A 63480-nucleotide genomic window follows, 5' to 3' on the forward strand; every position below is an offset into this window, starting at 1 on the left:
CTGTAGGGTGGGATGTTTCACTTCCCTTCAGAACAGTGGTCCTCAACCTTTCTAATTCTGTGACCCTTTAATACAGTTTCCCATGTGGTGGTGACTCCAAACATAACATTATTTTTGTGTGCTTTTGCTAGTGTTATGAATAGTAATGTGCTTTCCAATGGTCTTAGGCAGCCCCTGTGGAAGGGTCATTCAACCCCCAAATGATCTCGAGTTGAGAAACACAGGTTGAGAAACATTGCTTTAGATCATTCTTTGCCTGAAGGAGTATTCCTTCCAGATGGAGGTTTCTGACACGTAAGAAACTGTAGTATGGATAATAAAAACCCAGAGACAGACAATGGGGTTCAGCCTGAAGATCAGAAAAGCAAAACAGTCAACCACTAGAGAGCACTTACCTCTAAGAACTCCTCAGACTGAAAGAGAACAAGTTCCTCTCTTATTCCAGCTTAATCTACCTTTTTATCTTACACACACACACACACACACACACACACACACACACACACATGTATCCCCCCTTTTTTCTTTTCAAAACAAGAACCTTGAATCTAGTTTTCCTTTGTTTAAGTTTTTCCCTGACCTTTACCAGTAATAACTTGTAACCAACCCCCTCAAACAATGACAAATATCCATAACCTATTGAATAACCAAAATCCACCAACCCTTCCTCTTGGAAATGTGGGTGTCATATTCTTAAATTTACTTCCTGCTGTCTGGGGGTGATGGTATTTTTAGGGGATCCTGAAAATAAAATTTTTTGATTAATTGTCAAATCCCAAGAGAGGTAGCTGTATCATTTGTTGTCCAGTCTCTGTGTAATGGGAAAGTGCAGGGCTTGTCTCAAGTCTTGGCTAGAGTAGTCTGTTAGGGTGGATCATCTCAGCCAGGGACCTCAAAATTGTTCTGAGCAGTTTGTAGTCCAAAGCTGATTTTAAGTGGTGTTTTTCAGCTTAGTGGTGTTATCATAGTTATGGAGGATTCGTCGTTGTGGGGACCCATCCTCCTTATGGAGAAGTCAAAGGTCATTGTTAGGCATGCTCATGGTTCACTGCAGAAAACTGATAGAGACTCAAACCCAAAATCAGGTATAGGAAGGTAGATGAAACCTTTTAATAGAATTTGTTAGTACTCTATATGACCATTAATATCATGACAAAAAGTTTAATATATATAATGCATTATATACATATATATATATATATATATATAATATCTTATACCTTTAAAAAAGCTGTTAAGGGGTCTATATAAAACCAAAGGGTTATGAGATTAGTTGCAATAAAATAGTTCTTAAATTTTTGTTTTTCTTCTGTCCCATATCAGGTGGCTCTTCTGACATGAGATAGAGATTTTGGATTTCACTTTAATAAGCATGCTTGAGTTTAGAGAAGGAAAGAGCCACACTCCAACCCCAAAGCCAGCTTTAGTCTTTAACTGGACTGGGACTACAAAAAGACCATTTGCATTTTATGTCTGTAGAGAAGGGCAGAAACAAACATTTGGGAAGATTATGAAATTTTATCCTGTTGGAAATGTGATATACCAATAGTCAATTTACTGTTTTTCTTGAGACATTTTTTTCTGGATGATTTGTCCTTTTTCTTCAGGTGTCTCATTTGTCCAGTGGTCTTAAGATTCCTTAGCTGGTTGTCTTCATTCTCCTGAAAAGACAGAAACAAACCCTTCCCCAACCCTAATTTTGGGGAGATTCTCTTTTGGCAAGTTAAATATGATCAAATGAAAAGCATTTGCTAGTTTTATAGGTTAGTTTAAATTAAATGGCATGTTCTTAACGAACTACCATCTCTTCTAATTAAGAGATGCCTTGTTTAAATCAAATCAAATCTTGATCAATTTTAATAGTATCCATAGCTTTTCTTCTCCTGTGGAAACAAATGCAAAACCCCTTCCCAAGCAAGTAGATTATTCAATCACTTTTTAAAAAAGCAGCTACTAATTTTAAATGTTTTACATTGGATTGGACTTTTGTACATTCTATACAAATTTTGTATATAGATTCAAATTTGAAATTAATTTTGTTAAGGCATACTGTACATACTTTTCTAATCTTGTTCACTTTGCCAGTACAAGGCAGAACATATCTTCAAATTTCCTGCTTCACTGAAAAGTCTGCCAGATATTATGGGTCTGTAGGCTGAAGATGGATGCCCCAACATTACAAAAGAACTTTGGCCTTTTGGCACCTTGCTGTCAAGGCTGCAAGATGTCTTTATCAATACTAAAACTTTGGAAGTTGCTTACAATGCACTTCCTGTTTACTTACTTTAATAGATAGTATTGGTGTAGGAGGGTCTTCTTTCTATGTGTTGCTTTCATTGGTTAAATAAAGAGACTACCTTGGCCTTTTGATAGGACAGCAGCTTAGATAGGTGGAGTAGACCGAACAGAATGCTGGGAGAAAGAAAGCAGAGTCAGGCAGATGCCATGGCTCTCCTCTCTGAGACGGATGCTGGTTAGACTCATGCCAGTAAGCCACAGTCAAGTGGCAATACAGATTATTAGAAATGAGTTAATCTAATATGTTGGAGTTAGACAATAAAAGGCTAGATATAATGGACCAGGCAGTGTTTAAATGGATACAGTTTCTGTGTAATTATTTTGGGTAAAACTAGCCAGGATCTGGGCAGCGGGAAGCAGCCCGCTGCTCCTTTTACAACATAATATTATATCCTTCTGGGGTCTTTGATAGAGTTGAATACTAGATAGTTGTAATTATGGTTTTTCTTAGTTATGATGAAAGATAAATATATATAAAACTTTAGACTCATAAAGATAGGAGATAGAGTATTTTTCTTAATTTGTCAAATGTAAATGGACTAAATATTGCAACTATAATTCTTGCTTGATAACTGTTTTGTACATGCAATTTTACTATGTTAAAGCTAATACCTTCCTTTTAATTAGACAGAAAAGGGAAGATGATGTGGAATATCCTTCTGTATATGTGTTGTTTTTATTGGTTGATGAATAAAACTGTTTAGGCCAATGACTTAGCAGAATAAAGCCGGGTGGGAAATCCAAACAGAGACAGAGAGAGAGAGAGAGAGAGAGAGAGAGAGAGAGAAAGAGAGAGTAGATGGAGTCAAAGCATGTAGCCAAAGAAGGAGAAAGATGCCAGTAAGTCACAGCCTGTGGTGATACATAGATTAATAGAAATGGGTTAGTTTAAGATCTAGGAGCTAGCTAGGAATACACCTAAGTCCCTGGCCAAACAGTGTTGTAATTAATATAGTTTCGGTGTGATTAGTCGGGTCTGGGCAGCCGGAAAATGAAAGCACAGTCTCTGTTTGCATGAAACTGCTATTGATTGATGGTACATTATACGAGAACACGTTAAAACCCTATCGGGGCTGGCAAGATGGCTCAGTAGGGAAAGATGCTTGCCACCAAGCCTGAAACCTGGCTCAATCCCCAGGACTCACACTGTGGAAAGAGAGGACTGATGCACAAATGATTCAGAAGCTTTAAAAGATGAAAATAAAGCCCTGTTGGAAAAACCACTCCTGGAAACCTATTGAACATGGAGTCTGACCGCGTTAGTAGCGCTCGCATTCAGGGTTTGATGACAATGGCCCACACGCCCGTCATCTGACTACCTGTGCACACATTTAACCAGTCTGGCCTAGGCCTGCTCCTTCCCACAGTGCTACCCCTCCGTAGCTCAGCTCTGTGAGCCCCCAGCAGCTCTCCAACTGGGTTCATTACTATCTTTAACCACTCAGTGACTCTTTTTGACTTTTGTTTTGATTTTTTTTAAGCCCAGCTGCCTGTCCCCAGGCTAAGTGTTGGATCAGAGGGTGCAGGGGGCACTAAGGCAGATGCCTACTGTATAGCCATGCCCCTGACTGGCTGGGAATTAGGAATGGGAGGGTCCTCGGACCACAAAGCCACTGAGGGAGGCAGCAGTGAAGACCTACCCTGGCCCTGGGCCCTGGGTCCTCGACCTTCTCTGGTTCAGGATCACCTCCCTGGGAGACGGGAAGATTTGGTTGACTCAAAGTCACACCTGTCACCGCTATGCCACTTGGACTTACACTTCTCTGGGATTGTTTGTCTTGTTCCTGGTGCAGATTCCAGCCGGAGAGGAATGCACTCTCAGAGCAAGGGGCAGCATCAAGGGCTCCACGTCTGTGGACTCAGCCTGGGGACAGCTGGCCTCAGAAGGCCAGGCATGAGGTGATGACAGGGGTGGGGTGGCAATACTGTCCCAGCCCAGCATTCAAGAGATAGCAACTCAGATTGCCTGGCCCTGCCTCTCCCAGGTTCCAAGGAGCTGAAAAGGAGGGAGCGGAGGATGGGAGGGAGGGGGGTAGAAGTGCCTCCATTCCTTGAAGAGTGGGCCCACCCATGCCCCATGGGCTAATGCCAAGGGCTTCAGGCCTAGAGTTCAGAAATGCCTCAGCCCCAAGTCCTGCACACAGTAGGAATTGAAAATACTTGCTGAGGACACGTACTCTTGGCTAGACTCCTGACACTATCCACTCCCTAGCCGCATCTCAGGCTCACATTGCTACATTCCTCCAGGGTTTGGAATGTCTCTGCTTAGAGTCAATGTCAGCTGGCTCTGAGGACATTCAAAGCCAGAGATCTGCTGACAGGGTCTGGGAGAACCACACGTGATCTATTCCTCTGGGTGAGCCCTTTGCCTTCGTAAGTCCTCGGCAGATCTGGTTGGCCAACAGAAACAGGGGGTGCTGAAGCCTGCAACCTCCCTGGCTGGTTCCCCAGTCCCTCCCTCCTCACCAGCGCCTTGTTCTCCAAGGGCCTCCCCTTCTTCCAGTCTCTCTCCCTCCTTCCGCTTGACTTCTCAGCTTTGTGTGAACGTGATGTGTTTGAATCCTCCCTCTATTTTAGGCTGTGCTGCCTTTGGTGGAGTTACTCAACCTTTCTGTGCGTCTGTTTCCCCATGAGTAGACTGGAAAGTCCAGAGCGTACACTGGAAAGTCAGGAGCTTGTCCCCTCTCTGTAGCCACTCATCTTGGAAGTGCCCTTCTGTTTCTGAAGATTTCCCTGGGAGACTGTGATGTGACCTTGTACTTGCTAAGGTAGAAGAATTCGGAACTCAGTTTCTCAGCCTCACTGCTTCCTATCAGTGTGTCCTCTGGTGACCGTGGTAGCAGAGGCAGCTGGATCTTTGGGAACCGCGCTGGCTGAGCTCATGCGTCTGCAGGGACAGTAGTGTGCTTGCTAAGCATTTCCCAAAGAATAATGGCACCTCTAGTCATCCCCCATGTATGTCCTTGTTCTCGCACCCTGAAGTCAGTGTAGTGTGTGAGTGCAGGGGGGGGTGTGTTCCTGGATGCTTGCTTCAATGTAAGAAACAGTAGCACCTTTGGGAGATAGCTCAGTGTGTAGTGTTTGCTCTCACTGCACACGAGGACCTGAGTTTGGACCCCCAGCACCATGTAAAAAGTGGTGTGTGGTGGTACCCGCTGTAATCTCAGCATGGAGAGGTGGAGACTCAAGCCCCAGACTTCAGCTGATCAGTGAGCTCCACGTTAAGTGGGAGCCTGTTTAAAATAATAAAATAAAGTAAAACAAGATGGGGGGGGCGCTGAATACATGGCTCAGTGGTTAAAATCACTCGCTGTTCTTAAAGGGAACCTGAATTCAGTTCCCAGCACTCACTTAGTGGCTAACAGCCATCTGTAACTCCAGTTTTAGGAGATCCAACGTCTCTCCTGGCCTTCCTGGACACCAGGCATGCACATGGTACACATATCTGGTGGTTGGAATGAGAATGGCTCCCATAGGCTCATATGTTTGAGTGCTTGGTCCCAGCTAGTGGAGCTGTTTGGGAAGGATCAGGAGGTGTGGCCTTGTTTGAGAAGATGTGTCACTGGGGGCAGGTTTTCAGGTTTCAAAAGTCCACGCCAGCCTCTGTCTCCTTCTGTCTCTGATCGCTGCCCACAGATCAAGACATAGCACTCAGCTACCTCAGCACCCTGCCTGCCTGCCTGCCTGCCTGCCTGCCTGCCACCGTGCTCCCTGCCATGATGATAATGGACTAGCTGTGAAACTGTAAGCTGGCCCCAAGGAAATGTTTTCTTCTATAAGTTGCCTTGGTTATGGTTGCTCTTTGCAGCAGCAGAAAAGGGACTAAGACAACAGGATACATGCAGACACTCATAAGCAAACATTCTTTTTTGAAGGTGAAGGGTGATAAAGAAGACATGCCATGTTCAAATATGGCCTTCACAGAATCATGTCTGAGCAGACATATCTGCTTACATGCATACAACTGCATATACCACACACACATCCACAATCTATAAATACACCTACATACATCTCTCTCTCTGTATTTGTGAATCTATCAATTCATGAGATCAATTCATGGACAAGAAATCTCAAGTGGACCAGGCATGGTGGCGCACACCTCTTATTTCAGGACTCAGGAGGCAGAGTCAGACAGATCTCTGAATTCAAGGCCAGCATGGTCTACAGAGTGAGTTCTAGGACAGCCAGAGCTGTTACACAGAAAATTCATGTCTCAAAACAAACAAAATCTCAGAGAGGAGCTGGGTACAAGTTAATCAAAAGAACCACAGCTGCACCTTGTTAGCTGTGTCTGCCAGTGGTCAGAATGCCCCTTTGTGGCTAAACACCCTTGTGGCTGCAGACGAGCGGTCCCGGACGCTGACCTACACGTGTGCTCTAGTGAACAGTCCTCGTCCTCATGACCCTGGTAACATTATGGGTTTGACCTCCTGTGAGCTTTCCTGGAGGATCATGGGAAGAAATACTCTAAAAGGGCGATCCAGTCCAGCTGATTTGAGAGGGGGAAAGAGTCACTTTACCTCATGAATATGCTACCCACCTAATAAATATTCATAAACCTTTCTAATCTGCAGACTCACCACACAGAGCCCACTGTGCTGCCCGACCGCGGAGCAGCCCACTCCAGGCTCTCACTCCTTAGACGGTGCGGCTCTCAACTGAATTCTTCCTTGTGAAGAGACAAGAACAGAGACTTTCCTACAGTGCCAGCCCTGGGTTGAACAGCAGCACTAAGTGTCGCTCAGATTGTAGGAACTTGTTAGAGGGGCTGGAGCCTGTCTTTTGTTTGTTTTTATTTTGTTCGTGCCTTTCACAAACTAGGCAAGCACTCTGCCACGGGCTCATTGCCCCAACCCCTGTTCCTTGTTAAGTGATGGCCAATGCCAGCACAGTTGTCTTTCTAACCTGAACTCTGTTACAGAGTCACCTGGCCCTTCCTCCCATGCTGTATGTAACTCTGAGGCAGTCAGGATTACAGGTAGGAAATTGTCCCACCCAGAGGTCCATAGGGCAAGAGAACAATTGATGTCAATAGGAAGAAAGTGTCTGTCATGGATGCCATTTTATATTTTCTAATAGACACAGTAAATAGGCAAATAGGTAAGATGTCTTCAATTCCTGCTCTTGGGAGCCTAAGGCAGGAAGACCAAGGGTTCAGGGTCAGCCTGGGCTCTACAGCAAGTTCAAGGACAACCTGGGCTATATACTAAGATGTGAAATTAATTTCAGTGTTTTCTTTAACTCATTATATCCTAACTGTTATCATTATAGTATGTAAAAAGTACAGAAATTTTTAACTGACAATAACACTCGAAAGCCTGGTGTTAGTTTAACACTCGGAATACAAGTCAACTCCAAATAGTACTCAATATCTGTGTGTGGCTGAGTGGCCTGTGTTGGACAGCCAGGCCTTCTTCCTCAGGGCCAAAGGCTTCCCAAACTAACTGGGACATACCCAGTTGTTTGACCAAGGTTGGGTGTCAAAAAGACCAGAATCTTCTGAAATAAAACTCATTAGGACATAAAAGAGTCTAAATTAAAAACCCAGCAGCTATGCCAAAAGACCCCTTAAGTACCTTATTTCCTCACCCATGAGATAGACCCATTTCAATATCTCTCCTTGGTATTTTTATTTGTTTGTTTTGAGACAGGGTCTTATGTAGCCCAGGCTAGCCTCACTGTATAGCCGAGGATGACCTTATCCTCCTCCCTCTACCTTCTGAGTTCTGGAGTTACAGGTCATGCACCAACACACCCAGTTTTGTTTGATGATGAGTACCAAACCCAAGGACTCATGCATGCTGGGCTAAGCCATGTCCCCAGCCTGCTCTCAGGGCTTTGTGAAGACACACTGTGATTTGAACATGTGAACCTTACATGTTAGAAGTAATAAATAAAGGCCCTAAAAGGACCTGACACAAAAAATACCCTTCAAAATGATAAAAATGATTATTAGGAGAGAAATCCTCACGTGGGGTGGGGAAGACCAGTGGGGTACATTAGCATCATATCCAAGGTGGCAATGGGGTTGAAAGGGAGAATGAGCAAGCCTTCCCTTCAAAACCCAAAGAGGAGCTGGGCGGTGGTGGCGCACGCCTTTAATTCCAGCACTCAGGCGGCAGAGGCAGGAGGATCTCCGTGAGTTCAAGGCTAGCCTGATGAACAGTAGTGAGTTCCAGGACAGACACCAAAGCTACACAGAGAAACTCTGTCTTGAAAAACCAAAACCAAAAGCCAAAGAGGAGCTGCATTAAGAGAGCTGGCTGCCGTGCATAAATGGGGATGGAGCAGAATAAAGGAAAGGGCCTTCAAGTCCCATGAGCAATGGTTTTCTGACGTTTTCAGAAGATGTGAAAAGGTCCACACCACTGAGTCAACCCGGCTTAGCCTGTGTGCCGAGGTACACAGCAGCAAGTTCTAGGTAGGACTGTAAACGTGTGCCTTCGCAAGGGAGAAGAACTGGGCTTGCATTTCCTTGCAGCCTAAATATTCTAGCATGTGTCTGTTCCTTTGTCGTTCTAAGGACAGACTGCAGAGGGCTGTGGCCTGATTTCTCGCAAACTGCCACGTCTGGTCTCATAGCAACAGGTCCCTACTCTTAATGTGAAAACTTGGGCTGGAGAGATGGCTCGGAGGCTGTGAGTGCTCACCACTCTTGCAGAAGGCTTGAGTGCTTCCCAGAACCCACCTCATGGGCTCTAAGCTGCTGTAACTCTACCTCCAGGGGAGCCGACATCCCTTTCTGAACTCCAAGGGCAACTGTACTCATGCACATATGTGAACATGTATGGGCACATTTGTGTGTATACACACACACACATACTCAATTTAAAATAAAATAATAAAATACAAAAAAGTGAAGAAATTCTATCTACTTGTGGAATTTATGGTGGGCCACAAGAGTGGCTGGGACAGAGGGAGCTTAAGAGGAGGCAACCTCGTGAGATCTTCACTTCTGCTTAAGCATGGCTACACACAACTGCAGTCTTGGAGGGTCTGAAGTCTGAGGCTAGCCTGGGCTACACAGGAAGATACTGCCCCACAATGAGCGCTTCAGTTTTCTTCTGCGGTGAGGGTTTTAATCCCACACCCAGATGCCAGCTTTTCATGGCATGGCTTTATCTGGTGACCCACAGTGATCACAGGAGAGTAACACAGCCTGAGTGAGTCCCACTCCACCACTCTCAGGGTTTGAGATTGGATCTCTAACTCATACACCCAATGTGATTCCTCTTCGCAAATTCAGTGTATGTTGTCCAGTGACGGACAAGCCAGTTCCTTTCCTCTGCTGTTTATGAATCCACTCAGCCACAGCAAGCCTGCATGTGTTTCTGCACAGCATCACAAACCAACCCTTCGTGTTGTGTGGGAGTGACGGAGGGCTGGGCTGAGCTGTGGCGAAAGTAAATTTCCCTCCTCTGACACCAAGCCCAGCCCAAGGCAGTTCATTCAAACCTGTGTGATAAGCAGGGAAACAGGTTTCACTCAGGCCTGGCACCATCGCCTACAGGGAGAGGCTGAGCAGATGTTCTTACAGCTCCTAAGACAGAAAGTCAGATTGTGAGCTTTGGCTGAATCCTCCAGGAAGAGGCAGGACCTCATTGTGAGCTCAGGCTAGCCAGCAGCTCATGGGCAATCCTGCCTCAACTTCCTGAATGCTGGGATTACAGGCATGAACTATCACGGTGCATTTTGGACAGATTTGGGGGTGGTCAACAGGATCATGGACAAGACCTGGGCCCTTGGGCTGTCGGTCTAGCATCACCTGCTAGGGCACCACAGTTATTCTGAGTGTCCAGGGACAAAATGTGGTTCAGGAGGAGACTACACGGTGTGGCACAGTGTGTTTGATTCCAGGGAAAGAATCCTAGGAAGGAGGGGGCTCAGAATCCTGACCGTCGGGGAAGATCTGCTCCGGACTCTCTGAAGAAAGGTGTAAGAAGCTGCACATTAACTAGGTCACCAAGTGGTAGTCAGACACAGTAACAATCCACACACAAAAATATATGGATTTTCTGCACACAATTTATCATGTGATCATTGCTGGCTCCTTCCTAGGACTCAAAGTCCATGTAGTTTTTTAAAAAATCGGTTAGGATCCATTTCTACAGGGCTTTCTCATCATATTCTCCCCTTCTTCTCTGTAGCATTCATTCATTCATTCATTCATTCAGTGTGTGTGCATATGCTATGTCACACTGTGGAAGTCAGAGGACAGCCTGTGGGGTTGGTTCCGTTCTTCCACTGTGTGGGCAACTCAGGTCATCAGGCTTGTGAGCAATCACCTTTGCCCGGCCAGCCATCTCAATGACCCATCCAACCCTGTTTTCTATGTCTGTGTCTACAGAGCAGGTATACTCCATGAGTGTGAGGTCACGGTGGTGCGTAGCCGGCAAGAGATGGACGGGGCATCTGCTGTTCCCTGGAGGAGCGCTGCCTTACTGGGACATGAGGCTGTGGACCTAGGCATCAGTTCATGAGTTTGCAAGATGGAACCCCAAATCTCTCAGGTTACACATTAGGCTTCTGTGGTGGTTTGAAAGAAAATGGCCCCCAAACGGAGTGGCACTCTTAGGAAGTGTGGCCTTATTGGAGGAAGTGTGTCACTGTGAGGGTGGGCTCCCAGGTCTCATATACGCCCAAGCCATGCCCAGGATCCTACACCACTTCCTGTTGCCTGAGGATCAAGATGTAGCTCCTTCTCCAGTACCATGTCTGCATACATACATGTCACTGTGTCTCACCATGATGTGTAAGCCAGCCCCAATTAAATGTTTTCCTTCATAAAAGTTGCTGTGGTCATGGGGTCTCTTCACAGCAATGGAAACCTTAACTAAGACAAAAATCTTTAACTTTAAGCTTTATGTAAAGAGCCTGGAGGTGCTGGTATACTATATTAATTTATATAATATATAATACGTATATATGACATATCTTAATTGGCATATGTGTGACTGTGCATGTGAGTTCAGGGTACCACAGAGGTCAGAAGGCATCAGATCTCCTGGAACTAGAGTTATAAGTGGTTGTGAGCTGCTGAAAGTAGGTGCTGGAAATGAAACCCCAGGCCTCTGGCGGAGCCACGGGCATTCTAAACATTGTTCCAAACCCAGACCTCACATTCTTACGAGGTGATTGATTCAGACCTGATGGAGTGACTACCTCTAAACATAGGGAGGTTCCCTTTGTTACTCCTTCACACGCTCCCTTGGTTTCTGAGGAGTTGAACCGTGACTCGGGTAAGTGACTCAGACATTTGGAGCCTTTCCTCATCTGTAAAAGAGAAGTAGTAATTCCAACCTCAAACGGCTGCCATGAAGACTGAGTGAACTGAGAGCTAAAGAGACAATTTAGCTGGTAGAGTGTTTGCCAGACAAGCATGGGGGCTGGTGTGAGAAGTTCTTCTATGTGTTGCTTTTATTGGTTAATGAATAAATCTGTTTCAGCCAGTGGCTTTGCAGAATAGGGCAAGGTGAGAGTTCCAAACAGATGGAGGAGGAGAGAGTAGGCAGAGTTAGGAAGAAGTCATGTAGCCATTGCCGCAGATAGGCAGACAGATGCACTGGAACTTTGCCAGTCAGCCACAGCTATATGACGATACACACATTAATAGAAATGGGTTAACCAAAGATATAAGAGCTAGCTGACAATACACTTAAGTGATTGGCCACGTGAAGTTTTAAATAATACAGTTTCTGTGTGTTTATTTTGAGAGTCTGGGTGGCTGGGAAATGAACAAGCAACCTCCAGCTACAGGGGCCTGAGTTCAGACCACCAGCACCTTCTTTAAAAAATGCATGTGACTACATACATCTATAATCACAGCACGGGTGGGTGGAGACAGGGGGATTCCTGGGATCACTAGCCAGTCAGTCTAGCTGACCCAGAGACAGACTCTGCATCAAAATGACAAGGTGAAGAGTGATTGAAGAAGACACCTAGCATTGACCTCTGACCTCTACATACACACATACACACACACACACACACACACACACACACACACACACACATTTCATTCAAATTTAAAAGACTCAGTGAACCAAAATGGGAAAGTTCACAGGATACTTAGTAAATGTTAATCCATTCTTAGTCGCCTTTTTCCCTCAGGCATCTTGAAGTGGAATATTCTATACTGTTATGATTTATGGCAGCGCGGATGACCTTGGCAGGTCACACGGTGGATGGGAGACCAAGGTGGCTGGGAGGCAGACAGATACATCAGACACAGAGAGCTTGGCTATGAAGAGTTTATTTAATGAGTGTGGGAGGGTATAGGAGGGTAGAAAGTATGGGGGGAGAGAGAGAGGGAGAGAGAGAGAAGGGGGAAGGGAGGCAGAGACTGCCTCTTCAGAAGAAGAATGGACAGAGAGAGAAAAGGAAGAGAGGAGGCACTTCGAGATTGGGAGTGGGCAGAGCTTGTCTCTTAAAGGGACAGGGTACCCAGGTGGCAGGGCAGGCCAGCATAATTATAACACACATAAGATGCCTTCAATGCAGTCTCCCAGGTCTCCCCTCCCTCTGCAGGCTCAGCCAGAGGCGACTTCAGCCCTCCAGCAAATGGGTTCAGCGGGCCTGGTCTTGCACTGTTCTGCCTGGTCCTTAATCCTCATGTGGGTCACAGCATCCTGCTCTTGGAGTGGCTTTCCCGAAACTCAGATTCATACCACATGAGTTCCAGACCCACATTTGCCCCAGCAATTGTTCAAAGCTAAGAGTCCTAAGGTCAAAGGGTTCAGGGTCTCTACCGAACAATAGTTGGGGGAGGGGCAGGCTTCCCAAGGAAGGGGAAGAAAGGGCTGTGGGTAAGTTGGAGGTATGGCAGAGACTGAAAGCAAGCTGGCTGGACACTAGCCTTCCAGTGGCCCACTCCCACCCCCATAGGTCAGCTCTTCTCACAGTAAAATCTTAGGGCTTTTGTTGATTACCATTCTCTCACTCCATTGGATGAAAGGAGGCTCTCCTGACCTTCCTGGGTGCCTCTGCCAAGACAGTGCCTGGAGCTGCCTTCAAGAGAAGCATTCTTGTCTCCAGCCATCTAACCCTCACCTGCTACTCTCTCTGCTTGGCGCTCTCCTGCCCATCCTGGGGCTGCAGTGATACTTCAGTCAGCAAATATGAGGACTTCAGTTAGCTCCCCCGCCCTGTGCTCTAGTGCACCTCTTCAAAGACCAGCTAGTGCTGTATTTATCTGAAAGCAGCCCAGCAGACTTGGGAGTGTGCCATGCTTTGGGGCCCAGGGACCCTTGCCCAGATTGCTTTGTTCTACCAAAGGGGACAGAATTCAAGAGGGTGGGAGAAAGGAAGCACGTGACAGTGAGGGGACATTGTTTATAGACAGCAAGTGACTCCCTGTGTGGAGTGTTGCCTTGTGGTGCTCCCGCCAGGAGGGTCTCCAGAACACTGTGCTGGTCTCCCACCAAAGATCCAAGGCCAAGCCCTGGGCCAGTAGGGCATCCTGACGATGCAGAGTGTTTGAAGCCCAGGTCAAGGGCATTTCTCAGACACCCTGGCCTGGCAGAGCAGATTTCTGCCCTTGGCCTGTCATACCACACGGTGGGCAATGGGAGTCCTCCTGAACAGTGGACAATGAGTTAGGGAGGAAGCAGTGGACAAGGTCAGAACCCCAACAGTTTCTGGAGTGCGCCTCATCTCCATCTGACTCCAGGAAGACCCCACACACAGTAAATAACAGCACCATATAAAGTGGAACTAAGCTGGCATGGTGGGCCACACATGCAATCCCAGTGCTCAAGAGGCTGAGGCAAGAGAATTACCATGCGTTCAAAGCTAGGTTGGGCTGTACAGTGAGACCCTGTCTCAGGGTAATTAAAAACAAGGGCTGGGAATGTAACACAGTTGGTAGGATGCTTGCCTATCAGGCACAAGGCTCTGTCTTATGCCCAGAATACCATAAACCAGCATGGTGGTTCACACCTGAAATCTAGCATGGTGGTACACACTTGTAATTCAGCATGTTTGGACATGCCTCTAAACCAGCATGGTGGTACACACTTGTAATCCAGCATGCTTGATATGCCTCTCAACCAACATGGTAGTACACACCTGTGACCTAGCGTGTTTGTATATACTTGTAATGCAATATGTTGGAACACACTTGTAATCCTGAATGGTGGTACACACCTGTAACCCAGTATAGTGGTACACACTTGTAAACCAGCATTATGGTACATACCTGTAATCCAGCATGGTGGTACACACCTGGAATCCAGCATGTTTGGACAACATGGCTGAGGGCAGTCCCAGCTCACATAACCCTAAGTGTTGGGGGAAAGAATGGCCGCAATGAGCAAACAGTATCAGCACCAGTGTGGTGTGTGGGCAGCACCCAGCTGTGCCAAACATGGCAGCAGAAGAACCCCACCTGCTAACTACTGCCCACCACCTGCTTTCTCTTGGTCGTGGGGCAGATTTTCCAGAACCTCTCAGGAGCAGAATGGACTGGGAATTTCTGCACTCTCGGAGGATATGTTTGGGCCTGCCCATACCCTCACTCCCTCGCCACCTCAAGTCACCCACTTGACCAGCACCCTGGCAGACCCTTAGCCTTCCTTACCTCGAAGGCACTCTGTTTATCAGGCCCTGCAAAGTTCAGGGGTTCTAGCCCATGCTGGTCCCTCCTCTCCCTCCCTTAAAGGTCACTACCCAGGAACACGTGCCCTTGGGGGCATGCGTACAGTGGCCACAGGGATGTGCGGGGAGGTGCCCAGTCTAAGCATTTGCGTAAGGGAGTAGCCTCGGGGTGTTCAGCAGCCCAGGCCCGTGGGCGTCAAACAAACCATCAGTGTCCAGTGCAGCCCACCCAGCAGAAAGCAGTCCTTTCTGTCCCCTGGGGGTGGAGCCTGACAGTAACCCTGTGGTGATGGGGCAAGGGCAACATGGCCATCCCCCCCCATCCTCCCACCCTAGCCCTCTTTGTAAACCCAGCCCCCTACACCCTAGGATGAGGAACCCCGGTGGCTCCAAGTGTCTGAGTGTAGGCTGGGTGGCTTTAGATGACAAAGACAGTATCCACTCAGGCAGGCAGGGCACTGGGAACCCTTGGTCTTTCCTCCCTCTCTGTCCATTCCTGACCCCTGCATAGTAAACTCCAGGAAGGCAAGCAGGCAGGCTTGCAGCCAAGTTCAAGATCCAAAGAGGCAAGCAGTACTCTTGTAGGTGCCAAGCCTGGGGGAAGGGTGTCAGGGGAGAGGAGAGCTGTGTTCCTTCTGTTGCCCCCTCCCCTTGCTTGTGCCCTCTATAGAGTAGCAGAGGGGTCTCTGCCACTCCACTCCTGACTTCCAGGGCATTTACAGTGTTTGCAGAAGTCTGGGGTGGGGAAGTGCCTCTGTGGAGAGGTGAGCTGTTAGCAAACCATACCAGCTGAAAAGAGCCAGAGCACCCTGCTGCGCACACCCGGAGCAGCTGGGGGAGGGCAGGGGTGCAGGCGGAGGGTTGTGCAGCAGGGAAGTGCTCAGGGCTACTGTTTGCCGCACTGATGTATACAGGCTTCCAGTGGTGTCTAGCATGACGGGATGTCTCCATAGTGAGCAGAGGGGGGACGAGGAGGGTATTCACTCTGGTCTCTGTGAGCTTGGTTCCTCTGACTGTAAGTAGTCTCCCACTCTCCACAGGATTGGGGGATATTTGCTTTTCCAGAAGAGGAGGCCCATTTGGCTTTAATACAGTGGCCACCATCTAAGGACCTTTGCCTCCAGCCTCAGGTTGGGTTTTATTAATGTTATGGTACCTCTCCCAGCTTCAGTTCTAAGGGACTGCCTCTCTCCATCCTGCATTCTTGTGGGATGCTTGTCTCCTGTGGGCAAGGTGATTAACCCATAAGGAACTACTGTTAAATTACCTAGCACATGTCACACACCCTGCACATCCCTTCATCTAACAAGACTGTCCTTGACTACCTGGCTGGAGTACAGGGCTGTAATGCCAGCATGTGGAACTTGAGGCAGGAGGATTGCTCCAAGTCCACGGCTATCCTGGGCGATATACTGAGTTCAAGTTTTGCCTGAGCTACAAAGTGCATCCAGGACAGTCTAGGTTTGGGGCTATAAGGTGAGACCCGTCTCCTTTCCCCCTGCAGATCCGCACCATGTACCAGAAGTTGTATAGGAGGTGAGGTTGCAAAGTGAAAGAAAAAGATGGCCCTGTCTCAAGGCATTTAGAGGGCAGATGGCCCTGTCTCAAGGCATTTAGAGGGCAGATGAACTCAGTCTGGCCTCTGTCCTGAAGTTTCTGACTCTACAGATGGGGAAAGCTCAGGAATTTTGCGTGTGTTTGAGTCTGGCTCTCCCGTAGGCCAGGTTGGCTTCAAGCTCACTACGTAGCCGAGGCAGGTCATATATGTATTTCAAGTATTTCATACGATTCTATTGTCAAGGTAGCAGCAAAAAGTGGCCATAAGGAATTATACTAGGGTGCACACTGGGAAGGAAAGGACGTGGAGGAGACTCCAGTGTTAGAACAGGTAACGCGGTACTTGAGTGCCAGACTGGGAGCTACGAAGGCAGCTGTGGGCAGGACCATTGGTGCTGGTGGAGAGAAGAGCATGCGCAGAAGGTGCGGGCAAGGTAGAGCCCAAACACTGGAGTCCGAGGAGCCGTCGGAACTAAATAAAGCCTGCCTCACAAGTAGCCGATGTGATTGCCGTGTGAAAGGGTCTTATGTTGAGCACAGACCAGCTTTGAACCTCAGGCTCCTGACCAGGTTGGGCAGACTCAAGTCTCTCTCCCAACTCCTGTTCCAGCTCTGGGCCCAGACAATTGGGAGGGGAATTCGGAGACAGTCTTGCGTCTGCCCAACTTCATCTGCTAGGAAGCTCCACCGTGCCTATGGCTTCTACCTGCTGAGCATCTCACTTCCCTTCGCTCCTGCTGTTCAGTGGGAACCTGTTATCAGATGCCATGACCAAGACGCATCTTCTAGCAGGCAGAATAGGAACCTCATGTGCCCTCTGCCCACCCGCTCTCACTCAGGCATTGTTTGCCCAGATGCTGACGGAGAAAACACGGGTTCTGAGAGCCTAAGAGTCACAGGTCCTCTACGCATCCAATCACATGGCTCAGCCAAGATCCCCACCCCACCACCTCACACACCCTGCAGCTTCCTCCTCCTGAGGCTGGAGTGTGGTAAGAGGCCACACAGGGATCCGTGCCCAGTGCCCATGGGGCTGGGTTTGGTTGGCAGGGTGCTGACAAGTGCTCAAGTCCTACTCCAGGACATGTCAGGGTGTGGTGCAGGGGCCAGTGGAAGAGGGCACAGGTGTATCTCACTTGTGTATAGTGAGGAGGGCCTGAGACCTAGCTACTGATATCATTCTTTTTTTAAGGTGGTATATTTTGTATGTGTGTGTGCGTGCGTGTGCGTGCGTGTGTGTGTGTGTGTGTGTGTGTATGTGTATGATAAAATGAACCACTTTGTGTTCAGAAGATTATTGGGGTAGGTCTTCTCTTTAAACGTTTATGTAGGATCCAGGGATTGAATCTGGGTCACTAGGCTTTCCCAGCAAGCACCTTTACCTGCTGAGCTATTTCACCAACCCCAAATGAACCATTTTAAAGTGTATTGTTCAGCACTTGGGAGGCAGAGGCAGGCAGATATCTGTGAGTTCGAGGCCAGCCTGATCTACAGTGTGAGTTCCAGGATAGCCAGGACTACACAGTGAAATCCCGTCTTGAAAAATAAAAAACAAAGAAAAAAAAAAAAAGGTGTGTTGTTGAGTCACACCTACAATGTCATGTGAGCCTCACCACTAGCTAGCAGCAAACCACACTCATCACCCAAATATGACCCGGGACCTGTACCTGGGAGGCAGCTGCCTCCACCTCCCCAGAGAACTTTAAGAGCACATGAGGGTTGGGCCAGCAAGTTGAAGTGTCTGCTACACAGGCAGTGATGTGAGTTCAGGTCCCAGAGCCTGTGTAAAGATGGAGGAGAGATGCTCCACACAGCTGTCCTCTGACCTCCACAAGGAGGCCACGAACCTGCTCTCCCCATTAGTAAATAAAACATTTAAAAATGAGCTGGGTGAACCTGACCCTGTGGACAGCAACTAACCTCCCTACCTAGTTGTACCAGGTCTGTCTCTCCATGGTAGGTAAGGACAACCCCAAATGTGGAAAAGGGACCATCACCCAAGAAAGTAATTTTCTCTCACCCGTATTCTCAGCTAATGGGTCTCCGTCATCAGACATCACCAAACCCAAGCCCAGCAAGGACGTATGTGACATCCTATGAAAACACACGTGCCACCAGCTGCAACCCCACCAGCTGTATGGTGCTGAACGGATGGGGCCAGCAGCTCCTTGCATGCCCCTCTCAGCTGTCCTGGGTACCCACACCCCAAGCCTGCCCTTGGAGGAGTGCCAAGAATGCCAAGTAGTACTACTGGGTGGGGAGGAGGGAGAGTTGGCCATACCTCAGGGACACAGAGAATTCCATCCCTGGGCACGTCTGAGGTCACCTGGTATCAAGAAGGTGCAACCAGAGACTGGAAACCCAGCCCCCTCCCATATCAGACGAGGAATGTTCTGTATGTCTTCAGGGGAGGAACCGGAGTCTGCAGCAGTCTTAGGAATTTCAATTGTGTTCTGAACCCTCCACCCAGCCTGCATGAGGGGGGCACTTGTCTAGAGCACTTTTGGACCCGCGGGAGCGAACAGCCGAGACTTTGTGTGATGGTGACTCACTGACATTTCTGGGCCAGGCTAAACAACGCAGACACTTTACTCTAAGCTGGAAGAAGGGTGGATATGTGGAGTGTCCAAGGGGAGCAAAGGGCCATCATCCCCACTGTTGCAGTGGGCAAGTAGCCTCACCTCCCTGTGCCTGTTTTCTCAACTGTAAAGCGGGTGGGCTGTGCCCATTTCATGGGGTGAGTGTGGGGTTACCTGGCCGAGTCCAGCCCTTAGCAACCTCCTCATAGTCAGGCTGTTAGCACTGCTCGTGACTACCGCCTGGTGTGGAGGGAAATGGAGAACTACTTTCTCAGGTCAGCGGGTAGATAGGGCTGTGGTGCCTGCTCCTTCACAGAGCCTATGTAAGTACAGGTTGTAACTATGTAACAAACTGTAACTAAAACCCTGCCACTGGCCTCGCAAACAATAGCCTTCTTTTATTTGGAAAGCTGAAGTTGGCTGTTTATACCCTGGACAGGTGAATCTAGGCTGAACTCTTATCTTCCTCATGTATTTATTGTGACTATTGGTGCTATTTCTGTACTTTGATTTCTGTAGTTTTGTTTCTTAATTACATTTATCTATGTGCATGTGTGTGTGTATCTGTGTGTGCCAGAGCACACATGTGTGGTGGTCAGAGGGCCACTGCTACCAGGTGGGTCCAGGAATTGAACTTGGGTCATCCGGCTTGGCAGCAAGCACCTCTGCCAGCTTAACCATTTTGCTAACCCTCATATTTTTTTTCTGTTTTACAACCAGCCTTTATCGGTGTTCACGGACTCTTTCCCACGGCACTACCGAGAGGTCAGCTCTTTCTGCAGGTCCAAGAGCCAGGGCTTTAAGAAGTGCACAGATGCCTTCTGTCGGCAGAGTCTCCGCCCACTCCTTCTCACGGCTTTGAGAGTTAACTCGTCTTGCTTTTAGACTTCAGGTCCTTGGTATGGCTATGTGAAATACTGAACTTCGGCCCTCTTAATCTGTCTTCGGCCACTGACGAAAGGACACCTGCGTGCACACAGTTCCACAGGGGCACATCTTGCAAGCATGCTGGAGGCCACAGTCGGGATGGCTCGCCTTTCCCCCTTCATGCCCATCCACCCAGTGAAAGAGAAGCGCTGTCTGTCTAGATGAGCAATGGAAGAGAGAGTGTGGCCAAGTTCAGGAAGGACAAGGAGGGGACACCAATGGGACTTGTGAGTGATCCCACTCGGGATGAGGGAGACCACAGAGCACCCCAGCACTGGATGGAGCGAACAGGCTGCGGTGGACTGTCACTGCTGGGATAGTTTAGTCTGAAGTGTCCCCTCCAGACTCAGGTTCTGAATGCTCAGTTGGTGACAATATCTTGGAAGGCTCCAGAACTGTGGGAAGTGACACCTGATTGGCAGAAGTCCATCATTAGGATGAGGCCTTCCAATCTGGCTGGCTTCCTCTTCCCAGGCCCACCATGGTGTGCTTCACACATTCCACACAGAGCCATTCCGCCATCTCTTCCCTGCTATGATGGATATGTCCTCTCTTGAGTCACCTTCTCAGGTATTTTAGTCACGATGATGTAAAGGAACTGATGCACGATACACAGGAGGGGACTTTGGCTCAGTGACCAGACATGAAGGCTGAGGCCTTGTTCACACTGGGTCTGGTGAGGCTTCTCTGGAGCAGAGCAGGCTGCATGGTGGAGTTTCAGATCTGATGTCTCTCCTCTGACTCAGCCATCGGTAGAAGAAAACCCACATCTTCAGGAGGTGTGTGATACCCGTCTGCCAGGAGAGCCCAGGGCTGGAGAGCAGGCTCAGCAGGTAATGGCATTTGCTGCCTAGTCTGACATTTCTAAGTTTGAGTCCCAGGACATACGTGGTAGAAGGAGAGAACTGACATGTTGTGCTGTGTGTGCGCGCGCACGCACACACACACACACACACACGTAATAAAATATGCTTTTGTAAAAGAGCCACTAGACTCCCCAGCTACACAGAGCTGCTTTGCTCCCCAGAAGGGGAAGGCCTGTGAAAATACAGCAATCACATTTGGAGTTTGGCACAGAAACACACCATGAGCAGCTCACACAGGAAAGTGTGGTGCCGTGGGAGAGCCAGCCAGGCCTGTTCTCCACCCAAGTCCTGAGTATCTCCGGCTCAGAGCCCTTGGCACTCGCCCTTTGTGTAATGACCCACCCAGTGGGTCAGGGAACCAGTGTTATAATTTGAAAAAAAGTGATGCATGACAGAAAGACGCCATGCGACAGAGCTCAGGTGCAGGCTTCTTTTTTTTTTCATTTTTTTCTCCCTCAGGAGGAAGGAAAATGAATGGGAAAAGTGAGGAGGGAGAGGGAAGACTAGCCTTTGGGGACGGGAATGGCAGAAGAGAAGAGAAGAGAAGAGAAGAGAAGAGAAGAGAGGAGGGGAGGGGAGGGGAGGGGAGGGGAGGGGAGGGGAGGGGAGGGGAGGAGAGGAGAGGAGAGAAGAGGGAGGAAGGGAGGGGGGGGAGCGGGGAGATGAGACATGGGCAGGGCCCTTTTAAAGGGGAACACAGTGGATGTGCACAGGAGGTGCTCTTCTTGGCTAAAGCTGAGGACATACACCCCAAGATCAGGCCAGTACAGATGCCCCAATACTAACACCGAGGGCACATTCAAGTCCCTTCTTTAAAAACAAATAGGTTTGACTGCATGCATGTGCACCACATGTGTGCCTGGTGCCCATGAAGTTCAGAACAGGGCATCAGTTCCCCTAGAACTGGAGTTATAAATGGTTGTGAATCACCACATGGATGCTGGGAATCGAACCCAGGTCCTCTGGGAAGACAAGCGCTCTTATCTGCCGGGCAGTCCCTCCAGCCCCTTAAAGTGTTTTCTTTCTCAACCCTCGGGACTTGAATTTTCCAGAGGCACCAGGCTTTTTCCATGTCTCTTTCTACCTGTCCCCCTTTAAGACAAGAGCTCATATACATCAAGCTGGTGCTAGATGCCATGTGAGGTGATGACTTCGAACTTCTGATCACCCTGCTCCTGAGGGCTGGGACTGAAACATGCTCCCCCACAAAAGGCCACTTTGTGTTTTTTTCTGTGCACACTTTTGCTTGCATGAGCTGATGAACACCGCATGGCCTCAGCACAGAAGAGGAGACATCCACTCCGTTGGACCTGGAATGGCAGGCCCTTGAAGCCCTGTGCCCTACAAGAGCAGTATGCTCCCCCAACTGCTGAGCCAGCCCTCCAGACCCACCGTACCCAGTTCTGTGCGGTGTGGGAGGGTGGAGCCCAGGGCTTTATGCATGGTGGGAAGGCACGTCAGCCAGTGAGACTTTCGAAGCAGGACAAAAAGAAGGAAGGCCTGTGGCAAGAGCAATACCCAAGTCTGTGTCATCCGTACCAAAGAATATGGGTGGAAGGTACACATATAAACTGTTTCTGCCCTTGAGGCAGGACTACCCAGCCCTGGGTAGCCTGGAATTTGCTCTGTAAACCAGGATGACCTCAAACTCACAGAAACCTACCTGCCTACCTCTGCCTCCTGAGATAAAAAGTGTGGGTCACCACAACCAGCTCTCCTCGCTTTTTTACGAAGTCAAATGTGCATACATATGCATATAACTTCAGCCTTCATTTTCAAATGCTAGCAAGGATTCTTAAAAGCTTCTAGAAATAGGGCCTGGGCCCATAACCCTCAGCCACCTCAGTCCCCATACCATGAATTTCATCTCTTTCCTCATGGCTCTTCACTTTTCTTTCTCCTAGAGTTATAGCACCAGTTCTGGTCTTCAGGAAAATGCTAAGATGCTGGACTCAGGTGTGTGCCCAAGCTCCCAAGCACTCAGATGGCAGAGACTAGATCAACAAAGCTTGAGTCTAGCAAGGGCCGCCTATCAAGACCCCTGTCTCAAAAAACAAAATAATAAAAATGTGTCAAGATCATGAAAAACAAGGGAAGATAGGATACTAGCAGATAGAAAGATAGATAAACAAACAAACAAACAAACAAATGAGATCCATTCTAACCCAGTAGAATGTGCATCGGATTCTGGATCAGAAAGAGGAAGTGGATGAGCAAACCAGTGTGATCTAATAAACTCTGGGATTTAGTAGACTGAAATGTGTAGACATTAACTTCAGAGTTTGGCAGACTCTCTATAACATCTAAGATGCCAGTTATCAGAGGCTGAACGTGGTGACAAAGCCCTTAATCTCAGCGTTGGGAGGCACAGGCAGGAGAGTCTGAGTTAAAGAACAGCCTGGGCTACACAGTGACACTCTGTAGCAAGAAGACAGACAGACAGACAGACAGAAAGTTCAGATACACTGGGTGAAATTCGGAGTTATGGATTCCGAGTGATGGAGCCACCACGTGGATGCTGGGGATCGGACCGGGATCCTCTACAAGAACAGAAAGTGCTCTTAGCTGCTGAGACAGCTCTCCAGTCCTGAGTCTTTGTTGCATAGCACAGGCTACTCCAGGCTAGCTGGCCTGGGCACTTCCTGGCAGTCCGGTTTCTGCCTCCCTTCCAGCTGTGAGAGGCTAGCGTACCACCTCAACTAGCTTTTTAACGTAGGTCCTGGCTATTTTGCTTGTGCAGCAAGGGCTCAGCCTCTGAACCACCTCCTCCGCCCAACTGTGTTACTGTTGCACTTATCTATATAATCTGAAACTTCTGGGAAATGAACCCGGAATCTTAAGCATGCTAGGCAAGTAAGTCATCAAGTCTGATCGATCCCCAGCTGATATTCTGAATATTTAAATAGTGAGGAGAGGAAGGACAGAGAAGGGAATAGAGGAGAGAAGAGGCGGGAGGAAGGAAGCCTCCAGCATTCCTGGGGATGCCCCAGGGCTCCAGGCTCTGCCCTTGAGTAAACCCTTCTCAGGACCTCCCACCGATCCATCAGCCCCAGGAACTAGCTCAAAGAGATTTGCTTTACTTCGGTTCTGTAGTTTCACATTTTCATGAAGATAGGAAAGGGAGAAAATGACTCTTTTATTTTCTTTTTCAGTTTTTTCCAGCGTTATGCCATTTAATAAACCGGCGCAAAGCAGGAGCCTGAGCAGGAACAAGACGCAGAGCCAGCACAGCCCGAAGAGCTTCCACAAGGGGCGGAACCACCGCAAGTGACTGATCCCCCGCAAGGGGCGGATCCCCCGCAAGGGGCGGGGCCTCCACAAAGTGCTAAGCCTCCACCAGAGGACCTGCCGCAGGGGGCGGGGCTGACACAAGGGACAAGGCTGGCGCAAGGGCCTGCGCAGACCCCAGAGCAGGTATAACCCACCAGGCGGGGAGTGCTGGGGAAGACCTTGCGCATGCGCATGCACTTTTCCTTGTCGATGCACAAGGTGTTGGCCTTGATGGCCAGTTCGTGCTCCAGCCGGGACTTGGTCATCACTAGCAGCTGTAGCGTGTCTTGTGTCTCCCGCAGCCTCAGCTTGAGCGTCTGTAGGGTGTCGTCTATAGTGAAAACCTCGTTCACGAGCCTGCGGTGGGGCGGAGAGAAACATCAGTTGACACTCCTTTCAGCCTCGGGTGGCCACAACACTGCAGTCCTCAGCCCTGGAGAGGAGGACAGGTGGACGCGCACCTCTGGGAGGGTCACCCAGGCTGACAAAGCACAGAAGCAACCGATGGGACAAAAGGCAGGATCTGACAATAATTTAACCATGGGTTTGCCCCCAGGACCTGCAATCCCTCTCTTGCTTCTCCAACCTGAACTGAAGACAAGAGTTCACACCAAGTGTCCACAGCAGCGCTCTCCATTATGGCCCAGAAGAGGGAAAGACAAACGTGGCATAGCCACACTGTGAAACTGTTCAGTGTAATGGAAGCCACGGTTCATCTGTGTTTTTGTCTCTGAGACGGTGTCATTGTGCTGGCCATAGTGACATCGTCTCCAACTCCAGTGCTCAAGCTGCCCTCCTGGCTAAGCCACTCAAGCACACCTGACGGATTATGTGACTTGTTTTTGCCTTGCTTTTGCCCCCTCCCCCCACCTTCTCCTTCCCTCTCCTGTCCTGGTCTCACATAGTCCAGGCTGACCTCAAATTCTCTACACAGCTAAAGGGTGACCACTTGGAACACCTCTTCCTCCTTCCTTCACCTTATAGGCATGAGTCCTTCTCTGTAAGCGTATTGTTTTTGTTTTAGATTTTCAAGAATGGGGTTCTCTGTGTAGCCCAGGCCATCCTGGAACTTGTTCTGTAGACCAGGCTGGCCTTGAACTAGATCTGCCTACTTCCTCCTGCTTCTGCCTCCCAAATGCTAACATTCAAGGCATGTGCCACCATCACTTGGCCACGTCAGTAAAACACAAGGCCTAGCCTCATTTTCATATGAGACCAGGTGCATGGTGGCTTTTGCTCAGGTCCCTTTTCCAGCTGGAATACACATCCATGCTGCCTTAACTCCTCTTGGATCATAGGTTCACATCTCAGAGAATTATGGCTCCTAACCAGTGGAAGCCATTGCCCTGGAAGAGAGCCCCTCGCAGCAACCCACAGACATGGGCCAACTGACTCAGCTCAGGCACAGTGAAAAGACCCCTAGAGACATGGGGGAGGTGGTCAGAGGCTGGTCCCCACGTTGTCTCATGTCTCACCTGTCTCCCCAGGCTCTCCGAAAGTACTGACGAGACCCTGAAGGGGGAGTTCAGATTACAGGGAGAAAAAAGATGAGAGTGAATGGGCCCCGTGGGGGCCAAGGAGAAGAGGTTCCACAGCAGAACTGCCACAGGGACTCTGGGCTAGTCATGCTGCCCATGTGTGACAGCCCAGGAGCCATATGGGCTGAAGAACACCTGAAACATGACTTCTTGATTCAGAAGCTGATAAATAAATTAATTAATTAACTAAACCCTCTATTCATTCAATTCATAGTCTACATCTTAAATTAGGCTTTAAAAATTTTTACAGACAAGGCCTCATGTAGCCTAGGCTGGCCTCAAACTCTGTGTAGCTAAGGATGGTCCTCCTGCCTCAGCCTCCTGAGCATTCTGTGCATAGTTTCTGTGGGGACCAAACTCAGTGTCTCATGCACGCTAGGCAAGTGCTCTACCAGCTGGACTGCATTTTCAGCCCATTTCATTTCAAAGAAGTTCAATTTAGGGGGATGGGGTTCAGATGGCAGAGTGCTTGCCTGGCTGTGTAGGGCCCCGCATTCAATCCCCCATTCCACATAAGAAGAAAGGCAAGCAACCAAGCCAGCAGGAAACAAAGAAGAAGAGGCCAACAAATGGCTCCAGGACTGTGGCACCCACCAGAAGCCAGAGGGAGGCGTGACCCCCGCCTGATGCTCCTGAGGCTCCATTCTGGAGACTCCCACCCCTCTCTGTTGTCTTAGCTAGCAGGGTAGGCGGGATCTAGCCACGCAGGAAGGACTTGGGCTCTTTGCGGAGAGAGAGGTTGGAGATGAACAGGGCTGCAGACAGGCACCTCTCCCATCAGATGCTGCAGAGAGATGCCAGAGCTGTCTGTCTCTGCTGCCAATGTCTTCTTGGCCTCGCAGAGGAAGCAGGAAGGTTTCCTGAGCAGAGAGGCAGCGCTGGTGGGTGAGGGAGCTTCAGAGAGAGACTGTCAGGGTGCAATCCAGAATGCAGCCCTCCATCCCGCTCACAGCTGAGATATGAGACTGGGAGTCCTGATCCCTGCAGGGTCCGGTTCCCAGACTACAGCTGTCCAGACGGGATTGAAGATATTTCAAAGAGAGGCTGCATCTCTCACTTTTGGACCACATGACTGAAACTATAGTTCCCAAGAAACAGATTCCCTCCCCTAGGAGGTCATGAGGGAAGGAAATGGCTGAAGGAAAAGCTCAGGAGATTTTACACAGCTCTAATAATCTTATCAGACCGTCTTGCTGGAGAGTCGGGCTCCATGATGGGTGAGACCACGCGGTGAGTAGGGCTGCCGTACAGTCCTCTTCCCTCTGCTTAAACCTTAGCTCATTTCAGGACCCTGAAGATGGATTGGGGCGGGGGATGGAAATGGGCCACACCTTGTAAATCTCCAGTCTAGTGTGTTAGAACTGCCGGGGAGAGCCCAGGCTCTGATGCTTTCCACAGTAACAATGCCGTCTCTGAGACCCCACTCTTCTCTTCCTGGACCCCAGGAGCCCCACCCACCTCCACTCACTTGAACTGTGGTATGTCCCTGCAGAGCTCCACGTTAGGCCGTCGGGTCCTGCACGCCAGCCTGGTCTGCGCCACCTTCAGTGGGCACTCCTTGGCCATGATGGCCCTCTCCAGCAACATGATGGTGTTCTCTGCCTGGAAGATCTCCTGCAGTGTCTGTGGGGACCAGGAGACTGTCACACACCCCTCAGAATTCGCTCACCTCCTCTTCTTGGGGAAGGCAGGGAGCTGAAGTCACTTCGGGGGGCCTCTAGCCTTTAAATTTCTCCTTCCCCAACCCTGAACCCCTAGGGACAAGGGACTGGGACTGGGATGACCTTGGGAAATTGTTGCCACTACTGCAGGTCACTGGATGCTGCTGCTGGGTCAGTACCAAGACAAATTCTGGTTTTAAAACTCTGCTGGAGTGAACCACTCATTGTGGGACGAGAGGGAGGGGAAATGACAGAGGAAAGAAGGGAGGTGTGGGATGCCCTTCTGTCTATGTGTTTCTTTTTATTGGTTAATGAATAAAGCTGTTTCAGCCAGTGGCTTAGCAGAATAGGACAAGGCAGGAGTTCCAAGCAGATAGAAGAGAGAGTAGGCAGAGTAAGGAAGAAGCCATGTAGCTCTGCCAGAGACAGATGCTGGATGGAACTTTACCCAGTAAGCCACAGCCACGTGGCAATACACAGATTAATAAAAATGGGTTAATTTAAGATATAAGAGTAAGCCAGAAATACACTTAAGCTATTGGTCAAACAGTATTGCAAATAATATAGTTTCTGTGTGGTGATTTTGTGGTCTGTGCAGCTGGGAACAAACAAGTGTCCTCCTACTACAGCCTGATTTCAAGATGATGACCATACCTCCCGTCCTTCCTCAGTTCTAGAATGGAGCCCATGGTTGCTCATTTCTCCACATGCTCCCCACTCCCAACTACATGTCTTGATCAGACCTGTCTGTGGGTTTTCCAGAACACTGGGGGTTTCCAGAACCTTCTGCTATGGCTCACTGATGATTCATGCCCAGGGCACATCTGCCCAGGCCCAGGTGGGTGTTCCTGCTGCCAAAAATTGTTCTCACAGCCTCTTATCTAGCCTGTCACTCAGCCGACTGTCTTCATCCAAAGGGAGAATAAAAAAGGTCCCACAAGTTCCACTGAGGTACAACTCCTGCCCAGGCTCTGGAAGCCTGTGTGCCTCCAGAACCCCCAGTGGGAGACAGAACCTCCAAAACTCTGTGGAGGACTGTGACCCCCAAATGTGGGTTGGCCAGTGGCTGGAACTTTCCTGTTGAAGAGGGTCCTGATGTGGCCTTCCTAGCGAGCGAGCGTCTTCTGCCAGGCATTTGTCAAAGGTGATGAATGGCAACGGCACAATCCTGCTTTGAGATCATCTCTGGTCCAAGCATGTAAATATCACGTATATTTGTAATGACACATTAAATGAAGACTCACATATCTGTATCTAATCAAAACGGGCCTTCTGGAACGTAGAGAGGGCAACTAGTGCTACAACCAAGTCAGCAAAGACGTGAGCAAGGCACTTCACATGAGCAAGGCCTGCCGAGAGCATGTGCAAATCATAAACACACCAGAGGAGGAAGAAGGAGAGGAAGAGGAGGAGACGGAGAAGGTGGGGGGGGGGGAGGAGGAGACAGCTCCCACAGTCTCAAGAGTAAATTGTAAGGGGCCCAGCAGGAACCGGCTAAGGGGCTGTGTTAATTGCTTGCTGCAGGTGGGGATGTGGTAGTTAGGTGTTTGTCCCAGCAGGGAGTCCCAAGCAGGGTTGAAAGAACCACGGTTTGTTTGTTTCTTTGTTTTTAGATTTTTGAATGGGGATCAAGAGGGAGTCCTGCAAGAGAACTGGCCCAAGGGAGCTAGCCCTACCCAGGGCTTGCAGATCTCTGGGAGAAATGTACAGACAACTTTGGAATCAGATGCCCAGCGTTATGCTCTTTCTCCAATGGCTTAGACTCTGCAGACACCCCAGGCACCCATGGGACCCAGGAGGCTTCAAGAGAGGAGAGCCTGGGCAAGTTGGCACATGCTCCTCAGTGCAGAGCCTCAAATCCCAGGTACTTACCAAACATATGTAACATGTGCACACGTACACATAGAGTGTCTCAAACCCTACGTCCTCTGAAGCCACCCACCCACCTGTCCCCAGAGCTGTGACATCCCCCACATTCATAGCAAACACAGCAGGCTGCAGGGCATGGAGTGCACTTCTGTAGCCCCACCATTTCAGAGCCCTGCCTGGACTGTTCTGAAAGCTGGTCTCGGCAAGAACAAAGAAGAAAACGCAAGTAGGCATTTATCACAGGGCTTTTGCCAGAGCTTTCCTCTCAACCTGAGGGAGTCCTCTCAGATACACACAGGCTCACCTCATCACCCCCTTCAAGCTGTGGCTGATATGCACCCCTTAAACAAAGCATCAGAATTTTAACAAATGTATGAGTTCCTTTCTTTCAGACACAGATGTGGCAAGGCCCATTCGAGTTTACAATCACAATCAGAGCAGAGGTGGACGCCCAGCAGTTCCCACCCCTCCTGGTTACACTACACTACACTACACACACACACACACACACACACACACACACACACACACACACACTCATGCCTGGTTGCCTGGCATCTTGGCCCCAGGCTCTGTGGGGCTTCCCTGGAATGTTCATCTCTCTGTTCCCACAAAGCTGGGGAAAAAGCCTCCAGGGCACAGTTTGGCTCATCTCAGAGATTGGGCGGGGCCTCTGGGGATTGGGCCTAAGGGGTCACCCCATGGGAGGAGTCTTGGCGTACTGGGTCAGGCAGCTGCCCGGCCTTGCTGACTATGGCTGGGAGCGGGAATTCAGTTGGGAAAGCGTGTGAGGGAAAGAGGGCCCCTGCTTCACTCCTCTGCTTCCCCGCAAGGCAGGGTGCTTCGATGCCAAACAAGCAGGCCAGGAAAGGAGTCTCAGAGGGCCGTCTTGCTGTGTGACCCTGTGAGGTTCCCAGCCTCTCTAAGCCTAATGCGACCTGCACGCGACATCTGTAGAGTCCTTCCTAGTTGCCAGATCCTTCAGGGTACGTTTTCTTATGTACCCTGGCAGAATTACAACAACCCACTCAGGTTAGTGGGCTAAATGAGATAGTTTGTGGGGTGATTAATCCTTTTGTTGATGGGTCTGTACAGAGGGTGCTCAGAAAGCTGGTAAAAACATCGCTGGATATGTCTGTGAGTGAGCCCTAAAAGACGGTTCCGTCAGGCTCGGTGGGTCCAGTGGGCATGCCCAGTGTGATGAGTGGGCCTCATTTCATCCATCAAAACCCAAATTGCATAAAAGTACAGAGAAAGGGAGGGTTCTTCCTCCTCTGGCTCCGAGGCCAGTGCCTGCCTGCACCCAGGTCCTTGCTTTGAGACTCAGGTGGGATTTTCATTGGTGACACAAACCCATTTCTTACTTGTGGGGGAGTAAAAGATGGTTTACTTTGAGCTAAGTATCTAGTGACCATTTTCATATCACAGTCATGAGTGCTGTGCATTTGTCAAAGTCATCACTGGGAACACCATGTTCGCGGGTCCCAGCACAGTGGGAAGCCTTCAGAGTGGGAAGGTTGCAGAGGCTGCCTGAGGGCCATCTAAGCTGCTGGACTGGGAGGAGCTGGAGGTTTACTAGGCTGATCCCAAAGGCTTCAACTGGTGATTACAAGGATATTAGCTCATACATGAGGCGGGCAGTGGATGCCTGCTAAGGAGACTGCAGATAGTCCAAGATAATTGGGCCAGCTCTCCACAACTGCAAAGCCCCAATCCACCTATCAGCCGCATAGACTCTTCCACAGGTGTAGATCTGGGAGCTCCAGTTCCTCATCATGGGGGTGGGGGGTAAGCTAACCACTAGTGTCCCTGGGCATCCTCTCTCTCTCTCTCTCTCTCTCTCACATGAGATCTCGGACTTGCACTCAGCCTGTGCAGCAAGTGTTTCACCCAACTCTGTAGTGTGGGCTGGCCTAGAACTCATGGTGATCCTCCTGCCTCAGCCTTCCAGGTACTGAGGCCACAAGTGTGCACCACCATATCTGGCTATATCTTCTTTATGTCTTTAAGTCGACCCCCTTCCAGATGGTTCAACTTGGCCTGTGTAGTATAAGGGCTGCCAGACTACATGGAGATGGGTATGGCTGTGTTCTAATAAAACTTTACTTATACAACCAGACAGGGGCCAGAATTTAGCCCTTGACCTATCCGTTCGGAACTCTCTCACTACAAACCATCACGACATCAGGAGTCGTGACCCCTCAATGATACAAAGCTGCTATTCCTCACGCTTCTGAGATTCAGAGAACAGTTATTCTGGACCAGTGGTTCTCGGCCTTTGTAATGCAGCCCTTAATAAAGCTCCTTATGTTGTGGTGACCCCAACCATAGAATTATTTTCGTTGCTACTTCCTAACTGTAATTTTGCTACTGTTACAAATTGTATTGTAAATACTTTTGGAGATAAAGGTTTGCTGAAGGGATCACGACCCACAGGTTGAGAACTGCTGCTCTAGATCCTTCTAACTCTGAGTGAGGGCCAGCGACCACTGAGTTCTGAAAGCTTGCTGGAGAGGACACTGTCTGACCCCAGCCTAGACCTGCTGCCAGGATCTGCATGCTAACAAGGCCCTCAGGTGATTTGCCTGCATGTTCAAGGGCACAGCTGGGTCGGACGTGTGTGGTTTGAGGCAGCACTTCTGCTAAGTGTGGTCTTGGCAAAACCTGAACTTCTCCCAGCCCCAGTTTCTCCATTTGCACCTTGGCAACAGTAACAAGGCTGGGAGGGGGGTCTTTGTTTTCTCCCCATTCCCAACAGGACCCTATAGGAGACCAGTCGTTGGCAAGCTCCCCACAGTGGGAATGCTGGACTCAAAAGCTGTGGTTTAAGGCAGAGTGCGTGCACAGTGCACAGACTGCACACAAAGCTCCAGGTTCCCAGGTTCCCTCTTGGCACTGGGAACACTGTTGTGCAGTGTGGAAGGTAGAAATCCTGACAGCTTTAGATGAAGCCGACCTTTCGGGGCAGAAAAGTGTGCTGCCCTTCCTGCTGGACTCTAAACCATGGTGCATGTGGCGGAGCTGCCTGCCTCGGAGAGCTCTGTCTGCCTCTTGTCTTGTGACAGCAGAACAAACCCCCAAGGCCAGAAACTGAGTTTTAAAGTGGAGAGGGAGCTGGATTTAGCTCCAGCTGGCTTTTGACCTGCGCCAGCTTTGTGCAACCTTGCAAAAGTATTGTTTTCCAATTTGCATGAAGCCAGGGGTTTCCAAGGAAATGCCTGGCTTGACCCAAACAGACCCCCCAGATTCAGAAAGGGGAAAGAAACCTGGCAGAATTGGGGGGGTGTCAAATAGTGGGACATTTATAAGTTCACCCAAGCCTGGGAGCAAAAAGTAGAGAGAGAAAAGGGCTCAGGAACACTGCCAGCAACTCATGACATGGATGGTTCTGTACCAGGGTCCTCCAACTTGAGTTCTTAAATGTGAGCATCCAGGGGCGGGGAGGGAGGTGCTCAGTGGTGCTTGCTGCATGAGCCCAAGGACCAGAGTTCAGATCTTCAACGCCCACAGAAAAAGGTGTAGTCCTATGCCTGCTGTAACTCTGTGCGGAGGGGGCAGAGACAGGAGGATCTGTGGGGCTTTCTGGCTGTCATCCCAGCATCACGTTCAGTGGGAGACTGCCTCAGGGGAATAAGGGGGACAGTGACAGAGCAGGATGTGACAGCAGTTGTGACAAGACAAAATGTATGCAAACTCTGACCGACACTATCAGGAGTAAATGTGGGTTTTAAATGACTGGTCAAATGGGCACATACAAGAAAGCCCTGTCCACAGCAATGCCAGAGAAGCACTAATGCCCGCTGTTACAGTCTCCGGTAGGGGTCCTAAAATTCCTGGTGGATTTGGGAAATGAATTGGGGTGAGGCCTACAAGACTCTTTAGCAGGTAAAGGTGATTGTAGCCAAGCCTGAGGGCCTGCGTAATGGGAGGAGGGAGCTGATTCCCACAGCTTTTCCCTGCCCTCCATAGACGTGCTGTGGTGTGCCCCTCCCATAAGCAAATAGAAAACCAAAAAGAAATCGGGTGGGGGTTCTCTCTGCTGCTCTGGAGAAAATTCATGGAAACCCACCATCTCAAGCCTTCGAGAGAATCTCCTTAACACAATTTTCCTTTTCTCTCATCTCTCTCCCTCCCCTCTGATGCTCTCTCTCATCCATTCTTCCGTCCATCCATCCATCCGTCCATCTATCATCTATTTCTCCAGGGTCCCACACAACCTAAGATGATCTCAAACTTATACAAAACGGAGAATGACCTTGATCCTCCCAAGTGCTGGGATTACAGGTATGGAAACATCTCCACCACCACCACACACACACTTGCCTAGGTTATTTGTAGCACTGATAATCAAACCCAGGGTTTCATGCACACTAGGCAAGCACACTACCAACTGAGCTACATCCCTGAAAATTTTTGAGAGGACTGTAGCAGGCCACATCTGGCCAACTGTGGAGGACTGAATGAGAGTGGCCTTCATAGGCTTATATTTGAATGTTTGGTTCCCAGCTGGTGCACTGTTTAGGAAGGATTAAGTAGGGCCTTGTTGGAGGAGGTGTGTCACTGAAAAGCCCATGCCAGGTCCAACCTGTCCTCTTTCCCTTCCTCTCCCTCCCTGCCCCTCCGCCTCCAGCTTGCAGATCAGGATGTAAGCTCTTAGCTACTGTTTCAGAGCCATGCCTACCTGCCTGCCACCATGTTCTCCACCCAATTAAATGCCTTCTTATAAGTTGCCTTAGTTACAGTGTCTCTTCACAGAATAGAAAGGTAACTAAAACACCAACTCAAAGAGACTCCTGGACTTAAGGTTGGCCATTTTTATTCCTCTAACATACAGCTAGGAGGACACATGCCATCTGTCACCTGCCTGCTTGTCGTCTGCCTCCTGAATCTTCTCTTGCCTTCCTATTCTGCACAGCGGTGAGATTATTGCTTCCTTCTCATCCTCCACTTCTCCCTCCTCCTTCATTTTTTTAAAAAAAATATTTGTTTGTTTGTTTGTTTATTTATTATGTATACAATATTCTGTCTGTGTGTATGCCCACGGGCCAGAAGAGGGCACCAGACCCCATTACAGATGGTTGTGAGCCACCATGTGGTTGCTGGGAATTGAACTCAGGACCTTTGGAATAGGAGGCAATGCTCTTAACCTCTGAGTCATATCTCCAGCCCCCTCCTCCTTCATTTTGACCTATGTATGTGCCTATAGTGTGTGTTTACATGTATGAACGCTCATTCGCATCTGTGGGTCATGTGGGTGTGTGGTGCATGTGTGAAGTTCATGCTAGATGCCTTCCTTGATTGCTCTTCACTTCATTCATCCAGGTGGAGTCTCTTATGAAAGCCAGGTTCTCCAGCTTGAACTGCTCTAGACACAGCTTGCTTTGGCGACCCTGTTTCTGATCACAGGGGTCCACCGTGCCTGCCACACTGTTCTGTGGCACCGCAGATCAGACCGGTCCTCATGCTTGTCCAGTGAGCTTTATCCACTGAGCCACCTCCCCAGCCCTACAATTCACAGGAACTATTTCCAAAACTCCCCTAGCTGGACCCAAATCGAGGCAGGTGCTGCATGCTTTAGTCATTCCGCTTTTCCTTCACGGGTTTGCTTCTCTATGTTTTAATTTATTTTTTGAAACTGTATGTGCACGGGTATTTTGCCTGAACACCACATTGTGCAGTGCCTGAAGTAGTCAGAAGAGGGCGCCAAGATTCATTAAGACTGGAAGTACAGATGTTTGTGAACCTCCAGTGTGGGTGCTGGGACTTGAACCCAAGTTCTCTGGAAGAGCAACCCATGCTCTGAACAATAAAGCACTTCTCCAGCCCCTTCCCACAGTGTTTAGAGCTAAGACTCTTAACTCATATTGAGTGTGGTGTTTAGAGGCCAGGCAGGGCCAGGCCAGCAGCTCTGCTTCCCAGGATGTGGCCAGATTTAGAAAGCAGTCGTCAGTAGCTTGGCCCTTCACCCCAGCGCTGGAAGGGATCCGGCTGCTTGGGAAGCACAAAAGCATTTCCCATCCACAGAAATCTTTCTGTCAAACAGAGGCCAGCAACAAGAGTTGGGCCTTAGCTCCCTACTGTCAGCCCTCAGACTCCCCGCTTTCCAACCCAGTTCCCCTGCAAAGAGATTTTGCTGATGCTAATAGCCCTTTGAAAGTCAAAATGCCAAGGACTTCAACTGAAAAAGAAGCCTTTTAGGGTTTAAACTCACAACTCTCTGTGGTCTGGTTAAACTCTTTCCATGACTAGTAACTTTCTTTCTCCATTGTTCCCTCAGTCCTCCCTTCCCTCCCTCTCTCCCTTCCTCCCTTCCCTCCCTCTCTCCCTCCCTCCCTCCCTTCTGCCTTGTGAGTGCTGGAATTATGCCACTGTGCCCAATTTATACAGTGCTGGTGACTGAACCCAGAACTTCACACACGGTAGGCAGGCCTTGCACCAACTGAAGCACACCCCCAGTCCTCGCTCAGAATCTAGCACAGATGAACAGTCTCTCTCTGCTATATAGCCATCTACTCAAGGCTCCAAACTAGTGGCCAATTAATCAGTGGACTTTAAGGTTTGAAACACAGAGTGGGGTGATCTCAGAAGTACACAGAGAAGGTATGAGAGCACAGCAATAACTCAAGCAACTCAAGAGGTGGTCCTTTCTGTCGGGGTGGGGCGAGAGGACTGTGTGAGCCGGAGAGAGACAGAGTCTGGTAGTGAAGAGCATGTAGGGTGGGAGACAGAGGCATCCAGGAGGCCTCTAAAGTTTGCAACTGAGCCCTTGGAAGTTGAAGGCCCAGGAAATTCCTGGAACTGTCTGGAAGTTAGAGCTCCACTGAGGTAGAGAAGGCTCTCAGTGGAGCAAGCGAGAGAGTGAATGTCCTGGACATGGGTTTGGATACTGTTAGATAGAAAAGGCCTCTTAGAAATCCAAGTGAGGCTTGGGGTGGCCTGATGGGTAAAGTGCTTGCCCACAAACTTAAGGACCTGGGTTTGAACCCCCAGCACCCAAGCAAAAAGATAGGAATGACCGTAATCCTCTGGGGAAACAGAGAGAGGAGGACCCCCAGGGCTAGCTAACCAGTCTACATGAATAGGGGAGCGCCAGGTTTGATGCCTTAAAAGGTAAGGTGGAAAGTGATCAAGGAAGATAGCCGACGATGACCCGCAGCTTACACATGCATGTATGTATGTTCACCTGCACACACACACATACATGCATACACACATGCATGCACACACATACAGATATCACACAAACACATACTCACACTATACACTACACACATACACATATCACACAAACACATGCACAGACTACACACTACACACACACCACACAGACACATGCACACACACCACACAAAAACGTACACGCACACTACACACACAAACCATTAAGACACCCACATTCACATGCATGCACACACAATACACATACATATACACACCACACACACACTACATACACACTACACAGACATATCACACACACAAGTCACATAGACAGACACATGCACACAACATACACATACATACCATACACACACACCACACACATACCACAAACACATAGAAAAAGAACATCCATGTGCAGGTGTGGGCATGCAGCTGGGTGTGGGGCTGTGCAAAGCAAGGTGGCTGGAGCTGTGACTCAGCAGCCAGGGCTGTAATGCGCTGTGGAAAATAATCACCTTAGGGAGGGGAGAGAAAGATGCAAGCAGAACGCTTATATTGAAATTCTCAAAAATAAAGGAAAAAGGAAAGAATCAGGCAAGCCTGTGTGTGGTGTATGTCTGGAATTCTAGAATTTGGGAACCCAAAACAGGAAGATCATAGTTTTAAAGCCAGCCTGGGCTACATAGAAAGTTCTAGGGAGTCTAGGTTATACAATGTATCTCAAAGAGAAAAGAAAAAAAAATCATTTCCCTCTCCCCTGCCATCACACTGCTCTTCTTGCTAATGGTCACACCCATCTGTGTCTCCCGTGTCCTGAGTGTAGGCAGTCCACGGCTTTGTCTGCAAGGAGGGAGCCTTAAGAGCCAGCAGAGAAACAGTCTGATCTCGGGCAGCTGATGGCGGCTGGGCTGCTGGCATGCCTGGCTCACCTTTGTGCCACCTCCCGATGACCTGACCCCAGCGAGGGGGAAGTGATGTTTAGATCTAAAGGCTGCAGAACCCCACGGTCTGTGTGACAAGATAGCCTGGCCTGGTCCCTCGAGGAAGAGAGAGAAGGTGAAGGAGGGAGGAAGACAGCTGCTTTGAGTTCATCTGGGTCAGCACGCATTGCTTTTGGTCCTCCCAGCCAGAGCAGCTCCGGTGGTGGAGGCAGCGGCTGGTAGTACAAGCATTCGTTCAGAATACAGATTCCCAGGCTCACCCTCTGGCTCAGCCAGAAGCACCACAGGGAGTGCACTATGCACAGGTCTATGCCGCATGCTCCCACCTATCCCACTGCGTTTGCCTCACTGTGTACAGGTTACAGCAGGGTTAGCTAACTCGCTCCAAATCCATCCATTTTATTTTATATGTCATCATTAGGGTTTTTTGTTTGGGTTTTTTATTATCTTTTTAATTGCATTTATTTGTGTGGGGAGGTGGGAATACAAATGCACGTGTGTGGCCGGCTCACGTGGGGCCTGGAGAGGGAACTTGGGTCAGCAGGCTAGATGACCCTTACTCATTGGCCATTTCCTTAGCCCACGTGTCCTGTTTTTGTGGGTTTTGTTGTTTTGAAAAAGGGTCTCATGCTGTATTCCAAGCTGGGTTTGAACTCACAGTAATCCACCTGCCTCAGCCTCCCATGCACTGGGGTTACAGGTGTGAGTCTCCACATCCAGCTCAATTCACTTTAGGAAGGAAAGAAAGTTTATTTTAAACTGAAACTTCCTATCGCTATCCTTGGTATAAATGAAACGGCATTGCTGGATGTACAAAGAACATTAACAATGCATAAAATGAGACAAAGGCTGTGTGCTACTGGAACTCTAGTTGGGTGCTGCGGCACACCTGCACCCTGAGGGGGCTACTGATAGGAATGGTCCCTTGGCAGAACACATCAAAGGTAATCCCGCTTGCCAGAATCTGCCTCCCACACCTTCAGAATAAGTACTCTTTGTTTTTGTTGTGAAGACAGAGCCTCATTAGCCCAGGCTAGCCTCCAACTCCCTGTGTTACCCAAGGATGACCTTGAATCTTTGATCCTTTCGACTCCACTGCCTGAGTGCTGGGATCATCACACAATGGAATGTGCCATCACGCCTGGTTTCAGGCAGGCACTTTCGATAGCAGGGTCCCTGCCCCCAAACATCCTCCTCATGGGGAGATGTTCTGTGAGACTGGACGGTGGGGCTGTGCCAGCTCTGCCTTCTCAAGTATCTAAGCCTACCTTTCCCCTTGTCTCCCATGTCACCCTTGTGTGTGGACGGCCATTCTCTCTCACCAATGCCTTCCACAGTCTCCTGATCCTCCTATGTCTGTTCTTGATTTCCTCTACCAGAGTGAACCCAATACCTTCCCCTCAATGTCCCCTGCAGGCTCCCCCTGTCTCCGGGGGAAGCCACCGCCTTACTCAGGTCCTTCTAGGGCTTGAGTGCTCCAGTCTTTTCCTCCAACATCACCCCATGCATCTTCTGAAATTCTTTCTTCTCCCCTATCCAGCCTTGGCCTTCTTCTTGACTCCGTGTGTGTGTGTGTGTGTGTGTGTGTGTGTGTGTGTGTGTGTGTGTGTGTGTATGTGTGTGAGACGTGTTTGCAGGCAGGCACAGAGGTCAAAGGAGGGAACTGGGTGTCCTGCTCTGTCTGTCTCCACTTTATCCCCTGAGACAGTCTCTGCTGAACCTGGCACTAGGCTGATAGCCAGAAAATCAGACTAGGAGAATTCTGGAAAGAGGAAAGTCAGGGATTCAGTCACCAGTCAGATGCGGAGGAAGCCTGATGAGAATGCCTCACTGATAAAAGGTACGAGGGCATATGGATAAACAGACAAGAATTATGGATTAATTTAAGTTATAAGAGCTAGTTAGTAGTAAGCCTGAGCAATAGATCAAACAGTTTATCATTAATATAAACCTCTGTGTGTTTCTTGGGGACTGAATGGCTGTGGGACCGGGCAGGACAGGAACTTCTGTCTACATTCCTCAGCATGGGGTTACAGCAGGGAGGGACTTGTATGACTTGGGATATTCAGGGTAGGCTTTGATGACAAGTGATATTTGAAGCAAGAGTTAAAGGACATTTTAAGCGTTGATCAAGAGGATTCCTGGGGAAGAGTACTCCGGGCAGAGGAGAGAACAGGCAAAGGTCCTGAGGCAGGCGGTGGGCAGATGCATCTGGGGACACTGGGGACAGGGAGGGGCTGCAGCAGACAGCAGCAGGGATTGAGGCTGGAGAGATGATGAGAACCAGAATGCAGCAGGCCTGTGTGCCGCCATCCAGATTTTCCTCAGCGACGCAGGAGCCATGCAGTGTCAGGGCAGTGGAGGGCCCAGATCATTCCCATGTGAGCACAAACCCGACGCCAGCGCCTTCCCTTTTACAATGTCCTGTTGAAGGCGGCCACTTGTGGAGGCCAGAATAGATGTCAGGTGTTGTCCCCAATTGCTCCCCACCTTAACTTTTGAGGCAGGGTCTCTCACTTAACCTAGAACTCAGCAATTTGGCTACACTGGCTCGTATAAGACCCCAGATTCCCCTGCCTCTGCTGTTCTCGTGTTCGTGTTGCAGGCACTCACTGTTGAGTCTGTCTCTTCACGTGGAGATTAAACTCTGACCTTCACGTATTCAGCCAATGCTTTGCCGACCTAGCCGTTCCCCAGACCCATCCCTCGGTCTGTTTTTGCTGTAAACACCCCTATCTGTCTGTTGCACCCATGGAGGGCCCCACTTCTGACTCATTCCCTGATGCTTCCCTCATTACAACTTGCAACTATTTTCTAGAAACTTGTTTTGTCTGCGCACCTGGGCCAAATGCACTCAGACGTGGGTGGCGTAAATTGCACTAGTAGCTCCCATCAGCCTCTGTCTGCAGCCCACTACACCACGGGCAAAGAGGTACATAGCAAAGGGGCTGCTTTGTAAACAGAAATTCAGGGCTCGTCCCTCCAACTTCCTCACACCCGACAATGAAGAATGATACCTCTAAGTCACTCAGTGTAAATTCTATACCCACCACTGCTCCCCAAACTGACTGTAAGCTACCTGCAGATATGCAGCATGTTTAAAAGCCAGCACCCCACCCTCGCCCACTTTATTCCTAATGCCCAGTGTGGCCTCCAGCAGCCAGGGTGCAATCTGCGTTTGTGTTGAGCAGGGGAAATCAAGTCCATGCAGGAAGGATACCCCAGAAGTGTGAACTGATACATTTTGCCCCAATTAGAGTAAAGAGAGGGTGTGTTGTCTTGGAAGAAAAGGAGGTAGTGGACAAAATTGAGCAACCCTCTAATTCAGAAAGCATCCCACCCTCCCACAGGGGAGCACCCTCCCACAGGGGAGCACTATACTACAGAAAGCCTTAGAAAGCCAGAAGTTTTCTTTTCAAAAGTGCTACTGTGGCCAACAGGATGTGCTGGGCCTCTCAGAGACAGTGGTCAAACTCAGCTATGTGGTCTTCAGATAGAGAAGGCAGGGTGCCAGGAGCCATAGCAGTGTCCTGGGTACTGTGTCAACAGCCAGATCAAACTCCGGTTTTTACCATCAATGACCAAGGATGCTGCAATCACCTAGGAAGCTCTCCGCTCTCTCCTGGATTAGACAGGCTGCAGCACCGTGAGGGGACAGTGCCCCTGGATGCAGTATCTGCTCACCTTAGCCAGCTGCGTCTGGAGTTTGTTCTTCACATCTGTTTCCTCGGAGATGCGAGCAGTGAAGGCCAGGTTGGTGTTGGTGAATTGCCTCCACATCTGGTCTGACAAGGTCTCGAACAGGTGCTCTGCCTCCTCTCGCAGCCGGATGGAGTTGGCCCGCATGTTCTGAGAGTGTTTAATGTTGTCATTACTGAACTTGGCCCAGGTTTCAGGAACAGAGACCCTGCAAAAGTCCAAAGGCAAGCTGAAGTCAGGAGGGGAATTGGGGAGCTGATGGCTGGTCTTGGAGACCTCAGCATTTGGGGGATCCCCAGCCTTGGCGCGTGGGTCTTTGTTGTTCCTGTGTGCTGAGGGTAAACCTAACGCTGCCTCTTACCCTTCGAGGAGCCCCACACACGGCCTCAATGACCACGAATGGCCCCAAGGCCAGAGGAACACGTCTATTTCCTGTTGAGAACAACTGCCCAAATCCACCCCTCATTTTACAGGGACCCCAAAAGGAGCCAGGAGAGGCTCTAACATTTTCAATAAGGCACCCAAAAGTGGATGGGACAGCTGGTGGTCCTGCTAGGAGCTTTTGCCCTCCCGCCTCCACTAAAGACGTAACCACGCCAAGAAGCAGTCTGTAGGATCCAGACTGGCTCAAGGGCCCCCAGCTCAATGGCAGGCATGTGGCTAGGCCACTAACTGACCTGTTCACTCAACATGCGTAGGGTTTAGCTGGTGGGTTTTTTGTTTTGTTTATTTGTGTTGCTTTCTGGTTTTTGTTTTAGCAGTACCAGGACAGAGTACAGAACACCACATATGCTAGGCAAGCATTCTGCTGCTGAGCCACGCCCCTGTCCTAAGCATCATGCTTTCAGAGTCTCCCACGGGCCACGCCGTATTCTAAGTACCAGCAATGAAGCTGTAGGAATGAAAGCATCCAGGTCCTTGGGGCAACTCCTAGGAGGCGCTCACACACTCAGGTGTGAGCCTTGGAGGAAGTTAGAAAAGAATGGTAAAGTGGATGCTCACACACTCAGGTGTGAGCCTGGGAGGAAGTTAGAAGCAGCTGATAATAAGACAGCCAGGTCTGCATCAGCTACTGAGATATAAAAACATCACATGGAAACTTCCAGAAATAAGCAATTCCTAAGTTTTATTTTATGTATAAACACTTTTAAATTACATTCCATTTGTCTGTTGGTTGGTTCAGTGTGGGCATGTATGTGTGGTGACAGTTTGCAGACACCGGTTCTCTCCTTCCACAGTGGGATCCCAGAGATCAGATTCAAGTCATCTGGCTTACTGGCAGGAGTGTCACCCCAAGCCACCTCAGTGGCCCCAATTCATAAACTTTAAATGACTTTAAAACACTGCAAAATGTTGTGATTATTCTATTCTATTAGTGGTTATTGTTAACCTTTGCCTGTGCCTTGCTTACAAGCCAACGCTTATCATAAGTCTGTATGAATGTATTGAAAAACAGTTATCTAGTCAGGTGTGCTGGCCCACACCTCTGATCCCAGTACTTCAGAGGCAGAAGCAGGCAGATCTCTGTAAATTCAAAGCTAGTCTGGTCTACAAAGTGAGTTCCAGGACATCAGGGCTGTTGCAGAACAAAACATTGTTTTGGAAAAAGAAAAGAAAAAAGAAAGAGAAACAGCTGTCATGGTGGTACATCTGGAATCCAAGGAGTCTGAGGTGGAAGAATTGTGAGTTGTCTCAAAAAGACCAAAATCAAAAACTGAACAAGAACCTATCACGTAGCACTTGGTCTCCCTGCATTTCCAGGTATGAGGAGGCGTGTGAGAGAATATGACCCATGAATCTTCGAGGGCTGCACTGGGAGACCCTGTCTCCATAAACCAACCAAACAACAAAATTCCCCATGAGCATATGCTAAGAGAATGCCCTCCTGCCAAATGAGACTTAATCACTGTCTCCATCAGCAGATGCCAAGCCCCTGCCTTCCCCTGGAGCAGGCAGTTGAGAGATCCCCAAAGAAAACAGCAGCCTCGTCTCCATCTCCCTGGGGGAAGTCACCAAAGGTGATGACTTGTCTCCCCATAGGTGGTGCACCTCAGTATCGGGGTGTGCTTCCCTGGGGCCCATTCCTCTAAGGGCAGAGGGAGGGCAGGCTTCGACGCAGAGGCAGGAAATTGTCATTGGCAAAACACTTAGACTTCATGTCCAGTGTGGACTCACAGCTCAGGTGTGCCCACTGCTGTGTGAGTTTAGGTCAATTGCTTCATTGCTCTGAGCGCTGGTTTCATAAAATGGGGACAATTATAGCACCTGTGCCCAGACACACACCTTGTCAAGTGATTGCTATTCATAAGATGTTGCATGCTAAGCTCTCAGCACAAAGTCTAACATAGCAACTGTCACCATCACCGTCCTCACCAACAGCACTGTGATTATCACCACCGTCGTAATAACCATCGGCATCACCTCTGTTAACCCACGCTGCTGAGAACTGCACTGACCCTACAATCCGTCAGTCACTAAACGCCCTCTCTTTACTCGGCCTCACACCTGGGAAACAGAGTCCCGAGTTCGCACATCTGGGGAGCAATTATCAGCCACAAAGAGCAACTCTTGAGAGTTCAGTAGGATGAAGGTAAAGCAGCCTTTCCCAGTATGAGTAGATTGACAGCCAGGCTTAGGGGGAGGTGTTTGTAGGGGTGCAGGGGCCCCTTGATGTCCCTGTGCAGATGGCAACTGTGGCTACCGGAGTAAAGCCTGAACCTGCCTCACTATTCATAGGCCTCAACCCAGCTGGAAAGAGGAGGGAAGTTCCCAGGAAGTGGCATTCCAGAAATCCCCCAAAGGTACATTACCATTTGACTAAAGTCCAGAAGATGACGCTAGACATGGTCCACAGAGCCTATCCAGGGGCTTCTTCCCTTCCTCTCTTTCTTTCCTCTTCCTTCCCTCCTTTCCTTCCCTCCTTCCCTTTGTTCTTTCATTCCATAAATGCCTGTTGTGAACATAATGCCCAATACAATTCTGCCTGCTAGAGATGAAAAACAGTGTAGAGCAGAACCAGGATAGACCCAGCTTCTTGCCTGCACCCAGAGCATCTCTCTCCCACCCTTTCTCCTCAGACCCCAGCCCGTGGATAAGGAAAGCATGTATTATTCCATCTGACCCTCCATGATATGGTGGCATGCCCTCCAGAGTGCCATAAATACAAGAGGCATCTGTGCTACTCAAAGCTGCCAGGGTGAAAAAATCATGCTGCACAATTGCATGTAATCAACATCGGCCTGTCAAACACTGTGTTCTGTGTTCCCCACATCCTGTGTCCATCTTTTCTTCCTCACGGTAACCCAAGAAAGTAGACACTATTTTCCCCCATGGTGTTGATATAGAAATGTGGCCCCAACGAGTTTAACCTGCTTTAACTCACCCACAATGTGCACACGGAGGTTGGAACATAGCAAGCCCAGGCAGCCTGGCTGTACACGCATGTGTGTGTGTGTGTGTGTGTGCACGTGTGCATGTGCGTGTGCATGCGTGTGTGTAGTGCAGAAAACTAAAGTTGGGTTTTATACCTGCTAGGCAAGTTCTGAGACTTATTTCCAGCTCCTAAGAACCTATTCTCTCCAGCAAACCCAAGTGCTGGACCCTGCTGTGTTGGGAGCCATTTGGCCTAGTTCCGGGCCGGTATATGACGGCTGTTCTAACAGGTCTCCAGATGAGGCAAAGCTCACAGGGACAGTCTCACTCGGCGAGGACCAGCAGACATCAGGACAGTGCAGGAGACCGCTGGGACCGCGGGACCCGCTCGCTCTCTTGTCTCCCACCATAGTGATGATTCTCTTGGTGGTGTTAGTGTCATTTTGTCAGTCATGATGGGACAGGCATGCTCATTCCTGGAAACCCCATTTTTCCTTGAATACTTCCCCCTAAAATTCTTTGTGAGCTGATGCTTCTCGGGTTTCTCGTCTGGGGATGTCTGCCGCCACTGCAGACCCAGGAGCTGTTCTGATTCAGCGCTGACAGGATGGGAGGCAGATCACCCCTATTTCATTAACTATGTTTTAGATGAAATTGTTGGTCTTTAAAATATGTGCTTAATTTATCACCTCTAGTTTTGTAAAGTCAGGATGGATCTGGCTCGGTATTTGGCCTAGCATAATGATAAGTGTTGTTTGGATTTAAAGATGTTTGATGTAAAAATTGGGGAAAACATACTTGACTTTTTTTTTTTTGCTGGAGGTTAACATTGGAGAAAGAAAAACTTGTTTGTTAGTATGGAAGAACATGTTTGTTTTGATGTATAAATAAAGACAGCTGGAGCAATTCGGGGACAGTCACTTGTGTAAACTCATCTGGTGGTCGACACTTCATTTCTTCATGCTGATGCCCCTTCCCCATCTCAAGTCCTGCAGCTGGACGTGGTGCTGCTGAATGGAACTCCTGCTCCTATTGGTGACAGCCATTATGTTTCACGCTTTGGCGTCACTGCCAATGGAAGCATTTCCAGCGTGCCTTACCACTGTGGCAGTGGCCCTGGGACTCTCAGCTAAGCCAATCACATGATTTGTACCTTGAGAAGGTGGAACAAGGATGGGAAGATGGCAATGTGGACATTGTACCCAGTGCCTCCCACCCAAGGACACACACACAGCAAGTGAGTGCAGAGCTAGGGCCGCAGGGCAGGCACACACCCCCCCAGGACACACACCAGGACCTCCCACTCCCTGGTTCCCTCTGACTGCCAGAACCTTCCCCTGCAGCCGTCTGTTTGACTCTGGTGCTCCCCTACAGACTTCCAGTAAATTCTTATTTTCACCGGCTGGCCAGACTAAGATCCCACCCCCCTTGTAACAGAGGATTCCATTCAAACACCACTTGACTGGCACACAACACCCTTCCTTTTACTCCCATTGGACCTGGTCAAAGACAAGGAGAGAGAGAGCTGAGTACGTACGTTCCGTCAAACTTCTCCATGCCGTGGAAGAAGCTGATGCCGTCAGATGTGTTTCTCAGGTTGAAACATCCCTCATCAATACACTGGGCCGAGCTCTTGTCCTCCAAGTCCCGCTCTAGAGCATGTTGAGCATCCCGGTTATCTCTGTAGGAAGAAGCACTGTGTGGTCACCCAGCATCCTCCACCCACAGCTGCCATCATACATCAGGTGGAGACAGAGCCCAGGCTGCAAACCCGTCCTCAGACTCGCAGGAAAGGGCTCTGTGTACGCCCAGAGGCTGCTCAGCTCTGCTCCCTCTTGGTGTCAACACCTCCTACTCAGAGCCACTAGGGCTCGCTCCAGGACAAACACACCTGCTGCCTGCAGAACAGAGATGGCCAGACCAACAGGATGGCTCCGGAGGTAAAAGAACCTGCCACTCAAGTGTGTTGGCCTGAGTCTGATCCACGAAGTCACAATGGAAGAGAACTAATTCCTGACGTTGTCCTCTGGTGTGCAAATGACATACAAGTATATGCGTGTACACACACACACACACACACACACTTAAAATACAAATTGGGGGGAAAAAGGATGAGCCAACATTTACTATAAATGGCCAGGCCACGTGGTGCACGCCTTTAATCCCAGCACTGGGGAGGCAGAGGCAGGAGGATTTCTGTGAGTTCAAGGCCAGTTTGGTCTACAGAGCAAGTTCCAGGACAACTGGGGCTACCTAGAGAAATCCTGTCTTGGAAAACAAAAACAAACAAAAAGGCCAAGTAGTCATACCTCAGGCTCTGAGTGGTGCGGTATCTCAGCTGCATCCACTCACCCAGCCACAGAGAAAACGTAGGTTCCTGGCACGGCTTTATTTTGTAGTAAAAAACACTCACCAGAGAATGTGAGTTCCGTTCCCAGCACCCACAGGCAGCTCACATCCCTGTAGCTCCAGTTCCATGAGATCTGATGCCTTCTTCTGGCCTCTGCAGACACCAGGCACACACCGGTGCACACATGTACACACAAACAAACACTCATACACACAGAATAAAAATAAGTCTTAAAGAATTCCTATATTTCTAAGAACAAATGGCAGGCCAGATTTCGAAGATTCCAAACCATCTTTAGACAAAGTCTGTGTGGCGCCACTTCTATCACAAACATACCACTGTGAAACGGAAGGTGGTTCTGAATACCAGCGTTAACGCGTAGAGAAAGCCCCCGCCTTCAAGTTGCTCAAATTGTGTAACTAAATGTAGCCATCATGGTAAGGGGAACTGTGGGGGCTTTCAAAAGACAGGACACAGTACAGTGGAGGAGTCATCAATGCAGGCAGAGGGAGCAAAACCTGAGGCTGCCCGTGTCTGAGCTGCTGTCTGAGCCAGGCGCTCACATCAAGCGGGAAGCGGTACTACAGACAAAGCTGCAGAGGGGATCTCCAGTTAACACGAAAGTAGAAAAGCTAGAAATAACCAGGTGTTCAGGGACTGGAACGAGCTGAGATCAGGGTCTGGGGAGGGAGGGGCTTCTGGTTGTAGAGGAGACAAGGGGTGGGGCAGGGACTTGAGCCTGGACTGTTGGAATCGGAGCTAAGAAGCTTGGCCAAGGCTACAAACGGCTGACAACCACTTTCACAATTCTCACCAAATACCAAGTACCTGCTCCTTCACTTACTCTTTACATCTTTTCAAATGGCACGTAAAATAGCAATGAATGCATTTGAAAGGGGAATTCAGATTCTGGTCCTTAAAGGAAAACAGTAACTCTAGCTATTAATAGAAGGTCGTTTCAGACCTAAATATACCAAGTAGACACTCCTAGCTCGCATCTAAGAAACCTCTGAACCTCTCCCTGTGTTCTGTATTGAGTGAAGGTGAATTCTTGTTAATAACATGCGGACAGGCTCAGAACATTGTCATGGTAAGGCAAGGATTTCACTTAAGGCTTCAGCCAGAGACTAACTATGATGAAAAACTCCCTTTCAGCCTCTCCCCTCTCCTTCCTCCCTTTCTTCCCCCTCCCCCTGTGTCTCTCTCATCTTAATCTGGTTTCTTCTATCTAGAACCTTCTGTGTCTCCTCTCTCCTAGATTTTCCTCCCCTTCTCCCTCCTCTCCCCCTCCCTTGTGGATATGGGTGTGTGTGTGTGTGTGTGTGTGTGTGTGTGTGTGTGTGTGTGTGTATGGGGGATCTAATAATTGAAAGGAAGGAAATGGAAGCCTTCAAAAGTGGGTGCACACCCATGAGGACACACAGGAAACTGTCGGGACACCCCACCAGGACCCACCCTGGGACCTTGCATACTGAGCCAGGATAGCGAAGTAGGACTTGTCTTAGCTGGTGAACTGTGGTGTAATGAAAGCCAGGAGGTAACAGGTCAGAGCACGGGGGTCAGCGGAACCTCAGAGCAGCCGGCACCACTGCTTGCTGCTGCTGAGGACGAAGGAGAGGCCTCTGTCTATCTTTTTTGGCATACCTCACCCTGCTGTCAGCCCACCAGGAAGGGCCCAAACTTGGCTCCTCCCAGTCAAGAGGAACCTTTTTCTATTCTTTTGGGGTGCCCATACCATGAGAACACCCCTCTTCCTGGAAGCAAATCTTAGTTCTGGCCCAGAAAGTCACAAACCCTCATCTGTGACCATCTGAGCAGATCAACCTTGGAGCCTCTCAGCAAGCTAGGTCTGAGCATTCCCACACTATAGGCCACCCTGCTGGCCATATCAAGAAGGGCAGCCCTGGCTGTGCCCTCTGCGACAAGAACAAGCAAAGAAGAAAAACCAGCCGAGCCGCGTGCCCCTGGACAAGGAAGGGTAAATGCCAAGCACCAGCACCATGGGAAGAAGCCGTCTCCTGGGAGCCTAGGGGCCCAGCGGCTTAGTTAGGGGCCCCAAACCTGGCAAAGCACAGATCTCCCTTTAATTACACAAGAGGCCCCGGTTTGGCATGATGCCAATTTACATCATGGTCTAAGAACAAAAGCTGGTGCCTTTTGAAGATTCCCTGCTCAGGCGTCCACCAACACCTTACAGAGATGTCCCATTCCCTTGCCTTATTGCCTAATGTCACCACAAGCTTCTCTTCCCAAGTTCAGACCTGGCCTGGGGAAGCCAAAGCTAAGTCGGGTGTCGGGAGGTTGGTGCCTTCTGTCGGGCCAACACAGTTGGGGATGAGTGTCCCAGGACACACCTCCACCCTTCCCACCCCACAGAGCTGGTGTTAAACACCTAACAGCACGCAAGGGACCTCAAGAGTTACTCAGAGACATGTGGATCCAGCTGGCTGTTCCCCAGAAATCTGGGGAACCCACAACGATTCTGAAGGAGAAAGGCTCTCTTACCGCATCTGGAAATCGACTCGTTTAGCTAATTTTCTCATCTGATCTTGGCAACATTTTAGTAAATCTACTTCCTGAAATGAAAAAGAAAAGGTCATAAAGAGCTGACATGGTTGGAAATTCACTGGTCCGAGCCCTCATACAGGAGCCCCAAGGCGGGAAACACCAGAGTGGGGATCCCAGGACCACTGAAGCTAAGAGTGGATGATCGCGGCCTTGAATTCAAAATCTTCCTGCCTCAGCCTCCCTAGTGCTGGGGTTGTAGGCGTGTGCCACCATACCTAGGTTTCTTAGTTTTCCTTCTCCATTCCTCCCTTCTTCCCCTTTCCCTCTCTTCTCTCATCCCCCTCTCTCTTCTTTCTTTCCTTCCTTCTTTCCTTTTCCCCCCTCCACTCCCTCTTTCCCCCCTCTCTCTTTTCTCTCTTCCTCCCACTCCCCTCTCTAGTGAGCTCGGCAGGCAATTTTACCACTCAGATATCTTATCCCCCTTCTTATTTTGAATCCAGAGCTCAGTGATTTGCCCCGTTTAGCCTTAAACTCATGTTAGAGCCCATGTAGGCCTTGGCTTAGTGACCCTCGAGCCTCAACTGCCTGAGCAGCTGGTATCACAGGCCTGTGACACTATAGCTGGCTTATTTTCTTTTTATATACTTAAAAAATAAAATAAAATTTAGCACCAACTATGTGTAGAGTGCTCACAGATTATTTTTCATTAAATTAAACCACACATCTGAATTGGTATACATTTACAGTATATAGTATATACTTAATAAATACTATCTTTATGAGTACCATTTGCCTAGCTTATATGAAGCCTTCAGTTGGATCCCCAGCACTGTATAAACTGGGTGTGATTGTGCGTGTCTGTAACCTCAGCACTCAGAAGGTAGAAGCAGTAGGATCAAGGGTTCAAGGTTCAAGGTCATTTTTCAGCTACACAGTGAACTTTAGGATAGCCTGGGGTCCTGAGACCCTGCATAAATGAGCAGAACTAAATAAACACAGGTCTTTACTTTCATTATTATGGCGCCATCCTTACGGTCATTTTGAAAATACTAAGATTGAGATCAAATACTCCCATTCTATTTCTGCTTCTCTCCATCCCACTAGTGTTCTCGGAGCTGTAACTCCACGGGGACATCACATGTGACTTCTGCTCCAGGCCGGCCACTCAGAACCTTCTGACAGCCAGCTGTCATCTCACCCACTCCCAGGTGGCACCTTACCCGGATTAGGTTTTTCTCAACGTTGTCATGGACCAGGTCAATTCCGATCCTTTTCTCCCGATTGTACAGGCATTCCAGGGCTACCTATTAAAGCAATGGGAAAGAGTGTGTTCTGTGGAGGCCTGAGTGTAGGTGAGTCAGAACCTATACCTTGTCTGCTCCGTTCTGTGAGGTACCTGGGTGTCCCATGAGGCCTCATCATTGTGCTGGTGTGCCAGGACCACTGCAAGCCCATGTATTCAAATCAGGACAAGGATGTGTCCTAGGAAGCAGTATAATTGGGAGGGAACCTGTAATGCTTCACTTTGAACTCACCTTGATAGGGCTAAGAAACACCTAAAATCAGGTGTGGTGTCATAGATAGATAGATAGATAGATAGATAGATAGATAGATAGATAGAGGATAGAGAATAGATTATAGATAAATGATAGACGTAGAAGATAGATATTGATAATGAAGATAGAAAGATAGATATAGATTAGATAGGTAGATAGATAAATAGATAGATAGATAGATAGATAGATAGATAGATAGATAGATAGGCAAATAGACAGACAGACAGACAGACAGATAGAGGAGATCACCTCTTGATGTGTCCATGAAGATAATTCCAGAGGTGACTGGCTCAGGAGGACATGGATCATCAATGGATTCAGGTCAGATGTGAGGTCTAGTTGGGAGGAAGAAGGTCACTGGGAGTGTCTTAGGGTTTCTATTGCTGAAAAGAGACACCATGACCACAGCAACTTTTATAAAGGAAAACATTTAATTGAGGCAGCAACTTACAATTTCAGAGGTTAAGTCCATTGTCATCATGGCAGGGAGAATGGTGGCAGGGAGTATGGCAGCGTGCAGACAGCCATGGTGCTGGAGAGGTAGCTGAGAGTTCTACGTCTTTCACAGACAACAGGAAGTGAGTTCAGACACTGGGTGATATCTTGAGCATATATGAGACCTCAAAGCCCGCCTCCACAGTGACACACTTCCTCCAACAAGATTACACCTGCTCCAACAAGGCCGTACCACTTAAAATGCCACTTCTTTTGGAGGCCATTTTCTTTCATGTCACCACAAGGAATATCTCTTACAAGCCCTTGTCTCTTCCTGTGTTTTGTCTTTGCTTCCTGTGGCCAGGAAGTGACCAGCCTCTGCCATACATTCCAAGTGCCATGGTATTTGGACCAGGTGCATAGGGCCAATCAATCATGATTAAAACCCCCTGACAATGTGAGCTGTCACTGATGGGTCTTTGATCACAGGAATAACACCCCTTCTCTGCAAGTCTCCATTCTCTGCAAGTTGTCCCTAAGCTTTCCCCAACCACGATAAAGCCAAGCAATCATTTCAGATGATATGTGTCAGCTGCTGCCCTCCTATTTCTTGGGTTCAAATCCAGGCTTAGCCACTTCTTACTGTGTGCACTTGGATACACTGGGTGACCTCTCAGTCCCACTATGTCTTCATCGATACATGGGCTCAGGGCTGGTGCATTATCTCTCCAGTCAGGTTTGTGAGCAGAGTATGTCCACCTACAAGTTTGAAGACCTCATGTAGAACCCTGCCTGTGATGGAACATCTTCACTGGTACCATCTCCTGAGCACCAGCACTATTCTCTCTGCTTCCTGGCTGCAGACACCACGTGACCAGCTGCCTCACATTCCTGCCACCATGCCCTCCCCACCATGATGGACCGTTCCCTCAAACTGTGAGTCAAAATAAACCCTTTCCTCAGCTTCTCTTGAAGCACTTTGTTGTAATTTGAGAAAAGTCAATGGACCCTGTGGTGGTGGTTTGAATGAGAATGACCCCACACCCATAAATACACACACACACACACACACACACACACACACACACACACACACACACACATATATGCTTAGTCCCCAGTTGGTAAAAATTAGGAAGTGTGGCCTTGTTGGAGAGCCACTGGGGTGTGTTTCTTCTGCCTGCTGCCTGTGGTCAGGATGTGAAGCCCTCAGTTACTGCTCTAGTGTCAAGCCTGTCTGCTTCTCACCATGATGAGCAGGGACCACTCCTGTAAACCTGTAAACAAGCTCCCAATTAAATTCTTTCTTTTATAAGAGTTGCCTTGGTCATGGTAGAACAGTAACTAAGACAGTCTCTATGGCTGGCCTTGTACACCTTTTTTTGGTGCCGTTCAAGTAGAAGGAAAGTTGCAGAAAGGGGGCAGGGCCCTGTGAGACCAAGGCAGCATTGCCACAGGCCCTGGCCTCCTCTCCAGGGGTCTTGGAGACCTGAGCACAACAGCAGGTCACAATGAGCTGCTTGTTTAAGGAAGTTCTCAAGGGACTGAGGAACAATGGTGATCAGCCACTTGCCTGTCCGTGACATCATAAAGGCAAACAGGCCCAAGAAGGGAGCAGAGGGTTCTAGGAACAAAGGCACCAAAGGTTTCAGAAAGGAGGGGGATCCAGTGACTTGCTGTCCAGGAGTTTGGAGCTTCTCCTCTGAGCTCTGCTTGACTGAGGTGCTGGAGTAGAGACCACACATTCAGCCCTGCTATAACAGTCTGCATTCCATAGAGCAAAGAGAACACCTTGAGAAATTAGAGATGGTTCGTCAGGTAAAGGCATTTACTGCCAAGCCTAACGCACAGACTTAGTCCCCAGGAACCTAGTGGAGGAAGAGAGGCCACTGTGCAAGTTGTCCTTTGACCTCCACATGTATATCATGGTGCACATTCATGAACACACACACACACAAATACATAAAAGATGATAAGATTTTGATAAGGGATGCAATGAAAATAAGGTGACATTGTGGGTGGGGAGTACCCAGTGGGTGGTCAAGAAGGAAAAGACAGGTAGTGACATGAGACATGAGAAGAACAGGCAAAGGCGAATAGGAATGAGGAAGAGGCTGCTGCAGGCACAAAGGCCCTGAGGTCAGAGGAACATGAAAATTTGACCGGAATGGAGAGGGGCAGACCAGAACTTCAGTACAGGTTATGGAGGAAGGGGATTCAGGCGTTAAGATGTTCGAATGGGTCTGGGGCTATAGCTCCATTGGTAGAGTGCTTACTTCACAGTTCCCAAGTACAGATAGACCCAATATGGTGGTAAATGTAATCCCATTGCCTGAGAGGTGAAGGCAGGAGAACCAAGAGTTCAAGGTCATCCTGGGCTACATAGTAATTTTGAGGTCAGCCTAGGCTACATGGAATAACACCTGTTGTGGTTTGAATAGAAAAGACCTCCATTGACTCATGTGTTTGAATGCTTGGTTTATAGGAAGTGGCAAAATTAGGAGGTGTGGTCTTGTTGGAGGAAGTGTGTCACTGTAGGGGTGGGCTTTAAAGGTTTCAGATGCTCAAGTCTAGGATCAGTGACTTGTTGTGGAATATTATTTTAAAATGTATTACAACTGTTTATGCTGTGAAACATTTGTTTAATGATGCAAAGATGTGTTGCATTCTTTTATGCTGCATTTGTTTTGCTCTGTAAAGATGTGTTGTTTTGGATGTTTAAAACACCAGATGGTCTAATAAAGAGCTGACCAGCCAATAGTGAGGCAGGAGAAAAAATAGGTGGGGCTGGCAGGCAGAGAGAATATAGAGAAGGAGAAATCTAGGAGGAGGAGAAGGAACAAGATAGAACAAGGAGAAGGGGACACCAGTGGCCAGGCACCCAGCTACACAGCAAGCCACCGAGAAAGAAGAAAGGTATACAGAAATAGAGAAAGAGAAAACTCAGAGGCAAAAGATAAATGAGATAATTTAAGATCAGAAAATCTGGTTACAAACAAGCCAAGCAAAGGCTTGTTTATAAGAAAGAATAAGACTCCATGTGTGATTTGTTTGGGAGTTGGGTGACGGGGGCCCCCAAAGGGTAAAGAATTAAAAACAACCAACTAGAGTGGCTGACAGCTCCTTTCCTCCTGCCTGCAGATCCAGATGACAACGCTCAGCTCCTTCTCCAGCACATGTCTGCTCGCATGCTGCCATGTTTCCTGCCATGGTGATAACAGGGGACTAAACTCTGAACTGGCGTAACTAAATGCTTTCCTTTATAAGAGTGTCTGCGGTCATGATTCTTTCCACAGCAACAGAACACCGACTAAGGCAGAGGTTGCTGTGAGAGGCCTGACCATGCTTTTGTTTGAAGGAATATGAACCTTGGGACTGTGGATTAGAAAAGCAGTTCAATGTTTTAAGTCCTGCTTAATGGGTCACCCTAGTAGGATCATAGAAGACAGGGGTGCTGAGGGTGATTCGACCTGTGTGGGGCCTGACTCAGTGCCAAAGGAGAAGAATATTGGTATGTAACCTAGAGACTGATCTTGTGATATTTTGGTGAAGAATGTGGCTGCTTTCTGCCCTTGTTCAAAAGAGTATGCCCGAGGCTAAATTTAAGAGTTAATTGCTTTGGCAGAGGAAATCTCAAAGCAGCTTCACGCAGACTCTGTCATGTGGTTATTAGTGTTAACTCTAATGAAGATCTTTAATGAAAAGGAGCAAACTGAGAAAGTAAAAATACAAAATGTACAATTTGAGGAGAAAAGAGGAGCCAGGAAGTGAACTAGAAGTAAGTCCTGTGTTCAAGGAGATAAACAGATTTTTTTTTTAAAAAAAAATCCTTATATTAAATGAAATAAAGGGAGTGGTGACCTCAGGGCAATACCCCACGCAGCAAAACTTCCAACCTGTGAAAAGGAATTAAAGAGTGGTTTAGGTCCAAGCATGGTGAAGCACGCCTTTAATCCCAGCACTCTGGAGACAGAGGCAGGCAGATCTCTGAGTTAAAGGCCAACCTGGTCTACAGAGCAAGTTTCAGTACAGCCAGGCTTAGGTGGTAATGAAAACCAGAAAGCTGATGAAGATGTAAGTGAACGAGGGGGCGATGTTCCCCCCAGCAGGAAGCAGAACTTGGCAGCTTCGGCCTTATGGCCCTGGCTTTGGAGTCAAGGACAAAAGAAAGGGATTATGGAATCTTCCTCTGTGACTAAGGAAAGCTGCTGAGGCCAGGCATGTGTCAGGGGTGGCCCTGAATGGAGGCCTAGAGAAGCCATTGTGTGAAGCTGTGAAGAAAGGTGAAGACTGGATTGCCTTGGAGACCCCAAGGTGCTGGCAATGTCAGAGTCATGGGAGTCCTGCCGCGGAAAGATGCTAACGCAGTGGAACCAACCCAAGAGAAAGTGTTGCAATAACAGCTGAAAGGGGCTGGGGATCTGGAGAGCGCTGTGACATCAGACATGGAGGTGCAGAGTTTTGCTCAGCTGGTTTTCAGTCTTGCTTTGGTCCAGTATTTCCTCCTGTTTGGAACAATAGTGTATTGTATGTTGAAAGTATATGATCTGATTTTTTATTTTGCTTTTATAGGGGATTACAGTTAAGAGATTGCCATGAGTCTCAGAAGAGACTTTGGACTTTTAAATATGGTTGAGACTGTGATAGTTGGACTGAAAGCATTTTTGCTTTATGATATGGCTGCAAGTCTTTGGGGGCCAGGGAGTGGAATGTGGTGGTTTGAATAGGAATGGCCCCATACATTCACACACTATTAGGAGGTGTGGACTTGTGGGAGGAAGTCTGTCACTGTGGGGTTGGGCTTTGAGGTCTCAGATACCCAAGCTCAGGCTCAGTGGCCAACAGTTCTCTTCCTGCTGCCTGTGGATCAAGGTGTAGCATTCTCTACAGGTGTCTGCCCGCACACTGCCACACTGCCCACCATGGTGACAATGGAGTAAATCTCTGAACTGTAAGCCGGCCCTAATGTTTTCCTTTATAAGAGTTGCCATGGTCATGGTGTCTCTTCACAGTTATAGAAAATCTAACTAAACAACACCCCACAAAACACTCCCCCCTCCAAAAGGCATTAAATTTAAGGAAGCCATCTAGGAGCCAATGGGAGAAGGGTGTAATCTAGTTTGATATTTGGCTCCTGGGGGGTGGAGCCTGGGAAAGGATGATTGTTCCTGCTGCTGAGAAGCATCCTGGACATGGTAGCCAGGAGACAGGGAGAAGCAGATAGAATTCAGGTGTGCCTGGTTCCTGCCCCACCTATGCACAGGGAGAGCCCGGCTTTCAGACCTAAGAGAGGATAAACAGAAGAGAGAACAATAGACTTCCCTCATGCTGCCAGTCTCTGTCCAGCTCTGTGGTAGGGAGCAAGCCAGGGGAGCAAGGGAACAGTGGAGCACTCCCCAGATGGATCTGGCTGTGAGCTTTCCTGCCAATGTCCCAGCTTGGTGCAGATATAACTGTCAGGTGTGGCAGGTTTCCAGTTAGCAGCCCCTGTATGCTCTAGTGAGCCCCAGGACTAATTCCCACAGCAGGAGGCAGACATTGTCCCTACCCAATAACCTCTTAATCCCTTCTGAACTTTCTCCTGGGTGTAGAGAAAAACATTCCCTTACCCAGACTCCTCTGTAGCCAGGAGGTCCCTATGAGTTCTCGCAAAAAGGCTAAAAGGAAGACATGATTCTGGAAATATGGCTATTCCTTGCTAGTGTGAGACAGTGCTGACTGTCCTTTGTCCTACCCCCACTTCCTGCCTCGAATAAGAATATCAGATGCTCCCTCCTTTTAGTATTAGGGCAAGAGCCACATGCTGTGGGTGGCAGAGAGAGAGAGAGACAGAGAGAGAGAGAGAGAGACAGAGAGAGAGAGACAGAGAGAGGCAGAGAGAGAGAGAGAGAGAGAGAGACAGAGAGAGAGAGAGAGACAGAGAGACACAGAGAGAGGCAGAGAGAGAGACAGAGAGAGAGACACAGAGAGAGAGAGACAGAGAGAGAGAGAGAGAGAGACAGAGAGAGAGACAGAGAGAGAGGGAGAGAGGCCTTGTCCCTGGCAGAGCGTTGGGTCTACATTGGTCTCTGGAATCCTCGTCATGACAGAAACAAACTGTGTGGCTAAATCACATGCAGCCCAAAGACATCCTAACCGACTCAGGGGTAGGAGTCTTGGAGGCCAAGGGAGGGTCAGGGATGCTCCTGTGAAGATATATATTCACTTATTCAAAAGTGTTCACTGACTCCTGCGGCCACCATAGAAAGTTGTATGGAGGTGCACCTACCCCTTCTCCTCCCCACAACAGCATAAAAACCAAAACTAAAACAAAAACCTAAAAATGGACCTTAGCATATGATCCAGCTATACCACACACACAGTATGTACTTGAAGGATTTTATAGCTATATTATTCACAACAGCTAAGAAATGGAACCAGCCTAGGTAAAGCATCTTGCTGGGACCCCTCATGTGATGATTGAGGCTGGTTGTCAGCTGCTCTGGCATCAGCGGAGAGGCTCTGGGAGAATATTGACTGAAAGAGGAAGCTCCCCCAGAGTGGGCATCACCTGGCTGCTGAGAGCCCACATACGCAGAGGGTTGGAAAGAAACAGTGCAGCTTTTGCCTGCCTGCCTTCGTTCCTTGCTGGTGAGTCCATCTACCTCATCGCAGCTGCTGTTGCTACCCTCCTTTGCTCAGCTTCTTCAACCTTCCAACATGGAGGCCTGCAACTCTCCAGGACCACCCTCCCTCCCTCCCCCCGGCATCCATCACCAGCCTGGGAATGATAAGGTATCCAACCTATTGCACAAAGCAGCTACAGGGCTCTCAGCACCTTCAGACGACCATTGCTCCAGTACCCAGCATGAATTGCCTAAGTCAATCCCATAAATTCCTCCGTGGTCTAGATGTCTAGATTCATTCCACTGGCTCTGCTCCACTAGGGAACCCTGACAAACACACCAAAGGAAAAGAGAAATTGACCCACTATGGAAAACTCCCATCTATTCTGAGTTGGCTGATTTTTTTTTTAAGATTTATTTCTATTATGTGTGTGTATTTTGCTTGCTTCCATGTCTTTATGCCACATGCATGCAGTGCCCGAGGAGGCCAGAAGAGGGTGTCGGATCCCCTGGAACTAGTTACAAGCCCCTGCCACTGTGAGTTGCTGCCATGGGAGTGCTAGGAACTGAAGCCACAGGTCCTCTACAAGAATAACCAGTGCTCTTGATCCACCTGTCTCTCCAAGTTCCGATCATTTTCACCTTAAAATCTGATCATAAAAGACAGTGCAGTTCAACCCACCTGCAAGGTGCCTGTCACCTTGACTCAACGACAGCAGAGGCAGCAACAGTGTCTCCTTCCCCTACTCACCTGCAGGGGACAGTTCACCTCCTGGGCTGCGCACTCCAAGCGCCTCTTGATGGTGTCCATGCTGTTGTTTTCTGTCAGAAGCCTGTCCAGCTCATAACACAACTCGGACTTCCAGAAGCCGATGTCGGATAGCCTCTGGCCCAGATTCCGGGAGGTCCCTTCCTGCATCTGGTGAGTCAGCTGGTCCTTATCCTGCATGATCCGCAGGGAGTCGCCAGTCAGCCGGCTGGCCCAGAGTCGCGAGGCTTCTGCGCCCCTGATCTGCAGCTCGTTGGAGCGGTCCCAGTCGCGTGGGGTGTAGCGACTGAAGAGCGCGGAGCGGAGCGAGGGCAGGATGGTGGGCGGACGCCGGACGCCTTGGCATTCTTCTGGGCATGACTGGGGAGCGGCAATCCTGTAGAAGACGCTGGGTTTCCACGCATTCAGGTAGCGGTAACCCGGCAAATGATAGGGTTGGTAGCACTCCTGTATTACAGGGCCCTGCCCAGCAGGGGGCATCACCTGCATGCCACAGTCTTTCTTGGGGCCACAGTAACTGGCTGTCTGAGTGGTTCCAAGAAACTCCATCTTTCCCTATCAGCCCCACGCGGGCAAAACTGCCCTTGGAGCCAGGGCATCCCAGGAACCGGGAGCCGCAGCGCTTCTGTGACTCAGCGCTGGTGTCATAAAGCACGGAGAGGGTCTCTGCTAAATCCTGTTTTCCAGGTAATCGGAGGCCCTATGATCCAAACACTAAGCAATCAACAAGTCAGGCGGTGGTGGCGCACGCCTTTAATCCCAGCATTCGTGAGGCAGAGGCAGGCAGATCTCTGTGAGTTTGAGGCCAGCCTGGTCTACAAGAGCTAGTTCCAGGACAGGCTCCAAATAGGCAATCAATAAAGAGAAGTTCACTTAGTGGCTGAAGAGACTGCTTGATGGTTAAGAGCAAAGGACCCGAGTTCCCAGTACCTACATCACAACTGCCTGATTCCTCTGGCCTCGTGCACAAATGCACATAATGTAAAAGAAAATAAAAATAAAGTTTTTATTTCTTTTCTTTTCTTTCTCTCTCTTTTTTTTTTTTTTTTTTTTTTTTTAGTTTGACTACCCATGGGTTTGGGGCTGAAAGAAACATTCTGAAACAACAAAGTCTGCCTTTCTAGAGCTGAATCAGCAGCCGAGGGTGGGGATTGATCTAATGTGATCCACATTTCTCCCCTTGGGATCAGCTGAGCCACATAAGTTGTCTGCTTTGCCTGTGCCTGCAATTTCAGCACTTGGGAGGTGAAGGCAGGAAGGAGGTGAATGCAATGCCATCCTCAGCTATATGTGTTTTCGTTTTGTTTTGAGACAAGGTTCCATGTACCCGGGCTAGCCTCAAACTGGCTACGTGTCTGAGGATGACCTTGAACTTCTGATTCTCCACTATGACTGTCCTAAATGTTGGTATTACAAGTCTTACAAGCCTATGCCACTGCTCAGTTTGTGCTGAAGTTTGAGCCTAGGGCTTCATGCATGCTAGGCAAACATTCTACCAAGTTCTTGGTTCGTGGGTTTAAGGATATAGCCTGGGTTCCTTGTGACTGACTTAAAACATTAGCTATTTTAAAATGACCCTTGCACAGCACAGAGTGGCATCCAGCGGTAGTGTTCACACCAGCAGGAAGTGTCTTGGTGATCCTAGACTAAGTGTGAACATTTAGATTGCAAAGCCTAACGCAGAGTCAGTGCTTTTGCATGACATTCCAGGCAAGTAAAATGGGTCACCAAAGACAAGTCAGTTTCACAACCCACAACTTTGGGAATGCAAAAAACGGCCCTTTATCAGTCTTCCTGGCATAGCGAATGGGTGAAGGGGAGTTAAAAATTTGGGAGAGGGTGGGAAAGTGGAGATGGAGCAAGCAAGTACTTTGTTTCTGATCGTGGAGGAGAGTATACAGCTGTTTATACTTGTCAAACCCCAGAGAACGTTCTAGTAAAGCTGAATCAGGGCCAGTGAGTTGGCTCAATGGATAAAGACACCAAGCCTAACAACCAGATTTCCGTTCCTGTGGCTCACGTGATGGAAAGTGGGAAGCAACTTCTGCAAGTTGTCCTCTGACCATTCCCTACACACACACATGCACACACACATACACACACACACAGACACACACACACACACAGACACACACACACAGACACACACACACAGACACACACACACATACACACACAGACACACACACACACACGCACACACACACACACGCACACACACATGTTGTACATAAATTATACTTAAGTGCACTTGAATTTTAAACTATGGAGGGAGGACTTTGAGCCCCAAGAGGCTGAAGCTATGCTTGCTTTCTTTACAATTGAGTCCCCAGCATCCTGCATGCTATCAAACATCTAAAACAAGACCCTCACTTCTCTGGGAATTTTGTCACACTACGGACCCTTCTCCATGCTTAACTGTTGCATTGAACCTAGAATGGAAAGATGCTGACAGGTGGGCCTTACTCTCTCTGGGAATGTAGAAGAGGACCATGAACCCTGGTGGTTCTCGTTGACGGGTGTATCAATCAGTTTTCAGGGACTACACCAAAACACCTGAGACTGTGAACGGATCATAAAAGGCTTCTTTGGGCTCACAGTTCCGTGGCTGCCAGTAGATAGTTAAGTACCCCATTGCTTTTGGCCCCTGCCAAGTGGTCCCCCAAGAAGGCCACACATCATGGCTACAGTGAGTGGAGAAGGAACATTGCCTATACCAAGAGCAGGGGATCAAAGAGGAAGAAGAGGAAGGAGCATGTAACCCTCTCTGGTACAGCCCCTGTCCCTAAGTACCTTTCGTTAGGCTCCACCTCCTGAAGCTCTCACTGTCTCTAACAGTGACATCCTGGGGACCAAGCCTTCAGCATGGGCTTTAGGGGACACTCAATATCTGAAATACAGCAAGAGTGTGGGAAGCTTGATGGTGCTTTTCTCCCCAGTTCCCTACAAGGAGTGCACATGAGCAGCTAGGGATGTAGGGAATGACATTTATTAGGCACCTGGGGTGGAGTGGTGTTTTACATTTGCCAATATATCCTTTCCATGGTTAACTACAAGGAATGCTCAATAGGATGGGCCAGCAAGCGCGGGTCTGCAGCATCTTCGGTATGGGATCCCCTAAGGCAATGGTTTTCAACCTAAGGGTCGTGACCCCTTTGAGAGGTTTAACAACCTTTTCCCAGGGGCCACCTAAGACCACCAGAAAACAAAGACATTTACATTGTTATTCATAACAGTAGCAAAATGACAGTTGTGAAGTAGCAATGGGACTTTATGGTTGGGGTCGGCACAGCACAAACAGCATTAGGAGGTTAGAACCACTGCTTTAAGGGGAGATGTCACTCACAATAGGTGCCTCACAAGGGCCAGGGGCCCAACAAATACACACAGTGTGAGCCCAGGCCTGGGAGGACACTAGGGACAGAGACAGAAGATGCACTTTGTGGCCTCTGAGGAGCGGCTGGGGCAGATTCCCAGAACTGAGGCTGACGACCCTTCCAGAGGGTGGGGCTTTCTCTTTCTGTCACCCTGGGCTGCTGTGGTTGCTTAGCGGGCTCTTCCAGGGACCTGCACAGAGGGGGCAGAGACTGCAGCGACCACTGCAGCCTGACCTCCCCGACCCTGTCCTGGAGGCAGAGTGGCAGGGAGAGCCGCGCTAGCCAATCAGGACCTGGGAAAGGTGCCACTGCTGTGTCCCGTGTGCTCAGAAGCTGGAAATGTTAACACACTGAGAGCAGACACTTTTTTCTTTTCCAAATCCAAAAGAAAAGGATTGAAAATTCTGCACCCACTTTGATTCTGTTTTCTGATTACTTGATAGGCTGGGGAGCATCTCCACCTACTGGCTGATTTCAGGATTCTTTCCCTTCTCTTTCTTTCTTTATATATATAGTGGACGGGGAGAAGGAGGACAGGGTATGCAGTGCTAGAGGGCACACACGAACGTCAGAGAACAACTGCCTGGAGTCATTTCTCCTCCTGCTCTCTGGGTCCTGGGGATTGAATTCGAGTTCTTGGGTTTGATGGTAAGATGCTGAGCCATCTCAGCAGCAGCGACCTTTCCTTTCAAGTTTCTTCCTTCCTTCCTTTTTTTTTTTTTTAAGACAGGATTCCACTCTGTAACCTTGAACTAGTGGCTCAGATTATAGGCACTAGTCACCACACACCAGATCTTCTCCTCCTTTCCCTGCCATATCGCCTTTTTCTTTCGTTTCTATGTGTCTGACTGTTTCACCTGCATGTCTGTCTGTCTGTGTACCACATGCATGTCTGCTGCCCTTGGAGGCCAGAAGAGGCTGTTGCGTCCCCTGCAACTAGGGTTACAGAGGGTTGTGAGCTGCCACATGGGTGCTGGGAATCAAACTTGGGAACTCTGCAAGAGAAGCCAGTGCTCTTGGGTGCTAAACCATCTCTTCAGCCCCAAGGGCAGCACTTCTTAGCCACACCTGCCCTGCTGAACGAGGAGCTGAGCTTGTTTCTCTCTGACCACTTCTAGCCTCGTTTCGTCCACTCCTTCACCGTGTGATGGGCGTAGACTTCCTGCTACTGGCCCCAGTCTCCCCTGTGTAAGTCAGACTTCAGGACTTGATCTCTCCACAGCTCTCACTCACCCTTGCTCCTCACAAGCTCTGGCTTGATGTCCTTTTAAATTTTTAAATAATTTATTTATTTTCATTTTATGTACATTGGTGTTTTGCCTGCATGTATGTCTCTGTGTGTGAGGGTGTCAGATCTTGGAGTTACAGACAGTTGTGAGCTGCCATGTGGCTGCTGGGAATTGAACCTGGGTCCTCTGGAAGAGCAATCAGTACTCTTAACTGCTGAACCATCTCTCCAGTCCTCCTTTTAAATTTTAAAATAATAAAAACACAAATAAAAGTTTTTAAATTGTATTTACTTAATGTCTGGGGACATGATGG

The 63480-nt window shown here is 48.9% G+C and overlaps 1 protein-coding gene and 1 long non-coding RNA gene across 2 annotated transcripts; one reads left to right on the plus strand and one right to left on the minus strand.

Annotated features, from left to right (window-relative positions):
- The first annotated feature begins 18992 nt into the window (after positions 1-18992).
- LOC146892817 (uncharacterized) lies at positions 18993-25823 on the plus strand. Its single transcript, XR_015003484.2, has 3 exons — positions 18993-19189; positions 19752-20791; positions 23977-25823. It is a non-coding gene; the product is annotated as an uncharacterized LOC146892817 (long non-coding RNA).
- On the minus strand, positions 23942-59261 carry Tekt5 (tektin 5). Its single transcript, XM_048433187.3, has 7 exons — positions 58544-59261; positions 50417-50500; positions 49194-49264; positions 45876-46019; positions 40952-41174; positions 27101-27255; positions 23942-24451 (listed from the first exon to the last, which is right to left on the minus strand). The coding sequence occupies exons 1-7, from the start codon at positions 59108-59110 to the stop codon at positions 23998-24000; spliced, it is 1698 nt and encodes a 565-aa protein (XP_048289144.1). The 5' UTR covers positions 59111-59261; the 3' UTR covers positions 23942-23997.
- Positions 59262-63480: the final 4219 nt, after the last annotated feature.

Source organism: Myodes glareolus, chromosome 9 (genome assembly GCF_982192425.1).
Source record: "Myodes glareolus chromosome 9, mMyoGla1.1, whole genome shotgun sequence".
Classification (NCBI taxonomy): Eukaryota; Metazoa; Chordata; class Mammalia; order Rodentia; family Cricetidae; genus Myodes; species Myodes glareolus.

What these genes read in the sequence shown, in the direction of transcription:
- Tekt5 (XM_048433187.3), bottom strand. Translation starts at nt 59,110, where the DNA reads ATGGAGTTTCTTGGAACCACTCAGACAGCCAGTTACTGTGGCCCCAAG. An exon ending in TCCAGACGCAGCTGGCTAAG is followed by an intron (nt 27,256 to 40,951) that starts GTGAGCAGATAC and finishes TGGTCCCCACAG; the next exon opens with ACACTGCAGGAGATCTTCCA. An exon ending in AGGGACATACCACAGTTCAA is followed by an intron (nt 24,452 to 27,100) that starts GTGAGTGGAGGT and finishes GCCCCACCGCAG; the next exon opens with GCTCGTGAACGAGGTTTTCA.